Genomic DNA, 71197 nt, shown 5'->3' with positions numbered 1-71197 from the left:
CTGACATCTCCTTGAACCCCTGTTGCTCTTCCCCAGGAAGCAATCTCAGTGCAGTAACAGGAGTGGGTTCCTATCTGAGCAGATATGAAGAAGTACAAGGGAAAGCTGGCACTACACTCCGCTTCTCTTTGGAGTGCAATCTTATTAGGGCAGGGTCACCCCAGCTTTCCATTCAGTTAACTCTGGCAACATGGCAGAGATTGTTTGGCTCTTACCGCAGTCAAAAAGGAATTTCTTCCCTGTGTATAAAGAAGGAATGCTTTGTGCAGAGTCACTTGATTTGTGGTTTAAACAACCAGCCTCTGAGAAATGTTGCCCACTGGACAATCCACACCATCCCAGGAGCCTGATATGGTGACTAAATAAAATACACACTGTGATAGTGTTTGAAGAGGGAAGGTTCAACTAACTATAAAGGCAACCACTGCATTTTTTCCTGAAGTGCCAGATCCTGGAATCACATCATCTGACTTGCTCATTACTAATGAGAAATTATGGTTTTGCTTTTCATGGCTGCAGAGGAAAAACACACACACACAAGAAGTACAAAAGATCCAAAAACTAAACTCAAGTATGAGAGTAAGCAGAAGGGAATATATATTGCTCTATCATTTTTAAGTAAATATCAGGAGTTTTATTTGAAGCAAAGGACTGAAAATGCTTTCCAAAGCAAATGATCAAAAATTACTGGTTTTTAGTTTGTTTGTTTGTTTGATTTGGGGTTTTTTTGCTGAGTATTTTAAAATACTTGGGTATCAGATATGTCCAGTTTTGACCAGTTTCTTCTTAGTAGGAACTGAATGTTCACATCCACCAGGAAAATTTGTAAACAAAATCATATTGTATGCATGATGGTTTCTAAGCTGCATTTAGTGCTACTCTTTAACAGAAGTTAAACAAGTTTAACATGAGTATGATGTACAGATAAGAATGCACTTCTCCAGGTAGATGGATGTTTCTTCAGTCCTTTTTCTGATTCACAGACTGTAATCCATGCAGAAGCTTTCTGCATTACAGTATTTTGTAGCACATAGTATCTGGGTTGATTATCAGTAAGTCATGTTTTTAGAGCATCTGACATGCACAAAAATTCTAACACTTAAAATCATCAGCTGACTTACTCGCTGTCTCATTCCACAGTGCAAAACTCCAGGCTTCCCACTAGTCTTGGTTAAATGAATACACAGTGGTATGGCGTTGATGATGCAGCAGCGTTGATGCATTGCCAGCACTAGGGGGACAACAGTTGGCTTCTGACATTGCTGTAAGGCTGCAAACCTCTTGTGGAATGTCCACTGCTGGAGCATAGGGCACTTCTTAAAGGAGTACCTTTCCCAAACCCAGCAGTGACAATGGAGCTGGTGACAGCTTCTGCATGACCTGAAGCAATATCTCCCTCCCATCTCAGAAGCTCATCAAGCAGAACACTTCTGGGACTGCTCCCTCCCAGAGCAGTCAACAAGAGCCAAGTTAACCTGTTATACCAGTAGAGATCTGCAGCACTCTGTGCCAATGAGCATGATGGTTCACAAATTTCTATGCCATCAACAGTTTCTGGTTGCTAGATATGAAAGCAGTGTTTACAGAATCATAGAACCATAGGTCTGGGATTTGACTACAGGAGGAGGAAGTAAGGAGTGTGTGGATATCCTGGCTGTGTCCTGCAGGTCTCTACATTTTCTGCAAATGGCCTTAGCCACTGGAATTTTCTCTGGCCTCCCTCTGTTATAGTCTGTGGCTTCAGCTCCTGAGAACAGCAAATCCTATGGGACAGAGGCGTAGGTTTGGGTTGGTTGGTTACACATACATAACTCTTTCCAGTGCTGAGAGAGAGCTTTTGGCATGACATCATCCTCCCTGAATTTATAGAAACAAGAATATAGCTGAAGAAGCCAAATTTACCAGGCAGGGTTTTAGCAGCTGTTCCCAGAAGGGGCTGCTGCACATTTTCTTCAGCCTCAGCTGAAAAGCAGAGTGAAACAAAAATAATTAACTGAAAGATTTTTGCTAAAAAAGGAGAAGATTTCAGTGAAACAAATCATTTGCTCAAATGCAAATCCAGTTTTTGAGAAAGAGATGGGTTTTTTCTCCTATAATGTTACGCATTCATGGCTTAAAAAAAAATCCATTTACATTTTATATCATTTATTTAATTCACCCGAATCTTAAACAAGCCAAAATTAGCTTAACAAGCTTCTTAAGGGTTCCAGGTGGCCAAAAAGATGGAAATCTTTATGTGGTGAACATTCTGTCACCTTAAATGAATATCAACTTCATCTTGGCCCCCATATTAAAATAAAAATTGCCAGTGATTTGTGAGGATGAGTTAGCATTCACTATGAAATAGTCAGCTTCTAGTAATATTCACAAATCCTTGGTCCACTAAGTTTGGTTCTACAGGTGCATGAGCTGATAAGAAACTATTTACTTGCTCCATCCTGCTATCACCCAAAACCTTATGAAGATCTCAGATGATATAGGAGGCTGTACTGGAGGTCTGTGTGAAAAGGGAAAAGGGAAGGTACTCACAGAAAAAAAATAAAATAAAATAAAATAAAAAAAAAACAAACAAGGAAAAAGCTCACCAAATGACAAACCAAAAACACAGGAGCAGATGAATAAAAAGGGAAAGCACAAAAGCACAGGCCCTGCAGATAAAATGGGTCTGAAAGCCCAGCCTCAGCTTGAATATTCCACCAAGGTATGATTCAGCCATCATGGGAAGCAAGAAACATTTATATCCATGTCTGTAATGTACCAGCCTGGCTGTTCCCTAGGCACAGCCAGACTGCTGTTGCACATGGCCCTTATCCTTGTCCTGATCAGCACAGATAGGGAGCTGGCAGCCTCCTGACCACCACCCCAGCATCAGCACAGGACACCAGGAAAGACTGCTGCCCACACAGGCAAGTTGGCAGCTGAAATTACAGCGCCTGTCTGTCTGAGGCCTGAACACCATCTCACCACTCTGCACTGCCAGCAAAAAGATGACAGGGAGCCAAAAAGGCAGGTTCAGTACCGGAAATTACACATAAACTTTTAAACAAACATTTGCACAGAAATAATGACCTTTAAAGACCAGCTAGAACTGGCTTGCATTGAAAATTTGTCTGCATGACTGCCACCGATTCAAGAAATACCTTTTAGTCACTTGTGTAAAACAGAAGGTGTTCTCAGACTGCATTGTGCTTATTTTTAACTCACAGAGTTCAATAATTGTCTACTGAGAGCTAGTGGTCATAGGAGCGGAAAGATTGCCTTCACTGACAGCTGCAGTCAGAACCATTTATAAAATGCTCCAGTGCCTGGGAGCACCTTGCCCAGAGGTGGAAGTGGACCATACGAAACACAGCATTTGGGGACCCTTTTGCACTATTTCTATACAACTACTCACTGTCCCTATTGCCACCCTTAGAAGAGCTGAGACTTAACCTGCCAAGCTGCACACGTTACTTCCTTTTCCTGTCCTCACCACCTGGCCTATCACTTGAAGGGAGCTCTGGTATCAGGTCTGTTTGCTGTCTGAAGCAGGAGCTATGCCCTAAACTTTCTGTATGTCTTGCATTACAAGGCACTATCAACATCTTTGGAAATATTCTGTTAATAAAACCCAGAATGGACAGCAAATGTACACATCTACAAGTGAGGACAGTCAAAGCAGAAAAGATGGGCGCAAGTAAATGTCTAAAAAGAAAATCAAGAGAAAAATATATATATATGGAGGATGAAATTATTGCATTGATGTCTTACAGTGTCTTACAGCACATGCTTAATTCTAAACAAGCAAACATTTCCAGGAATTTCAGAAGTAGTATTTTGCATGAAGCGCTCTGTTTTGCTAAAAGAGTGGGTAGAGAAGGTCTTCTCTGCCCACAGGGACAGGAATTTCCCCATCATTTGTGTCCAAGTAAAGAAGAGAAATAAGACTACTGAAAAATACACTGAAGAAGAAGAGACTGAAATTTCATCTGGCTTCAGTGAGGAGCTCTCATTGGAAGCAAGGACAGCCTGTTGTTAAATGGCACCTTCTGACCTGAAACTCCAGACAACTTGTCTTCTGAAGTCAGTTCCTGTTTGCTAGCAAAGTTTGCTCAGGAGAGCTGAGGTCACCACATACCTACACAGTCCATCACTTCTCTACTCACTAGCTATTCTGGAAACAGAAAAAAATCATGTCTTCCAGCTCTCATCAGTTCCGAGCACAAACTGTTCCTCAGTCAAAGAGAAGTGTCCTCCAATCCCTGAGTATATCACTGCAGATTTCCTGTTGTGCAGTGCTTGCGAATGAAGCTGGAAAAAAGCCTTGGCCTGGCAGATTAAAGAAGCAGTGTTAGAAAAGTGCTAGAGCCAGGCCACCATCAGTAAGCATTGACTAGCACTATGGTGACATGCACTCCTCAGCATGTTATACATTGAACATCACCATTTTGATATTGATAGAGCTGCTGCCCCACTGGGAAAAATACTTCCGTATTAGAAGTATCTGTCAGAGGTCCAAAGGTCCAGTATATGGGTTCTTGTTTTATCTTGAAGGTTAACATTTATTTCATTTGGCAACGTATAAGCAGGAAATAAGACTGCAAGCAGAACAGAATCACAGTAATGCAGCTACAGAGTAATGTGGGGTTTTTTGTTTTTGTTTTTGTTTTTGTTTTTCACAACTAGTCCCTTTAGGTCTTACCTCTCCACCTGTCTTTGAAGCACGTGTTCTCACATCTCAGTCCCAAAGTCTACAAATTAATTTTGCTGCTTCTTGAAAGTCAAAATTCTGACAAAGTGACAGGGGCAAGAACTTAATGAGAAACATTAGGTATCATGAGACATGCACTTTGGTTGTTCACACTGACAATTCTTTACTTCTTGGTGGTGACTCTGGAAAGCAGTCCTGGCCAAATCCAACTCAAACTTTCCAAATATTAAAGATTCCATCAGATTTAGATGACCCTGGCCTGTTTCCCTTGCCCTCTTCTCTTGAAGTACTCCCTTGTTCTTTCAGCTGCAGGTATGCAGATATTCAGGATACCAGACTTCTCTGAAAATCTTCTTAAATTACAGTCTTTGGCATTTTAGGAAACGTATTTTGCCTCTCCTCCCAAAAGGAACCTGGATTCAAATGGACTGTAAGAAAGCAAAGAGGTGATGAGAGAATCCCTGGAAGATTATTATTTTCATTTTCTTATTCCCCAAAAAGGTAATGGAGGATTTTGACACCATGCGTTTTCAGTTCATTTCTGGAGAGAAAATCCCTCCTGATCTTTGTTAAAGAATGTAATATTTCCCTGACTTTCCCTAAAAGATGCACTGGAAAAGACACAGGTTAAAGAACAAATATAACACACCTTGGTTAATATACCAATTGACTGTCAACAAACAGTTGGTACATGCCAGATAGGTTTCTGCTGAAAATGAAAAGTGAGTCACTTTCTGTTGACATCTTTAGAACAAATAAAACTGAGGTCCCTGGAGACCAGGTAAATAAACCATAAATAAAATGAAGTTTCTGCTGCCAGCTGATTTAGGAGGTGGAAGGGAATTAAATCCCTCCAGTCCTGAAGACATAGCATTCATTTCTCTCTGACAAAAAGCTAGTATATCCTGATCGCATACTCAGATTTAATCACCTACCCAAGTATGAGTTCAGGAGCAAATTATTTTCCAGCTGAAACTGAGAGAGTATGTAAGGGCTTGGAAATGAGATGGGGCAGACGGGGAGGCATGGCATCTCTTGCAGAAGTGTGGGGAACAGTTCTTTCTTCGCAGTTCTCTGTGAGCTTTATGTATCTCAGGTTTTATTCAGTACATCTCCCATTGCCTTGAATACTGGAAATAGGTACAACATAGGTTGCTCTGAAAGTAATGTCTTTTATTAGTTTCCACGGGCAATATGATAGGTACAAATAACATAATGACAATATTCAACAGAGAAAATTCTCAACTATAAAACACTATTTTTCAGCATAGCCACCACCGTGAGCTCTGCCTTTTTGCCAGTGATGAACAACAGCCTGCATGCCACATTGGAACCCTCTACACCAGCAGAGGTGACACACTGTTACTGTCTCCAATGCTGCAATGCGCTACCCACTGCCTCAAGGTGCTTGTATCTACTGATTTGTCTCCATAAATGCTTCCCAAGCATCAGTGAATGTCAATTGGTATAATTTTTTTCCTCATGGGGCAATTCAGAGATACACCTTTGCTTCATACACACTTTCATGTCAGACCCCATTCTGTCTCACAGCAGCAACATGTAATGGGATATTGGTGGGAAGCTTCCACCCCTACTGCTATGCCACCAACATCCACCTCTGACACTGAAGGCCAGCATCATAAGGAAGGAGACATTATTTTCTGCACAGCCCTCATAAATGTTTGATTTTACAGAGTGTTTATAGTTATATAATACTGCTACTAGTTTTAATGTGAATTATATCACCTGACAATGCATTTTTTCCGATGAACACAGCAATAAAATTATGTGAATAAGGGAATGTTGCACACACATCAGTCTGTCTGTGGATTTCAAAAACCACACCCTGCAGTCATCATCAAATGCCTGCAGTGGAGAATGCCTAAGGACCAAGTAAGGCACTGAATTAAAGTCATTTAAAAGCAATAGCTTTTAAAGACCCTTGGAAAAGAGAAGCCATGCAACAGTCAGCAAAGTAGCAAGGTATGGATTTACTTCATACCAGTTTCAATATCATCTGGTAAATTTTGAAGGATTTATTCATTCTATCCAACTTTCATGAGCATGCGGATGGGTGTCACAGTAATCTGGTCTTAAATGTATGTCTAAACCGAGTTACATGGACTGGGTATGTAAAGGAACAGTCACTTGTGTGGCAGCACTGGATATCCAGGGTCTGATGGAGAAGGTCACTCTATTACCTGCAGCCAGGGCAGCATATCTACTACAGCCCTGCCCTTAGACCTGGTCTTTCCTGAATGTTTGAAGCAGGTCTTGTGTGCTATTTTTTACTTCTTTTCATCTGTTTTTGTTTGTTTGCTTGGAGGGGGTGGGGGGAGGAAAGAAAAGACTGGCCTATGTTAGGTTCTACATTTTGTTGATTTTAGCCAAACACCAGCATTCTCAAGCTTGTTGAGTGTTAGGAACACTATTCTCACGGTAATATTACAGCTATTTCCCCTTAACACATTTCGCCATACAACAAAGCTGTGCATGCCCTTCACTGCTTCTTTATCAGAATGATGTGCCCTTGATCCTTGCAACTGCAACCGAGCCCTGAGAGCAACCATTCTTACAAGGGAGTAAAAGCAGCCCCTCTTGCCATTTGACTGGCTACAGGGAGCACAGAAGCAGGCTGCCCAGTAGTATGCACAGGACAGAGCAGGGATTTGGTGTGAGAACTGCACCTTTTTGTTATAACAGTTATATAACCTCAAGGGAAGAAGGAAGCAGAAGTGCCGCTAACCATGTGCTGCCTCCTGCTGTGCCACTGCTGCAAGTCTTCCAACATAGACAGAGATGGGCAGCTTGGAGTACTACCAGTCCCTCTGCCGATTTAATACCTGCCTGCAGTCCGGGCTGCAAACCAGAATGATTGTATTCTAGATTTTTTAAAGCCTTTGAGTTCTCTGCTTCAGGACAAAGCTGAGCACCTTAACAAGACCTTCTCCAGATGCACTGCTGCCCCTGTAAGCAAAAGGTCTTGGCTGGATCATTGTGCAGTAGGTGCTAGAGCCAAGAGGAATCCTGGAACTAAGCAACTTCTGAGGCTCATCTGAAAGCAGTGTCTTTCTGTATTTGAAGTGCTGAAGTGGTTTTTTTTTTAGTTTGTTTGTTTGTTTGTTTCTCCTTTTTACTTTATTTAATTCCAAGAATGCTTGAAACTTGTGCCACACATCCTTCCTTATCCTTTCTGAAAGGATGCACATCCATGACATTTATGAAGACAAACACCCTGGGGCACTGCAAAGGGAATGTAGATCTGTTGGAGTGTAGATCAATACATTTCAGGCGAAACATATTTCAGATTTTACTGAAACTCTCCTGACAGAATTAGGCCTTCTGTTTTTTGAGACTGATCTAATAGAAAAACTTGGTCATGAAAATAACACTGTCCTGTCAATCATAGTTTGCACCAGGAAGCAGAAATCAAATACAGATCTAAATCTTTCCCCAGAGAGGAATCCAGTAAAATGATATCTGTTCCAGTAGATTTTTGTTTCAGTCTAGTTAGTAGTCAAAAACAAGAAGCCAGAGATGGCAGATCAAAAGACTGTGTACCTACAGAGCATTTGTAGCACAATCCTGAATATTTTCTCTCAACAATAAAAGGACTTTTCCTGCAGTTCAGCACACTCCACATCCCAAAAGGACCCCAATCCTAGCCCTTCAGTTTCAAGACACCAGTGTCCACCCTTGATTTCAATTCTTCCATCAAAGTTTGCAGACCTAGACTTGCTCATGAAAAGCATCAAGTCCCAGGCACTTGGCTGGGAACTGTAGTCTCTAAATCAAGCAGTAAGGCTCAGATGTACATAATTATCTAGGCTCCCAGCATCTACCTTGATATTTGAGGCTACAGCCTTCAAATAGTCCCTTTTCACAGAAAGAGCTAAATATATATGTGCTTCTACAATGATCCAAGCCATCGGACAATAGAATCAAAACTTGCTCATGAAAAAAAATAATAATAATAATGCAAAAAGAAACACTGTAAAATGTTCAGTCTTGGAAAAGAACTACAGGAATTTCCACAATGCGTCATTTGAAACACCACACCGGCCAACACCTATAAGTCAAATATCTTCTTCCTCTTCAACAGGATCCACATCCTGCACCTGCTTTGTTACCTGTTCCTTCCAACACCAAGTAGAACAGGTGGAGAAATTACTGCCAAGACACACTTGGCTGTTTAAACATAGGTGCCGAGCATCAGTTCAGAGAAATTTAGGCATGCCTCACAGATTCCAGCTACCAGTAAAATATTTGTAGGACCTTATACGTGTTTTACTTCTTTACAATATTTATCATAGAACTGCAGGATGATTGAACTTGGGAAGGAACTCTGAAGGTCACCTTGGCCACCTGTTGTAGGCGTTAGCGAGGAAGCACACAGCAACAGCCACCCCCTCTGCTCAGCACAGACACCCAGAACATGTTGCCCAGGACCAAGTCCAGATTCCTTTTGAAGATCTCCAATGAGGGAGATCTCACAAACTCTCTGGGCAGCTTGTGCCAGTGTTCTGCCACACAGCACAGAAATGTTACCTCATGTTCAGAGGAAGTCTGTTCTGGTTTGGGTCCATTGCCTCTTGTTCTGGCACTGAACACCACTAAAAAGAGCCTTCTTTGCACCTTCAGCCATTTATATACATTGATATGACCCTCCTCTCCAGGCTGCACAGTCTCAACTTTCTCAGCTTCTGGTTGTAGAGGAGTTGTTCCAGGCCTTTTGTTATTGATGCCTTTCAATGGACACTCTTAGTTGCATTCATGTCTCTCTTGTACTGGGGGATCCAGGCCTGGACACTGTGCTCCAGACACAACCTCACCAGAGCAGAGCATTTCCTCTTTTCAGCCTTCTAACAATATTTTCCTAATGCAGCTCACAATATCATTAGTTTTCATTGCAGAAAAGACAGACACATTTCTAGCTCATGTTCACCTTGGTGTCCATCAGGAAACCCATGTTCTTTTCTGCAAAGATGATTTCCACCTGTTTGAACTATAACAAGTACTAGTTTATGATATTATTCTTCCCCAAGTGCCAGAATTTGCATTTCCCTTTGCTGAACCACTTGAGGTCAAGGTCCCTCTGGATGGCAGCATGACACTCCCTTGTTTCTGCCAGTTCTCCCAGTTCATTTGTATCACGTGCAAACATGCACACTCTACCTCATCATGCAAATCACTAATGACAATGATGAAACAGTATTTGACCCAGTATTGATCTCTGGATTACACACATGATAGATACTAGACTCCAACCAGACCCATGTGCCACTCAGCCAATTTACAGTACAATGTCATTGTTCATCCAGCCCATATTTCATCAGTTTTGTCTGAGGAGACAGCATCAAAAGTGTTAGTGAGATTCAGGTAGACAGCATCCGCTATTGTCTTCTTATTTACCAAACCAGTCCTTCCACCACACCACAGATTATCAGGCTGGTTAAGCAGTACTTCCTGTTAGTAAAGTTGTGCTCACTAATAACCATCACTTTCTTTCCAAGTATTCCAAGTATTTCCATAATACTTTCCAGAATTATTTGCCCCACCGCCTTCCCAGAGACTGAGGTGAGACCGACCAGCCTCTGCTTTTCTGGGTTCTCCTACTTGCCCTCTTTCAAGACTGTTTTCCTCCAGTTCTCACAAATCTCTCCCCATTGCCATATCATTCAAGATAATCAACAGCAGCTTTGCAATGATGTCACACAGCTTTGTCAGCGCACATGGATGCATTGCTCAGGGTCTACAGCCAATGTCCTTTTTGTTAAGTATTCCACAGCCTGGCTGTCTTCCACCAAGAGTACTTCTTACTTTCTCCAGACTTTCCCCTCAGCCTTGTGGATATTTATACAAAGTCACTCCAAACGTATTGGTAAGCAAACACAGAACTGTTCATTGCAGTGAGGAGGCTGACCACAGCACAGCTCAGGGGGATGTGAAGACATAGACATACATTCTAACTGCCCAAGGAGGTTGTTGGCAGTTGAACACCTGGAGGCATTCAAGGCCATGCTGTATGTGGCTCTGGGCAGCCTGGTCTGGTGGTTGGTAACCCTGCCCTCAGGAGGGTGTTGGAACTAGATAACCATTGTGGTTCTTTTCAACCCAGGCTCTTTTATGATTCTGTGATTCTATGATTAAGTTTTTTTGCCTCAGCCTTTGCCAGAAAGTGCTTTAGCCACACTGTGCAAGTTGGAAAAGGCAGGATGTGGGAGTGTGAAGAACTGTCCACTGTAGGAGAAGATCAGGTTCATGACTATCTGAGGAACATGAAGGTGTACAAGCCCATGGGGCCTAATGAGAAGCATCTGTAGTCTTGGGAGAACTAGTGCTTTAAGTTGCTAAGCCCCTGTCTATCATATTTGAGAGACTGTGGCTGTCTAATGAAGTTCCTAATGACTGGAGAAGCAGAAACATAGCCACCATTTTTAAAAATGAAAATGAAAAGAAGTATAGGCTGGTCAGTTTCCCCTCTTTATCCAACAAGATCATGAAGCAGATCTTCCTGGAAACCCTGTGAAGGCACATGGAATGCAAGGAGGTGAATGATAACAGTCAAAAAGTCTTCACTAAGGAGAAATTGTGTCTGACAAATTTACTGGCCTTCTACAACAGGGTTACAGCATTGGATAAGGGGATGGTAACTGATATCACCTACCTGAACTTGTACAAAGCATTCGACATGTAGAATCAATCATAGAATCATAGAATCATAGAATCATAGAATCATAGAATCATAGAATCATAGAATCATAGAATCATAGAATCATAGAATCATAGAATCATAGAATCATAGAATCATAGAATCATAGAATCATAGAATCATAGAATGGCTTGGGTTGGAAGGGAGCTTCAAGATCAGATAGTTCCATCTCCCATCTCTGAGACTTGGGACAGGGGCACTCAGTGCACTTCACTTACCTGCTAGGGGAGACCTGACAGGAAGTCCTGAGAACCATCAGCTAAGGCTGTGTTGTACTCATACTCCTGACTGCTTTTCTATCTTCTTAAATGGTCGAATCTAGAAGCAGGGCTTACTGGAAAACACTGGATTGTGGCTAGTCTTCTTGTTGTACCACAGAATCAAAAAACCAAATGGTAGAGTGCAGAAGGTGACTGCTGAGAATACATCAGTAACTATCGCAGGAGTGAGGCAAAAAAAAAGTAAAGGTATCTTTCCCAAGTTTGGTTAAAGGGAATTAATTGTCTGAGGGCCATCCTCAGTGTAACAGCCAAATGCATTTTTCTGCATGTTCTTTCTTACCAGCTTGTCTATCAGTCACATGGATCTCTTTTTTGAGGAACTAATTAGGTCTCATGACTTCTGATTATGGTCACAGGCCTCCTCAGTGTTCTTTGAAATCCACAAAGCTGTCCTTGAACTAATCACTCAACTCCCTGAGAATATCTGTTGTTTTCATTTGACTTTCTTAGCACCTAGCACCCTTCCCTTCCCTTCCCTTCCCTTCCCTTCCCTTCCCTTCCCTTCCCTTCCCTTCCCTTCCCTTCCCTTCCCTTCCCTTCCCTTCCCTTCCCTTCCCTTCCCTTCCCTTCCCTTCCCTTCCCTTCCCTTCCCTTCCCTTCCCTTCCCTTCCCTTCCCTTCCCTTCCCTTCCCTTCCCTTCCCTTCCCTTCCCTTCCCTTTTACAGAAGAGGCCCCTCTTCTTTTCTAGGTAAACATCCCATCCCATCCCTGGTGAATCCTTTCTCCAGGCTACTCCCACACATCTTTACACATACAAACCTACTGTTTTCAGACTCCTATTCCACATGAATGCAGCTGAGATTGCAGACCTAAGCAATCAGAAGATAAAATCAGAAAGTAATAACTATCACAAATACTTCCTACAGGTGCAGGATAGCCTGAAGCTTTTGAATTTAACCACAAAGGGGTAAGAAGGCTTTCCTTTGGCACAGCGTGGCTTGTGTACCATACTACATACAGTCACATTTTTGGTACTGCTATACAGGACTTAGCTAAAACCTCTAAAACTACACAGGACACAGGAATAAAATCTGATTTCGCTTACAGCTGGAAAAGGCTACAGATGTGGAGACAAATTTGGTTGTTTGTTCCTGGTAGCACAGAGGTCATCTGAAGATCTGAATATCTGAAAGATGTTATTGATTCTACTTTAATGAGTTGTGGCTGGCAAAATGTATGAGCCACTGACCACACTATGCCATTGGCTACAGAAACCTATGTACCTTTTTCACATTTATACCCTCTGATATTTGGATGGAGCTTTGATGTTTTTTTTTAATGAATATGGGTCAGCTAATCTTCATCCCCTGTTAGAACAAGCTAGTGGGTTTCATTAAATTTGCAAGCATAGAGATATTGCTCATGGAGTTTTTTCATTCTTCTCCCTCTCAACTCAGAGTCCCTACTGTTGTGCATCCAAAATCCCTTTTCCACTCCTGACAAGACAAGACTGGCTGGCCAGGCTTTATCTGTATAGGAGGAAAAGAGACTTACTCATGATTTCCATCTGCTTCATCTCTACTTTATCAGCTAAAGCTGGCTAGCCCCAAGAGGGTTGTAGAATGCCAGTGGAGAACCCCATTTGGCTGGAGGCGTCCACAGCCCTTCACTGCAGTGACTGGTGAAACCTCCTCTTTTTGTGTCATACTGGAAAAACTGAGACACTTCCTTTTTCCTTCAGTAACTTGATTGCCCTCATTGTTATACTGAATTCCTTCAGTGTTTGTGGAGTGCCTTTTTTTGTAACAGAGCCTGCATGAACTACGTAGAAGTGCCTTCTCTTTTCTGAGTAGATCTTTTTTGCACGTCATCTTAGCAGGAGCCACCAACAGACAAATAAAGGGACATAGCGGAGGGTAGAACAAGAAGAGCTGGTGTAGCAAGGTTAATCAGAGTTTGCTCTGAAAGTTCTCCCTGTTCCTCCCTGCCTCAAAGCAAAGAGAAGAGGTCAGGTAAGTTATTATTTACTCTCAGCTTCCTGCACCACCAGCTCAGGGTTCTGGATTCCTGAACAAGAACAGAAAAATACTGCAAAAAATTCAGTTCCCTCCATGCCTAATGCCTCTCCACTTGGTCAGACCAGAGGACTCCAAGCCACATAGCCCTCAAAACAGAGGAGACATGAACCTGTAAGGTGTTGACAGCCCATGGAAAATTAGGAGAAAAAAGCATGTGTTTCCTACATCCTGGTAGGAAAGGCCAGGATAAAGATGTGGAGATGCCCTGGTAGGTATGAATTTTTGTAGCTTCAGTGCCATCACTGTGTAGTCCATATATCACTGTAAACATATTAATATCCCATGTAGCTGTACAGTTTTAAAACTTCTCCCTTCTCTCACTACCAGACAACAGGGCTGCTTTGAACTATGTGCTAGCTGACTGACCAAGCCAGCAAGTGGCTTTTGCTCTTGTGAGGTTTCAGGAAAAGCAAAAAGGGCTAATTGATAATAAAAGGCCTGATGTGAGGAGGTAAGGATAAAATGGAAGTGCCCCCACAGACATAGCTCCTAGCAGACTCAGTGCTTTCTAACATAGTACGAGAGGAACAAGTGAGTTGGATGAATGAGTTTGTATTATTATCCCTCGAGAACAAAGGCCAGTTGTTCTGGCAGTGGATTAATCATCAGGAGAGTAGGAAGTAGAGGTCCCATGCCAGACAGGTGGTGACTGAGGTCTGGGGAAGCAAGATGACCAATCTCTGCTAAGGTGGAAAAGTACAGTAAGAAGGAAGTTGGGCCTGGGGGAATTTAGGTGGGGTTCTTTTGTTATTTATTTATTTATTTTAATATTGCACCGTTTGAGAGAAAATAGAAAGCCTTGTGCTCCAATTCTAACAGGCCTTTTTTGTTACCACTGGGGAAATTTCAGTAGCCATGCAATTGATATGGGAACATATGGATACAGTTTGCTTTCTGAAATCTCCCATAACAGGCAAATCTTCAAAAAACCACATACCTGCTTATACGAGGCTTCTCAGAAAGTAGTACCTCCTATTTTGTAATGCTGGCCCACACCATCATAGGTGTTGGTGGTACAGCAGTAGAGGCAGATCCTTCCAACAAATGTCCCATTACATGTTGTTGCTGTGTGACACGGCAGCAGAGGGGCAATCTGACAGAATGTTATCTGACACGGAAGTGCAGATGGAGCAAAGGTGTGTCACTAAATTCCTTCATGCAGAAAAAAAAATGGTACCCACTGATGTTTATCGGTGCTTGCTGAAAGTGTATGGAGATCAAACAGCAGATGTCACACAGTGAGGCAGTGGGTGGTGCATTTCAGCCACAGTGATACCAACAGTGGATTGCCTCTGCTGGTGCAGATTGTTATGAAAGTTGCATGCAGGCTCTTGTTCATTGCTGGTGGAAATGCACAGCTCTTTGAAATAGTGTTATTGCACTCTTTGTACCTGTGGTCGTTTCCTTAGGAACTAAGAAAGGAGACATTTCTGTCAGAGTGACTTATGTATATTTATGCACATATGGAAATACATACATACGCATAATACTGCTCTGGGGGAAGAAAATCTGTTGATGTTTCAATGTTGAGAAGCACTAAGAGCTGCAAAAATATAAAGGAGAGATGTGGCTTAATAGAAGAGAGTGTAGCACAGATGGGTTTCAGTTCAGACTGCTGACAGAAAAATTTAAGGTAACTTTCTGACACAGAAAAAGCAAAGAACAGGGAAAAAAGTACTTTAAAACACTTTAAAGAAAAAAAAAATTATGCCAGTTATGTGTGTGGAGAACAGGGAAAAACACAACATGTGTTTCATGGCAAACTACCTCCTCAAGCTCCTATTCTACAAGTGTCCAAATTTGAAACCTTTTCCTATAGCTGCCTGGTTTTTAGGTATGTAACAGTGTAAAACAAGCAACCAGAAACGCAATGGCAATGAAATGTAAAACTATAAACTTCTATGGCTATAAGAGGAGGGATGAAAGCAGTCATTAGCGCAGCATGTGGGTCCTGAGTTACAATTTTTTTTGGTGATGGTTATGACCACTACTGCAGATTTGATTACATGTAGGCACAAATCTGGCCACAGAGTGGGAGCTGCCCAGTAGAACTGACACAGATCTGCTTATTGAAGCTGTTGTGCTATAAAGGTGTTAGGGTGAATGTGTTTGGGCATAACGGTGGTGGGTTGATCGTTGGACAAGATCTTAGTGTTTTCTTCCAACCTTAACAACTCTATGATTCTATGACAAGAACACAGGAAAACAGTAGGAAAGGAGAGAACGGTTGGGGACAGTTAATTTCTCTGCACATATCGAGGCTTGTATGCCTAAGACCAGAAGCCAGACAGGGAAGAACTGCTGTACCATGGAACCTGCAAGTCAGGGCCACACGGGTGCGGCAGCAGCTCGGTATGAGTGTGGGCTGAGGGTCTGTCCGGGAGCAGGGTGAGCGTGCAGCATTGCCCGGGGGACGGAGTGCAGCTGCAAGCAGCCACAGAGGACGCAGCCCTGAAATGGGGTACACGGATGCAAGCAGCAGCTGGGGGCAGACTCCCGAAGTCCTCGCTGCTGCTGCTGCCTCCCGGACCTGCACTTGGAAGCACCGCTGTTCGATGCAGTTGCCATGTAGGCTTTGCCTCCCAAGCACCTCGGCCCTAGCTCCCCGCCCCTGCAGCTGAGCTGAACGAGGCTCCAGGGGTGCAAGGCACCGTCGGACCACACACCCCCGACGACCCTGAGACTCAGCAACATCCCCCGCCGCGCCCCCTCCCTCTCTCGCGCATCCCTTCCTCCCTCCTCCCCGCCCTTCGGGGCGGTGCTTACGGCTCCGCCGCTGCCGCCGGCTCAGGGCTCCTCTCCCGTTCCCTCTGCTCGCTCGGCCTGGCAGCGGCAGCACCGGCGACGAGCGGCTCGGCCATGGGCACCAACGTGCTGCCGCGCCGGGAGCCTCCCGCCCAAGGCCCCCATGTAAGTCAGCGGCGCGGCTCATCGCAGCCCGCGGGGAAGGGGGGTGAAGAGGTGTGGGGGCCGCGGGGAGCCCCCGGGAGCGGGGCGACGCCCGGAGATGCCGTACCTGGACCCCGCGGGGCCGGCGCCGGGCGGACAGGATGCGTCTTGGAGCCCCCGATCCCCGCGTGTCGCGTGGGATGCTGGCCGCCCTGCGGGGAGGTCCGCCGTGCTGCGCGGCTTCGGCTTTACTGGGTAGGCTGTGCTAAGGTTCAGGAGCTGGAAGCCTTCGCTCAGCCGGCACCGTCTTTCTTGTGACTTGTCCTGGTGGCGTTGAGGCATGGCCCCATTGTGCCAGATGCTCTGAAGGGAGCGCTGAGAAAAAAGATGTGGAGCCTTGGAGGATTCACATCCCAAGCAGGATACGGGCAGTGGGTGGGTGTGGGAGCTGCATCTCTGTGGGGCAGTATGTCTGGGTAGGTTCTCTCTGAAGGCGTTTAGCTAATGGAAGTGAAGTGAAGGTGGTGCTGAGGGAAAGGCAGAAAAGAGCTAGACACAGGGAGAAGGGGATGCTGAGCCATGGGGGCTGACGAGGTGTCTCCAAGGGGTTCGAGGTGCCCAGCAAGCCCCGGGCAGGTCCCTGCTTCTTCCCCTTGGGCAGCACTCCCAGCACAGGGTTGGCTGTGCCCAAAGTGGTTACCACTGGCTGCTAAGTACCACCTGTAGAGCAGGTTCAATGGCTGCTCATCCTTTTTCGTGTCTGTGACCAGAAGGTATGACTGCACGCAGGAAGGATGTAGAAAAGACATTGAAGATCTGCTCTGTGGAGAAGCATCTGGTTGTGCTGGTGGACAGTAGGTTGGCCATGAGGCAGCAGTGTGCCCTTGAGGCCAAGAAGGTCAATAGTATCTTGGGTTGAATTTTTAAAAGAGTGTGGCCAGCAGATCCTTCTGTTCTGCCCTGGTGAGGCCATATCTGGAGTATCGTGTCCAGTTCTGGGCTCCTCTGTTTAAGAAAGGCAGAGAACTTCTAGAGAGAGTCTGGTGGAGGGACACAGAGATGATGAGGGGCCTGGAGCATCTCCTCTATGAGGAAAGAGAAAGAAAGACCTGAGGCTGTTCAGCCTGGGGAAGAGAAGGCTGAGAGGGGTTCTTATCAGTACTTACCAGCCAAGCTCTTTTTAGTGGTGTACAGTAATGGAACAAGGGACAAAGGGCACAAACTGGGATTCAAGAAGTTCCATCTGAACATGAGGAAAATCTTCTTTACTGTGGGGGTGACAGAGCACTGTAACAGGCTTTCCACAGCAGTTGAGGAGTTTCCTTCTCTGGAGCTATTCACAATCTGCCTGGATGCTCTCCTTTGTGACCTCCTGTAGGGAAGCTGCTTTAGCGGGAGGTTGGACTGGACGATCTTCAGAGATCCCTTCCAACTCCTACAGTTCTGTGATTCTGTGATATCTGTCTAATTGCAAAACCTAAGATGTGTTCCTGTACATGCAAAGAGGTCTTGTCCTGTTTGAATCTGAATAATCTTACCATGTCATCTAGAAATTCCTCTTTCTCCAAAGTGTGTCTTTATACATCCCGGCTTTCCTCTTGCTTCCCAGCCAGATTTGAGCTCAGATCTGGCTCCCAGTCTCCCTGCAGGTGCTGAGAAATAACATTATCCTGGATATCCTCCAATGACAGCATCCATCTAAGATACATCTTTAAAAATGTGGATTTCCAGCAAGTACTGCAAATGTGTCTCTAGTCCTTATTTTTAAGTAAAAAGTTCTTTGTCAAAGTTTTTTTGACCTCTTATAGCTGCATTTCCCCATGGTGCCCTAAGTTTAAAGACGACACCGTCATGTCATGACATCAGAATCTGAAAAGAGTAAACCAGCATAGAGATGGGAACTAACCTTGTCAAAGCTCCCCATTCATAACAAGGAAGTGAGCAGCATAGATGGCTACAGAGGGCAACAGAAGCCCCCCCAGGCTTTAAAGTAGAATGTTACTACACAAAAACTGAGAGGACCTTTTCACTTTTGGTCTCCTACCAGAAGGATTCTCACCTCTGCTTCGCTACTCCTGTGCCATGTTATATTTAACCAGTCTACCTGCAGCCTGGAGTATTTAGCTAGTGAGACAGTTGGCAGCCCACGCCATGGGAAATAATTAAGGAACTGAGAATCCTGTGATGCTCAAGAAAAGGGGATTTTTATGCATTACATAAAAATGAGACTAGGGCAGAATCCAGGATCCCCCTAACATTTTTTTGCAAACCTGCATAATCCCATGTGGTGGGAGTTGGTCGTGGTGATTTTCCCGCTAAGTACCTTGCTTTAAATGTGCAAAACATCCTTTTGAAAATCCTTTTCCAATTGCCACATTTTTCTCATAATTCTACTGTAAAAGAATGAGATAGCTCAAAGGATTTGTGTGAGACACGAGAGTGTGCTACGCAGGGTCAGTACTCCAGAACTGCCTGGCAGGATTTTAGAAAGCACTGGCAAATAGTCCCCTTAGTCAAAGGCAGGGATGCTTATGCTGATTTTTAACATGACTGCCTCCGTAGCCAAGCTGATCAGAAGGTGCCTGTAACCATATGGCTCTGGGTGGCCTTCTACATCCTGGCACACATCTCGCCTTGGGAAAATAGGCTGCTTGTCTCTGGTGGTGTTTCAGGCATATGGCCTTTCCCATAGAGCCTCAGTACAGCCCATGGAGCACCTATTGGGAGCGCTGCCTTTCCCGCAAAGTCAGTAAATATTTTAGCAGTAGTTTTTACTTTGTAATCTGAGACTATTTCATTCAAACACTGAGTACCAAATCAAAGCCCTAATGAAATACCACGCATAGAAGTCCAGCTGAGAAAATGAGACTGTCCTGGAACTTAACTAAGAATAACTGCTGATCATCACTCAGATACTTTAGACGTGATTTTATGTTCCAGTTAACTGTGTAAAGGAAGGAAGGAAAGAAGTAAATTATCATTTACCATGTGAGTTGCTTTTTTTTTTTTTTTTTTTTTCCCTTTCTAAATGTCACCCTGAACTATAAAACTTTGCTCTTTGTCATTTACAAAGTCCTGGCTTCCTGCCCAAGTAGAACGCGTTTACGGAAGGTCTGTGGCAGTCTTCTTGCACAGTCCATAGAGATGGTGCCTCCTTTAAATTTGTGTGCTTGTTCTTACTTTTCCTTGACTTTTGCTTGTTGTTTGGAGAACAAAACCATTTCTGGAGATTGCTAGTAATGAAAATATGGGCAATAGATAGTCCAAACAAAACAAAAAAAAGAAGAAGGAGGTTGTTCTCTCCCTGACCCAGAATTAAAAATAAAAATATACTTTTAGATAGTGCTTGATGCAGAAAATGTTCACAGAATCACAGAATTATCAAGGTTGGAAAAGACCTAGAAGATCATCTAGTCCAACCATAGATCATCTAGTCCAACCATGTTGTGCTTTTGACTGTCATTTGAGCCCTTCACAGCATTTCTGCAAGGATACCAAAATACAACATTGTTTCAGGACCAGATAACAGCCACTTAATAGTGTAGGATTTAAGACTGCTCTAAAAGTCACACAAAGAAAAATGATGCTTGCGTAACTGGACCCGGTATGTTACAGGCTTACGAGTCAGGAAGATTTGCCCATTTCTTGCTATGCACACACCACACACACACACACACACACACACACACGGCTCATTAGGAGCTATAAAAAAGCTGTAAAGCTTATGTACTATCTGGACAAGATGAACAAGTAGAAACTTCCAGACCTGCTCACAGTGCAGGAAGTATTTGTTAATACTGACAGAAGGACAGAGTTTGGTGCTGCAACATTCCTCACTGCCAGCCATTTAATATTATTTTCAATAACATATCTCAATTGGAAGTAGGGAAAATCAGGCAGTCCTATCAGTAGATGTGCATTTCTGCTTCTGGCCTGTCGCACTTCCTGTTCCATGGCAGCACATCTCAGCACCTTTGTTGGAGCTTGCAAACCTGCACAGACCCACAAGAACAGAAACTCGTCTATGGGTAGGGAGTCTAATCTGCCCTCATTGTCTGCACCCGTTGAGACAAAAATGGCCAGCACCAGTCCATCACTGAAAGGAAGGTTGCAGTGAGGGCCAAGTGCTGGGTGGAATGTGGAACACAAGATTAGAGCCACAGCACTACTGGCAGATCATAATTTTGGTATCTTACATCTTTAGGGTTGTTATAATACAACATGCATGGAGGAGAAAAGATGCAGCTTTAGCTTCCTCTTGAAAGCCAGATAGCAGATCAAGTTATGCTTTGTAACTGTGCCTCTTTAAAGTGAATTAACAAGTTGTGATAGAAGCTCAGAGTGATGAGAACTGAGAAAGCTTAGTAGAACTTTGTTCTGCTCTCTTGTCCTTCACATTTGAGAGGCATTTGCACTGAGCTAACTTGGCCATTTCTTCTTCATGTTTTCCCTTACCAAGTATGCCTGACAAATACCACTCCCAAGGGAAGATGAAGTGAAAAGTGAGATCTGTTTGTTGACAGACTTACCACTGTTCTTATCTAATGACAACAGCTTGCAATCAAGTTGATTCCTCCCTAGCTTTTGTCCAAATTCTCTCAATTAGGTACAGTGGCTGTATGCATTCCTGTTTGAACACATCTCAGCCAGTTTTAAGTAGACTGTCTTCTCTGCTTATCTGAGGCTTAGACACAGCACAGGCTTCAGCAGACTGCATCCTGCCATCCTGCTTGAAAATCCTGCTACAAGCATCACCCCAGCTAGGCTGCCATCATTATTCAACTCCAGCTGCTTCAAAACCAGCTTGAAGTGTTCTGTATCCCCTAGTGGATGCTTGACGTGTGTCAACAAGCATGAATCAGCAATAGCAATCATGTTTATTCTAGCAGAAGTGTACACGAGTGGAACTTGAAACAGACAAACCACGTCCTTAAGAGCTTTTAACCTGAGTAAAAGAAAACAGACCCTTAAAGCACTGGATTGATCTCACAAGCAGAGTGGATCATGTGATGGCAGCAGAAAGTGGATCAGATCCACTATTTTATTTTTAGAGAGACAGGGTGGGGGGGAAAAAACAAAACAAAAAAAAACACCCAACTTGTGTAAAGTTTCTTTCAGCTGAAGATGTAGGCTCAAGTCATCAGAGATTGAATGAAGTGATATAAATCACATTGACGTCGTAAGCACTCTTCTGCGTGGGTTTTAGATATGTTCTATCTTAGCCCTCCTTGGCCAAAGAGCCCACCAGAACAGAGGCTGCCTTTCATACTATGTGACTATTGCTACTCTAGCAAGTTACTGGAAACTTGATTCAAATTCTATAGGTAAATATAAGTTATATAATAATCCACCAAAAACCATGATGTTACCATAACCGTAAGAAAGAGATTATTAATCTGTTATAGAACACTAGCAACTTTAAAGTCTTGTGATGCCTTTATCCGATTCCTGTAATTTCAATGACAATCTCAGTTCTCCTCACCTGGTTTTGATGGACCTCATTTTATCATATATTCTTTGATTTTCAGATATTCTTTAATTTCCTCTTCCTTGGCAAGGAACTCTGTGCCAAAAACCTTACCAGCATCCATGTCATCTAAATTATTATCAAGGATGTGAGAAATCTGTGCTGTGAGGGGGAGGAAATAAAACCCCAAATCTTGCATAGCATAAACAACTTTGTCTCATCTTCCCTATCTCCCCTTCCTCTGAAACATCAGATATAAGCTGCAAGCCCATGCTGTGGTGATACTGACCTAAAACTGCTGTGGTTGCTTGCTGTAAGTATTGACTGTGCACTGCTCACCTGGTAGTTTTGTGAAGAACAAAGAAGAAAATGCAGAAAGGCAGTATCTTGTTATGCTTTTCCTGCTGTGTGCATCTGCTTGTATTCTCCTTATATCATATAGTAGTTGTTACCCAGTCTTTTCCTATGAGGTACATTCACAACAGAGTGCATTCACAGCAGCTGAACGCTGCTGGACACCACTTTCTTCAGAACGAGTGGCTGCATCAGAGGGACCAGCTGTCCTGGAAGCACTATGCCCTCACCTTTATTATTCAAGCTCTTTCATGCATTTTTTTGCTGGCACAATGCACAAGGATATGCACGGCTGCTTTTGGTTACTTGTGAAACTCTTAGACTGAGTTTTCACTTCCTTATACTCAGCAACTGGTTTTGGCATAAATCAAACAGATGTAAATGGGGAGTTAAGGAGGGAGATAACACCTACACTTGACGTAGATGTTGATTTAAAAAGACACATTCCTGTGCTTTTGGGTGGGAGGAGGTAATTTCCGTGCAGAAGGCAGTGGCACTGTCAGCAACCATTCAAACATGCCCTCTCTGGAAAAAAAAAAAGTAAGCCCATCTTCAGTTACTGATTCAGCTTAGATATTCTTTCTCTCTTGGAAACAATCAATTTCAAGTAGAGTTTGAAATATTCCCAGGGACAAGTATTGCCTTTGGTGGATTGTTTTTTGTTTCTTTCTTTCCTTAATAAATTGCCACAAAAGCCTCTTAAGATGTTTTATGGCTGAAAATTTTCATACTTGTTTATCAAAACCTTGTGAGAAAAGGCAACTTTTTTTTTTTTTTTTTTTTTTTTTTTCTTCAGTTGAGTTGCCTGCAGGAGGTGCTGTGAGCTTCTCTTTTTTGCGAAGCTGAAATTGAAAGCAGAAGGGATGTAACACACATTACGTAGGTTGATCTGAAAGTAATGTCTCCTACTTACCTACAAGAAAACTACAACAAAGAGCACAACAGCACTGTTTTGAAGAGTAAATTCTCAGTTACAAAACACTCTTTTTCAACATAGTCCCCACCAATAGCTGTGCTTTTTGACAGTGATGAGCAGAGCCTGCATGCTGCTCTTTTATCAGTGTGCACCAGTGAAGGCTACCTCGTTGCCAGGAAAATGTTGGTGACACAGTTCATCTTTCATCAGCCTGAACAGACGAAGTTGGAAGGTGCCCCTCTATGTGGTGGGAATGGTTGGACAGTCCAACCAAGACTGGCAGTGCACTCCACCATCTTCAAACTGGTATGGAGCCTGGTATGACTGTGTTGCAAGAGAAAGGTTGTCTTCTTCTCTGACTTGACGCTGGACATTTGAGCCTGCATCTTAGTCAGTGTCATCACATAGCAGTCAGAACTGATGGTTTGTCTGGTTTCCAGGAAATCCAGGAGGGTCATCCCTTTCCTATCCCAAAAGACAATGCACATCACTGTGCCTGCCGAGGGCTGTGTCTTGAACTTTTTCTTTGAGGAGGAATTCACTTGTCACCACTTGATGAATGACCATTCTGACTCCAGCTTATAGTGGAGACACCGCCTCTCGTCACCGGTAATAATGTGATCCAGGAAACTGTCATCTTCAGCTTCATGTTGGTTCAGTAGGTCCTGATAAACTGGCATATGGTGTTCTTTCTGTGAGAGCATTTGTGGGACCCACCCAACCAGTGCAAACTTTGTGCTATTCTGACATTGCAACCATCATGCACAGGAGCCAATATTCAGTTCTGTTCATAATCTTCCTATCTGCATGGATGAGCTGATCAGCACGCTCTTAGCTTCATGGTGTGACAGCTGTGTGTAGCCATCTGGAACATGACTTGTCTTTCACATCACTGTCACTACTGCTGAAACATGCCACACACCACCTCAATATGTGACATCCTCTGTTTGGTCCCCATAAAAGTTCACCAAGCTTCAATGAAAGCCAATGAGTACCATTTTTTTCTGCACAGAGGAATTCAGTGTCACACCTTTGCTTCATATACGCTTCCATGTCAGCTGCTGTGGTGTCAGACTGCCCCTCTGCCACCACCAGTCACACGACAACAGTGTGTAATGGGATAGTGGTGGGAAGGATCCACCTCTACTGCTGTACCACCTCTGATGGCGTGGGCCAGTGTTATAGTAATTGAGAAGCCCTTGGGGGTGGGGATGAATAAAGATACGCTTTAGACTGAAGAACTGTCAGAGCATAGGTGCCAAATAGATGAATGTGACATGAGCTTGGTATTTTCTAAGTGTCTGAGGATGGATGGCCCTGCCACATCAGTCTGTCAGTTTCTCAGGCTTCAGCGGCACTAATCAGAGATCCGTCACAGGGAGGAAAATCGCAGCTGAGAACCCTCCTTTGTCACAGAATCACAGAATGACCCGGGTTGGAAGGGACCTCAAGGATCATGTAGTTCCAACCCCCCTGCCTGGCAGGGCCACCCAACATACACATTTACTAGATCAGGTTGCCCAGGGCCCCGTCCAACCTGGTCTTGAACACCTCCAAAGACGGGGCATCCACAACCTCCCTGGGCAGCCTGTTCCAGGGCCTAACCACTCTCCTAGTGAAGAACTTCCCCCTAACATTCAACCTAAATCTTCCCTCTTTTAACTTAAAACCATTTCCCCGTGTCCTGCTATTGTCAGCGATTATGCGGCACTACAGGATTATGTGGCACTACAGCATTTTATTTAGCTGCTTCCATAGGGAAACGTAGCGGGTGTAGAGGAATAGAACCCAGATCCAGGTCAGACCCAGTCTGAGAAAATTACGTGTCTTACAGTCATCTGAAGCACACAGATCTGCCACACTGCACAGCACAGTCTACGGCCCCGGGCAGCCGCTGACAGACAGGCGGGCCGTCGCCCCCCGCCCCCCGTGGGCGGGGCTGCAATGCGCGCGGCTCCGCACGGTACTGCGCGGCAAGGGGAGAGGCGGCCGCCGGCTGAGGTGACTGCACAGCGGGCCCTACCGGGGCGGATGGGCCCCGGTAAAGGGAGGGCTGCGGGCTGCGGGCTGCGGGCAGCCGGCGGAGCAGCGGGGCCTCTGTGGGCATCGCCGGGCGGGGCGCGCATGGCTGGGCGCGGCGGAGATGGGCGCGGGGAGGAAGCGGGCCCCGGTGAGGCGGTGGGACCGGGGGGAGGAGGAGCGAGCGTGTGGGGAGGAGCGCCTCAATGCTGCTGCTGCTGCGGGTGGTTCGGTTCGGGGAGCTGCGGGTCGTTTGTCTTAAGGGGGGAGCCTGCGAGGTTCGGGAAAATGCGTCTGGTCTTTCCCGAACCCGCCGCCTGAACCGAGGCCTGCGGGTGGCTCACGGCGGTTTGTTTGTTAAAGTTGTGCTGCAGAGGGTCAGCAAGGTACTAAAAATAATCCCGCTTTGGGGCTGCCCAAAACTTAACGTTGACCGAAACTGAAATGTGGAATGTGTGTGCGGCAGGGGAGTCTGGTGAGAGGTTTGTGTCTGATCTGGGAACGTCATTCGTGCAGCTTCAAAGACACGCGTGCATCTTCCCTGTGATTTCATTTGAATTCATCGCTGTTTTTACACACGCAGAGCTGGGATGTCCTGCTCAGGAGCATCTCCAGAAGGGGCTGGTTTAGAGCTGGGGGAGCAGAGATGCTGTAAGGTCTGAGTGCAGGTGGTGTGATTCAAGGTGATAAAGGGTAACGTGCACCCTGAGCTAATGGTATGTGTCTCTGGGAGTCTGCAAGCACTTTTTCTCCCATTTTCAATTCGAGGGACTGAACACCATACATATACTTAAAATATTAATAGCCTGTTGGATGCAAAGAACGATGAGGTCAAATTAGAGCAGCCACCATCTAAACACATAACTGCGGAAGTTCTGGCAGGAGGAAGTAATTAGTTTGAGGTGTGACCATCTGAAAGTGTAAACCAGCATTTAATTAACACAGTGCTTTTTAAGCCTAATGAAAATACAAATGTAACAGCTCACTGTAGAGCAAATGCTATTAATTTGTGGCTGAATTTATAGAATTCAGCTTTATTTGTCACAAGAATAAATTGCTGAAGATCCAGGTTGTATCTCTTCTGCTTGAGGTGGTTGGCACTGTTGGTTTACAGGGCTGAATGAGAAATGCCATTTCTGATGAGCTCAGTCATGGCAGCTGTCGTTGCTTTTTGCTGCTCTTCTTTCGTTCTCAAAAGTGAATCCTGACTGATGGAGTTATATTAGGAAAAAAAATAATCTCTCTTTTCTGTGTTGTGTGCAGTGCACAGCATGTAACCCCAGGCTGTCGTCTGACCTTGAATCTTCTGTGAAAGTACAAAATCTGATCCTTCCAAGACCTTGCAGGAGTAATTCTCTGTTTTCCCCACAGCAAACTTTTATTGCACTGTAAAAAAACAAAAATTAAAGGAGCATGAAATTGGACAGTCAGTGTTATTGTCATGCTTACACAGCAGCTGCTTGGGAAGAGCTTCCCTAGCTATCAGAACGGGTAGAGAGATTGATGCTGCTGTATCTGTGTCAGAGGTGAGCAGTCCTTGTGCATTAAGCTGGAAGAAGTCACCTCCTGTTTACTTGCCACTAAAAAGCAGTAAAAATCTGACATAGCATCGGATTTCATACCCTGAGGATAGTACTTATTTAAAATCCAGTTATTCCCAGAAGGAGAACTGCAAAAACATACCTGGTCTGATGTTCTCCTACCAAAACGGTGGTTTCTGCTGGGGGGAGAAAGAGAGGCAGTGGTGTACATTGGGTTCCTGTATATTTTTTGGCTGAAGTAAGTCAAAAGAGCAAGGTAAAATGGTAAACGTGGGGTAGGTAAACATTAAACGTGATTACAAAACTTAATCAGCTACTTAACAGGTTGGAAGAGTCCATTAGAGGAAATGTCTTGTTACATTAACTGCTGGTGTTGTTTGTTAAGAAAAAAAACAACAAAAAAGCACAAGAACCAAACATTCAGTTGGTTTTCACTGTCAAGGACTCCTTTTTAAAAGTAAACAACAACAGCACCCAGAAATATACTCCAGCTCGACAAATGATTATTGCCATTATTAACTCCAAAAGTTGTTCTTTTACAGTAACCTAACCTAATGTTGTATTATTTAATATCTTGATGTACTTTGGCCTGCAACATAGAATGAAAGGGATTAGGAGTCAATATTTAACTCAGTGCCTTTCACCAAACTGTGTTTGACAGATACATAAACTGGCTTGAGCAACAACTTTCTTTTTGTTTACAGAATCTATCAGTGAATGTATCTCTGAGCAGTTTTCTCCATTCTGTGATTTTATTATAGTTGTGTGTTTTTTTTTTTCCTTTGATTTACTTATGTGCCAATAATTTTCTTAGCTAGAAATTTTAAATTTCCATTTGAATAAGAAAAAATCATTCTATTGTTCAGAATTACAGCATCATTTAAATTGGAAAAAACCTTTAAGATCATATGAAGTTCAACCAGCTGCCTGACCTAGCAAATCTGGTTGCTAATCCATCTCCTTTAGTTATGCCTCTGCACGTCTCTTAAATACCTCCAGGGATGGGGACTCCAGCACTTCTCTGGGCAGCCTATTTCAGTGCTTGATCACACCCTTGAGGAAGAAATTCTTCCTAATGTCTATTTTAAAAAATCCCTGGCACAACTTGAGTTTTTCCTCCTTGTGTTTATCACCTGAGAAGAGAGACCTACACACTCTTTGCTGCAACCTCCTTTCAGGTACTTCCAGGGAGTGATGAGGTCTCACTTCAACCTCCTCCAGATTAAGCAGCCCATTTCTTTCAGTCATTTCTCATGACTCTGCTTTCTAGCCCCATCACCAGCTTCATTGCTGTTTTCTGAACACTTCTCTGTAACTTAATATCCTCCTTGCAGCAAGGGGGCCCAAAAATGAATGCAGCATTCGTGGTTTGGTCTCACCATTGCAAGCAGACAGTAAGCTCCCTGCTCCTGCTGGTGTCTGTTTCTGATACAGGCTCAGATGCTGTTGGTCTTCTTGCACACTGCTGGTTCATGTTCTGCTGCTGTTGACTTGTTATTGTCAGCAAATTCAGTGAGGGTGCACTTGATCCCCACATCCAAATCATTAATAAATTAAAATGTTGACAGAGTTGACAACAGCTTTGTAGTTTTGCTACATTGCCAGCACCCTTTTCCAGTGTTCCACAGTTTAAAAGTTACAATTGAATTTTATAGTATTTAAATACTCTTCAGGTAGAATACATGAATTACTTATAGAACAAAACGTGTTTAAGTAGTGAGTTCTAAATAAATGGAAAAAGCAACCCTATTTTTTTTCTAAAATCTGTACTGCAAGGCATCGGTTGTCTGCTGTCACTGAGTAAAGCAGTATGTCTATACTTCTGCGCTGCAGTTATGCATGATCTATTACATATGTATGATTATATTATATGATATATTAAGTGTGCCATTTATTTGCTATACGATTGTTACTAATAGTTTCTGCTTATTTGTTCATTTATTTTACAGGAACTGTATTTCAAGAATCTTTCAAGACAGAAACAAAAAGAAGACATGGAGAAGAATGGAAACAACCGCAAACTTCGTGTCTGTGTTGCTACTTGCAACCGTGCTGATTATTCTAAATTAGCTCCTATTATGTTTGGTATTAAGGCAGAACCACAGTTCTTTGAGCTTGATGTCGTAGTGCTTGGCTCCCACTTGATTGATGATTATGGGTAAGGTGGATTTTTCTACCTCTCCCATTCTGTTTCTGAAATGTTGGCAGTATGTCATGAATACTGGGTCTCAGAATCCTTGTTGTCACGGAAGCACATAACAAAATTTTAAACCTCATTTTTCATACATTATTGATATATTCTGTTTCACTTTTCAGAATCTTCTAAGATTGTTTTATATATATATATATATTTATTTATTTTTAATGAATCAGTCTTGGAACTTTAGAAAGCTTTGTGTAAGTGCTGGAACTGAGTTTTTCAACAGTTTCTAACAAAGTGAGAAATCCAGTTCATTCAGACTTACCATAGAATCTGGAGCATGCTCAGCAAAACGTTTTATTAAAGGTGTCCAGAAAACTTGATGGAATTAGAGTAGGGGGGATGATCTTTGTATAGACTAGAGTGTGCCCAGGTTAGTTTTCATGGTGGGGGAGACTTGATCCACAGGCCTTAGTTCAAATATAGTACAACGGTTCTAGTGTTTTAGTATGCAGTTATTTTGTCAAGCTGTGTTGTTGCAAACCCAAATTCTATTTCCTCTAACACTTTCTCTCTTACCTTCAGTAACACTTATCGCATGATTGAACAAGATGACTTTGATATTCATACAAGATTGCACACTATTGTGAGAGGGGAGGATGAAGCAGCCATGGTGGAATCAGTAGGTCTCGCATTAGTGAAGTTACCAGATGTCCTGAACCGTCTGAAACCTGACATAATGATAGTTCATGGTGACAGATTCGATGCTTTGGCACTAGCCACATCTGCAGCCCTGATGAATATTCGCATTCTTCACATTGAAGGTGGGGAAGTCAGTGGGACCATTGACGACTCTATTAGACATGCTATAACCAAACTGGCCCATTACCACGTGTGCTGCACAAGGAGTGCAGAGCAGCATTTGATAGCCATGTGTGAAGACCACGATCGCATCCTTTTAGCAGGTTGTCCCTCGTATGACAAGCTTCTCTCTGCCAAAAATAAGGACTACATGAGCGTTATACGCATGTGGCTGGGTAAGCAATCCACCTCTTTATGGTTTTCAAATGACTTTAGACAAACTCGCTGAGTTCTTAATCCATGGTCTGTGGTGCTGTGGGGATCAACTGGGGATCTAAAACCTGAGCAGTGAATGATAATGAGAATCGCAAATCACAGTAAGATTGATCAAACCTACTTGTCTCCTGTTGTGAAGCAGCCCTTCAGGTAGATTCTTTTCTTGCTGCCATCAGTGCAAGTTAGGAGCAGCTTCAGAGCTGTCGTGTTATTACAGACTTAGAGAGATGTGAGAACAGCCCTCGGCTCTGGTTTAGACCAGCAGAGATTTAGATCTAGGCCTGAAAGTTAACAGTGTGTTGTGCTTTGGAGAGGTAAAAGTTGTGAATCATGTCTAGAGAGGCAAATAGTAAGCTGTTACATCACTCACTCCTCTTACTGTTCTCTGCTGCTGAAAAACAACAAACACTTTCTTTTTTTTTCCATTTGAACAGGTGAAGATGTTAAACCCAGAGATTATATAGTTGCTCTGCAACATCCTGTAACCACAGATATTAAGCATTCCATAAAGATGTTTGAACTGACACTAGATGCACTCATTTCCTTTAACAAGAGAACACTTGTTCTGTTCCCCAATGTAGATGCAGGTGAGTAAAATGCCTGCGTGACAGAAGAATTGGTTTACAACTGGTTGTAAAGCATAAATTGGTTCACACAGAGTGCTTTTTCCCAGAATCTCCAGCTGGATGGAAATAGCTGGATGATCTCAGCATCAGATCTGCATCCACTGCAACTCCGTGTCCAAATTGCTGGAGGACATTTCAGCTTTTCAGTGTGGGAAGGATGATGAAGGGAAAGTGTATTACATGTGGAAGCAATGTGTAATGCCTCCTGCACTAACTGAAAAATATGTTAGATTTGTTGAAATGATTTTGGGGATTAAACTTAAATGCCTGAAAGAGAATGAAAACAACTCAGAGATGACAGTTCAGTAGACTATTAGCTTCTTTGTGTGTTGAGACTTTCAGTGAACTTGATTCATTTATTCATGTCTTCTGTTTTTCTGTAGGAAGCAAAGAGATGGTTCGGGTGATGAGGAAGAAGGGCATTGAACATCATCCCAATTTTCGGGCAGTGAAGCATGTCCCATTTGACCAGTTCATTCAGCTGGTTGCCCATGCGGGTTGCATGATTGGTAACAGCAGTTGTGGTGTCAGAGAAGTGGGAGCATTTGGCACACCTGTCATCAACCTGGGGACACGTCAGACAGGAAGAGAAACAGGTAAATGTTTGCATAATTACTTCAATTTCTTTGTAGTTCTGAAGGTTTTTTGTTTCACTTAGTAAAGTAAATGTAAATGTACTTGGTAAAGCAAAGTAGATGCTTTACAGAGACTGTCCTACAGTGTCAGTGCAACTTAATTTTTGGCCTGTTACAGCTTTGCTGGCTATTCCTGTATATCTGTATCATGTTAGTGATGAGATAATGAAGCATTAATCTGTATACAAGTTAAATATATAACTGCATTTGCAGTGCTTCCCATTTAGCAGAAGAGGCAACTAACTGTTGTCCTCTATAGCTATTTTCATGTTCACTTGTATGCATCTTTCACTTTAGAAACAGGAACTCATCACCACATTAGGAATTGTCTGTATTGTGATACTTCAGTCATGCAGATTTGACATAAATAACCACTTGCCCATGGTTTTCATTGTACTTACAGAATTCTTTTGAAAAGTAGTACTCTGCCCTACACGTTCTGCTAGGCATGATAATGTACTCTAGGAGTCAACGTTGCTTTATTTGGAAAGTACACATAAAGTGAAGAGTAATGTTGATTTGACTGTAGTTTCCTGCTCAGAAGAAACAAAAATAATTACTTCCTGATTCATCTAAAGCAGTTCTTATCCTCTGGCATCATTTCTGTAGGTGACTTGTCCTATTTTGTTAACTTTTACCATTTAGGTGAAAATGTTCTTCATGTTCGTGATGCTGACACACAGGATAAAATTCTGCATGCACTACAGCTCCAGTTTGGTAAACAGTATCCATGGTAAGTATGTTTCACTCTGGGAGGATGTTGAAGTGGTAGAGGAAAAGCATTTAGAGATGATTTGTGGTATTTGATCACAGACCTTTTAGTGTGCTAATCTGAGGTTACTAATGATGCTTTGGTATAACTGGTAGTTTAACATCCAGCAGAAAGCAAAGAGGAGAAAATTCATGCATTATTTTAGACTAGAATTATGAGGATGGTTCGTTCCATAGTATAACACAGAGCATGGGGGAGAACATCCTGCCTGTCTACCTTTGACACCTGCTTGAAAGACACACTACTTTGTAGCTGGATTGGCTTCAGTCATGCTAAATGGAGAACCATGAGTGCAAGCTCTCAGAAAGGCTGCTGGATATATTCACTGCTCTTCATACTTCCAGTACTGACCCTCAGTTATAAGACATCTGAGCTCTTAAAAACTATAGGATATTACATATGTTTAATTAAGGACAAGACTCAAGAGTATATTTGTTAAAGACTTCAGTATAATAATAAAACTAAACAATGGAGTACTAAATGTCTGATAATATTATGTATAGAGATATTTAGAAATGAGACTTATCTGTAGCAAATTGACGTGAATGGGAGTCTTGAGAGGTCTGCCCAGGAGCCAAGATCCAGGATATTGCTGAGAGGGTACCACAGATTGTCAAGAGCACAGACTTCAAATCCCATTTTGCTCATTCATGTGGGCATGGAGGATACAGTAAAGCAGAACATGGGCAGAACCAAAGGAGACTATAAAATTCCACTGCAATCAACTGGGGGATGAATCAGGCCAACCAGAATAGTGGCAGATGTTTTTTAGCTGTGTGTCATGACAGGAGCCACAAAGCCAGCTGCCTCTCAGCTGTTTATAGCTACAGGGGATCCTCTTGCTTCCCTCTGGGGATACCTGCACCCTCTGCTCCTTATTCTTCTCTAAAGTGTCTGTATACCAGTGCATACAGCATGGGGAATGAACAGGAGGAGACAGAGACTTATGTGCAGTCACAGGGCCATGATTTCATTGCTACCATAGAGACATGGTGGGACATCTCACATGACTAGAATGCTGTCGTGGATGGATATGTCCTTTCTAGGAAAGACAGGCCAGTAAGGTGAGCTGCTGGAGTTGCTCTTTCTGTGAAAGAAAAACTGAAATGCGTTGAGCTCCACTTTGGGATGAATGATGAATGAGTGGAGAGCTTGTGGGTGAGAATTAAAGCATGAGTTAATACAGGTGACAGCATTGTGGATGTTTACTACAGGCTGCCTGATCAGGAGGAGGAAGTTGAAGAGGCCTCCTGTAGACAGCTGAAAGTAGTCTCACAGTCACAGGTGCTGTTTCTAATGGGAGACTTTGAGCACCCTGATAGTTGCAGGAAAAGCAATACTGTCAGGAACACACAGTCCAGGAGGTTTCTGCAATGAGGTGAAGGTAACTTTTTGTGGCAGATCGTGGAGGAGCCAGAGAGCTGTGCTGCTGGACCTTGTTCTTACTAACAAGGAAGGGCTGGTTGGTTATGTGAAGGTTGAGAGCGGTCTGGGATGCAGTGATCATGAGATAGTGAAGTTCAGGACCTTGTGTGGAAGAAGAAAGGCACTAAATAGGATGGCCACTCTGAACTTCAGGAGAGCCAGCTTTGACCATTTCAGGGACGTACTTGGAGGTATCCCATTGATTAGAGCATTGGGAGGTAAGGAGGCCTGAGAGAGCTGGCTAACATTCAAGTACCACTTCTAAGCTCAAGGTCAGTGCATCCCTAAGAGTAAGAAATTTTGCAAAGGTGGCAGGAGACCTACATGAATGAATGGGGAGAAGAGACTCCATCAGAGGACCCCACAAAGATGATGAGGGGCCTGGAGCATCTCCCATATAAAGAAACACTGAGAGATCTCAGACTCTTCAGCCTGAAGAAAAGAAGACTGAGAGGGGATCTCGTCATTGTTTATAAATATCTGAAGTGTGGGAGTCAAATGGATGTGGCCAGATTATTTCTGTAGTGCCCAGTGACAGGACAAGAGGCAGCAGACAAAAACTGCAACACAGGAAGTTCTGTACAAACACAGGGAAGAACTTATTTACTGTGGAGGTGACAGAGCAGTGGAGCATGTTGCCCGGAGAAGTTGTGGAATCTCCTTCTCCAGAGACATTCAAAACCCATCTGGATATTCTCCTGTGGGACCTACTGTAGGGAACCTGTTTTACCAGGGGCTGGACTAGATAATCCTCTGAAGTCCCTTCCAACCCCGATGATTCTGTGAACATACCATTTATTACTGTTACTACTTATCGTTTCTGTGATAAGCATATATTGACTGTGTGTGTAGCATGTTCAGAAGCTTAATTCGTAATATCTGTGATTTTAGATTGTTATTTTGAGGGGCCTTTAATTTTGAACTCTTATTTATTTTTTGTTTGTTTCTATTTAAAAGCTTTCCATTTTTTCCATCCTATGTTCCATATTCCTAAATGAAGCTAATGTCAGGCTTGCACAATCTGTTGTGTGTGATCTTCAAGCTACTGTACTCTGTCTACTGTATCCCACAATATATTAGTCCAATGTGTAGCACTCTCATAATAGCGATATCAGAATTTTGTAATGATACAATATTACAGCCTTCTGTCATTTAAAAAGATTTGCAGATTGCAGTGTTACTTCCATTTAAATTGATTTATTTATTTTTCTTTTTCTTAGCTCAAAAATATACGGTGATGGTAATGCTGTTCCAAGGATTTTGAAGTTCCTTAAATCTATTGATCTCAAAGAGCCACTGCAGAAGAAATTCTGTTTTCCTCCCGTCAAAGATAATATCTCTCAAGATATAGACCACATCCTAGAGACGCAGAGTGCTTTGGCTGTGGACCTAGGTGGAACAAATCTCCGAGTAGCAATTGTCAGCATGAAGGTAAATATTATCCTTCTTACTAGTCTGCAGACTTCTGAGGGCTTTATGGTTCTTTTCCTACGATGGATATAGGTTTGGATGCAGAAGACTTGAGGAAAGAAACAGCATGGTCCTAGTTGTCTACCATCTGAACGAAGTCATACAGTCTTAGAAGTACAGGGCAAGTTTCTGATGTGGTGGTTTCCTGTAGAAGCTGCCTGAACTCACCGTGCAGCTTTTCATTTATCAACCAAGAGGGAAAGGTTCCATACCCTGTCTCATTCCTTTTCTGTTTACTTACACAGCTCTGTGACAGATGCAGAGAACCATTTTTAGTAACAGCCAGTATGTATAAAAGCAGTCTACTCAGAGGAGGTAGTGGGAGGTCACAAGATACAGAGTTTTGCATTTCTTCTATCTGGAGAAGAAAAGGTAGTAATCAAAAATCTTACTATCTTCCTACACAGCAGCATGATCAGTAATGGCACCAAACCGTAAATGGAAAAGCATTTGGTGTAAGATGTAACACCACTGAGATGTTGACCATTTGTAGAGAATCAGGTGAAAAATAAAAGACTAATTACAAGCCTGGAAAACAGGGAGGAGTTGAACAAGCTGCAATTGTTTAGTATGGGGAAGAAAAACTGGCGGTAAAAAAAAGTTATGTAGAAGCCTCTTCTGCAAGGAGAAAAATCAGTTCAGCATTTGTATGAAGCAGTAGCAATGGATTAAAACTACAGAGTAGAAAATTATTCTAAAGGATTTTTTACTATCTGACTTAGTTGTAAATTCAAAAGCTGGAATAGGTAGTTTGGGATAGTATATCTTCATCACAGAAATAGTAGGAACTACTTCTGAAATAGGCTTGAAATTACAGCTGTTAGAGTGTGTATGGAGAGTTAATGCTTAGAACTTCACCTACCCATTTGTCTGGTAATGTGGTACAGTGAGAGCCTTTTCTTTGCCTGTGCCATGGAACAGATAAGGATGCACTGTGTGCATAGCTTTGCTTCTTACAGACAGCATGTCATGAGTGCTCGCCAACTGACTTAGCAACATAGTTGGTGAAAGGTAATGAAAACTGAAGTCCTAAAAGGAATAAGTGAAGCTACCAAAATGGCATCAGTATCAGCCTGGTGTCGGATCACTTGCAAAGGTGTCCTTTACAGAAACAAGTAAATACACCCCCATGATCATCAGCTGATTTCCCTGAATTACAGAATATCTACTTGAACTTGTGAGCTTCAAGGTAGGGGTAATAATGACGTAAGTATTATTTAGGTATCGTGTTAAAATACTTGAAATAATTATTACCCAGGTGATGATGAGAATACAGTTAAGACTGAAGAATTTAACTCACTTAAACATCAGTTTTTCCGCTTTGGAAAGCAAAAGAATAAAAAATAAAAATTCTGAATTCTGCAGCACTTTAAGGATTTGATTAGTTGTGTGAGGAAGCTTTTGGCTTTTATTCTCAGTAGTGTTGGAATACTGTTCCTTTTGCACTGGGTTCTTTCAGATAACTAAATCAGATAGACATAATTAGATGGGAGGACAAAATATCCTCCCTGCAGACATAGGAAGAGCTGCCTAAGTTGACTGTTATGGTTCAGAATGTTTGTATTCACTTGAAAGTGTGCGTGTGGCAGCTAAGGTCTGAAAGAAAACTTTATCAAGTGTAATTTTTCTTAGCAATCAAACTAATACCGTGGTTTCTGCCAACACAAACATGAAGGTAACTGAATTGGAAAAAATGCTGTCTGTTCTGCAGTGTGTAGTTTGAGGTGGCATTTATGAAAGTTAAAGTGCTAGCAAATTACAGCAAAATGATCGAAGCTTCATAATAAAATTTACACCACAGTTTTAAGCATTTAACAGTAAGTGGCAGAGATGAAGGTGAGGTTTTCATGAAGAAAATAGTAGTTTTCAAGAACTCAGGAAGTGCTCCTTTTGAAAGCTGCTGTCTTTGGAGGTCTGCTGTAGCCTGGTCTTACAAATAACTTCCTCTGTTTCTCCTTCCTCCCCAAACTAGAAGAGTAAACTGAGCGTCATATAAAGTAACAACAGCAGGAAACACCATCGCTGGTGCTGGTAGAGTGAAATATAGTGTTCAAAAAGATCGAAGTTCTGGCATTTTCTTAGTTATTTTGTCAAGAACATGTGAGATGTGCTGCATATAGACTGACTGACTTTGTTATTCCTTTGTTCTTAGTTATGCAAATACATGGCTGTTCGCTTAGGTATATTTTATAGAGTACTCATTATATAATACAAAGAACAGCCTTGTTAAACAAAATCTCATCTTCTGCATATTCGTTGCCTTGTCCTGCAATATTATCATTACATTAAGGTTAGTTCTTTTGTACCACAGATTCAGATATGCATAATTTTTTTTTTTTTTACTAGCACTGCATGACTTGCAGGCTTTAAAAATAATCCCTTGGTTCTGCATCCTCCCTCCCACATACATCAGATGTCGCAGTAGATGGTACTCCAGAAATATTTCCAGTGACTCAGAGTCATAACCACTTAGAAGAGGGATTATTTCTGAAAGCATAGTAAGTTGTACATTAAAATTCCAAGCACTTCTCTCTGGCTGGTATAGCAACAAAATGCAACTGCATAAAATAGCAGTGTCTGCAACAACATCAAATTTCCACATGGTCAGATTAGGAACACCTCATTTTGTGTGGATTGCTGTGGATTCTGTCTTCTTTTTAGCAATTATTATGAATTTTCTTAACACTTACTTAAGAACTGAGCTGAGGACAATCAGAGGACAATCAGTTCTGTAGGACCAACATTTAAGCTATATATTGTATTTTAAAAAAAAGAAAAAGAAAAAAACTGTCAATTTTTAAGTTGATCTGTGTTGAAATTAAAGAGAAATTTCAATAGAGAGCAAATTTCTCTGGAGAAGACTTATGGTTTTTATTTTCCAGGGTGAAATAGTTAAGAAGTATACCCAGCTCAACCCTAAAACTTATGAAGACAGACTAAGCTTGATTCTAAGGATGTGTGTAGAAGCTGCATCAGAGGCAGTAAATCTGAACTGCAGAATTTTGGGAGTAGGTAAGTTAATAAATACTTTTTTGTCTTTTCATCTGAGAATTTCAATATGTAACGAAATCACTACTGACTAACATAAAGCACTTCCTTCACACTGATCCTGTGTGTTGAACTCTTACATTCCTACCTGCATCTGAAAAAATTAATTTTATGAAAACGGGAAGCTGACTATAAATACTGAAGCTGCCCTTGTCTGTAACAGCCAGGAAGGTGATCTGCTGAGTTTTAACACTGCCCAAGTCCTAACCTCTAGCACGGTTAAGCTTGCAGTAGAGGCTCCCATGTTGCTGAAAAAAAAATTGCTGTTTGTACTGTATTACATTGTCTCTGTTATTCTGAATTTGAATGGCAGAAAGGTTCTCTAAATTAAACATGCATGAAGTCTGTAGTATATAGAAATGGATTGTGAAATTCCCTGCAGAATCTTTGTATTGAAGCAGCTCCTGAAACAACTTCAACTGCGTTCATTTTCCATTGAATCCTGTAAGCCTTTCTTTATGGCCAGGATTGGCTGTGCTGTAGAATTCTCAGTTGCATTAGGCAGAGTAAAAAGGTTACAATCTTAGATCAGTTTTGCAGCTAACAGAGACAAAAGCAACCTTTTCATTCATTTCCATTTTGCTTACACTGTAGTAGAATCATAGAATGTTTTAATTTGTAAGGGACCCTTAAAGACAATCCAGTTCCAGTGCCCCTGCCATGAGCAGGGTTACTCTACACACATTCGGGTTGCCCAAAGTACCCCAACCTAGCCTCAAACATTCCCAGGGATGGGGCATCCGCAGCTTCTGTGCTACAGGAGCCAATATACAGAGTTCTTATATGGGGGAAAAAAACTGTTCTTTCATTTATTTAATTATTCCAGAATTACATTCCTATTTACTTGTCAGCCCACTTTCTTTGTGACTGACCATTACTGTTTGGTTGCTCCTGAAGAAAGGGAAAAGTTTTGCTACAGAATAAGATACATTTTGTACCAGGTTATTTTGCTGTTGTTGTCTGATACTTGCCTCATTCAGTCTCATAGTTTGAGTCAGAATGTTACTTGAAATTAAGGTTTCTTTTAGAGAAAGACATGTAATTTCTATGTGAATAATTGATTTGCTAGATTATCATTATTTCCCTAAGGCTAAAAATCATGAACTCAGGGTATTCTCTTCTGTCTTGCAAATACTTAGAAGAACTAGACGTGATCCTAGAGCCACTATTAGTAGTACTGATTATTTATCTTAGGTAATGGTAAAAGTAAAGGCATGTTTTAATAAGTTCTTGCTGAGTTAGCATGAATAATTTTTTCTTTTGGTAAGGATTTCCTGAGTATCTTGAGATAAACTACAGAATTAGATAATGTCTACACAAGAGCTATGGCTAAAATACCCAGACTGTGGTGTTTAGAACTAAATATCTCTATAATAGAGTGGCCTATTCCTCAGAGGTCCTGAAAGAGTCCATCAGCTTTGGAATCCTCTCCAGCTGGAGAAAAACTGTTTAATGGTAACAATTATTAGCCATGATTCCATTCAGTAGACTGAACTGTTCAGAGTTTTAATGATTTTCTTTGCACAGTTTGCTATGTTGTTGTCTTTCATGCATTAATAAAAAGAAATGCAGATATTAAGATTTGCTGCAGTCTTGCTTGAAGTAGGAAGACTAACTCTCTGTTGACTAACATGAACCATTCCCCTTCTAGCTAGTCCTGAGATACTGAGTGTGTTGTCTTCAGAGCAATCTAGTTCTGTGAATTCTCTTCACATGTCAGTAGCAGCAGTAATACTGCCAATAATACATAGAATATTCACCACTGTGCTTCAATACTGACAGGAGAAATAACACTTCTCAGTGCATAGAGAAAAGCTAACTTATACTAGTGGTTTTAAATAGACTTAGTTTTGTGTTTTCTCTCCTGTATACTTAGGTATTTCCACAGGTGGACGGGTAAACCCTCGAGAAGGAATTGTACTTCACTCCACAAAACTCATTCAAGAATGGAGCTCTGTAGACCTCAGAACCCCAATATCTGATGCTCTGCACTTGCCAGTCTGGGTGGACAACGATGGAAACTGCGCTGCACTAGCAGAAAGGAAATTTGGTCATGGAAAAGGAATAGAAAATTTCGTAACACTCATCACTGGTACAGGTGAGTGCATTATTGTTCAGTGAAATATGAAGTCAAAACGCCAGCACTGTCACTCAGAGGCTCATCTAGTTTTAAAAGCATAAACACCTGAGCCATTTATGGGCTCCAATCAGAAGACCATGGTTCCCCCTTTCTTTTTTCCCATCTGTTTTAGAATCAGCCAGTTTCCATGTCCTACTGAACTGAACTTTGAAGACTGCATTTTGGCTTTTTTACTATGGGCTGATTTCCTGTCTTTGCAGGAATTGGAGGTGGAATCATTCATCAGCATGAACTGATCCATGGCAGTTCTTTCTGTGCTGCTGAGCTTGGGCATATTGTAGTATCTTTAGATGGACCAGAGTGCCTGTGTGGTAGCCAAGGATGCATAGAAGCATATGCCTCTGGAATAGCATTGCAGAGAGAAGCTAAGAAACTGCATGACGGTACGTAGCTATGTGTTTTATTTTTGAAAATATTTAAATGATTCCCAAACTTCAGTATAGTAAAGAATAAAAATAAAAACAAAAATTCAAAGGAGATGCTGAAAAAAAAGAACAGAGCTGCCACCAGGAGGAGACAACAACAGGTATACAGGCAGCTAGCTAGGAGGTCTTGTGTATAGGCAGTGGAGGAGCTGCAACAGCTTGTATTAGTACCATACAATTCTTTGTCACATATGGCAGTATGCCACAAGCCATATTTCTCAGTTTATTGACTGAGGTTGATAACATTTATTTTTGATTTTATGAAGGTTTGGTGCAGGTGATCATATTAGTGAATTATTTCATTTGAATTTGATGCTAGTTCCCTGAACTGTGACTGCTAAATTCAGGGCAGGGCCGATAGCTCACGTTTCAGACTTCAGAATGTAAGTAGAGATGGCAGAAACCTTAACTGCCTGTTTATTCCATTTCTTACACATCACCATTCTTATTTCTTGGCTTTCTCTTCTCTCCTTCAAACAGAGGATCTGCTTTTAGTAGAAGGAATGTCAATGAAGAACGAAGAGGTTGTTAGTGCTGCACATCTCATTCAAGCAGCTAAACTTGGAAACACAAAGGCAGAGGGCATTCTCAGAACAGGTAAGAAGATAACCAAAGGTTAAAATAATGCTTTGCTATTTTCTTCTGGAATACAAGTGTGGTAATACACAGCTTGGTCTTTCACATCCATATCACTGAATGATGCACTACTGCACTTTTTTTTCCCCTTAAAGGAAAGGTTAATGACAGACTAATACAGTCTGATCACATACAATCAAAACTCATTGCCATGTGGAAGAAAACACTCTTCTGAATACTAAGTTATTTTCTGCTATCAGATCTATTTCAAAAAATTGTGTTTGCTCTGCTTTGAGTATTCCGTGTAATTTCTTTTCACTTTATTTTTTTCAGCTGGTACAGCATTAGGACTTGGAGTTGTGAACATTCTGCACACCATGAACCCCTCTCTTGTGATCCTTTCCGGAGTCCTAGCCAGCCACTATATTAATGCTGTCAAGGATGTGATACATCGACAGGCTCTGTCATCTGTTAAAACTGTGGATGTGGTGGTCTCAAATCTAGCAGACCCTGCTCTTCTTGGAGCTGCTAGCCTGGTACTGGATTATACTACCCGTAGAATATACTAGGTGCCTGGAAGAATTACAGAAATGAACTATTCAGATTCCATATGGGTGGAGGGAATACTTTGCCCAAAATCTTTCTTTGACCAGAGCAGCTACAGAATCAGAGTAACGATGTTCTGAATAGTTAGTGACTACTTCAACATTTCCTAATTGAAGTATTGCCTTTTTGTATTTTTTCTAAATTTCACCAGAATTCATAGGAACTGTTGTGCAATTCTCTTGATTTTAATCACCTCTGCTGGCAAGCCCAGATGTTGCTTTAAGTGTAGCTGAATTATTTATGAGTGTATCTTGATGTATGGTAGGGAATACACGTATTGTGTCAAATTATAGCTAATACTTGGGGATCCAGTTCTCATTTTTCACCTTTGTGAAATGAGAAGTCTACAAATGTGACCAGCGTTTCTATTTACAATCACCAACTGCAGGTGTTAGTTTCTGCAGGTGGAAGCAAGGGAAGGTGCCTCCACAGACAAAGAAGCTCTGTTTAGAAGTGGTTTGTGAAGGACTTGGAGGATAAGGTTATTTATTACATCGCCTTTAGAGGGCAGAGTCCCGTTTTAGAAGCTTTGCATATGAAGGAAAAAGACAATCGTCTTGTGAGCTTGCAGACTGCAAGAGGAGTCCAGACAAACTGACAAGTGTAGCAGCGAGCGCCTTTGTGTTCTGACTACAGCCCGCAGTAAATAATGTTCTTGTTGACTTTGAGTTTCGTTTTATTGGGTATTCTCAAGGGACTCAGACAACCACTTTGTCTCCCAAATTAGCAGAGAGGGGACTTTATTCATCGGTGGCCAGTTATGGGACAGCCAGTAATGCGGTACAGATGAGCATAAAGACTGTCTTTTGGAGATATCTCATTCACTGCAGTGACATAACGTGGTGCTGGGGCTGCAGGTGAAGTGTCAGTGATGTCCTACATTCACCATCAGCTCAGAGGATGCAAAGTCAAATCTGAGCCTCATCCTCACATCCAAGGTATTCATTAGCCTTGGTGCAACTAACCTTGGCTTGAAGGCTTGCTTCATTAAAAGATAATTTATATGACACCGTGGAAGTTTCTACAAGAAACATTCTGGGAGAGAGAGAAGGCTTTTCTGGGACCTGGGTAAAGGCCGAAGATCACACAGTGTGATCCTCTTGTACATTTAAGGAAGGCAGGTTTCTTTGACATATTGGGTACATAGTTCTGTCTTTATTGATTTGCTTTTTAGCATGCTTTCAAGATGCTGTAATACTGACAATTACTTGATACAAGAAAAAACTGAAAAACAGGACAATATAAGTGGTCAGCTATCTCAGAAAGAAGACAGCTGCCAGAGAAACAATCTTGTATTCTGGCATTTAATGACCTCAGCCATCTGCCCCATAGTAAGGATGTGCTGGCTCTTAACCCTTTACTAAGTTGCATCAGGCTTTATGTGTTCTTTTTCCCTTAGTGTCTGGATTTTGTGGGCAAGTCCCAGTAACTTCAATACCAGAGCAGTAGCTCCATGAACAGGCCAAGAACTCTGTTTTGATCTACAGTGACAGCAGCTCAGGGTGGGGGTGACAGTATTGAGGCTCTAACAGGGAGAATCCCTATCATTTGACCTTTCCATCCTCCCAGCATCAATGAGGAATGTCTGATTAAAAGTGGGACCAGATTCTGCTTTCCAAACCTCCCAGTGCTGTTTTCCTTTTGACATCTCAGATAAAATCTTTCCTTAGCAGCTGAAGGGAGATGGCAGGCAGTGACAAAATAGGAAGGATATTTAAACATCTCAGAGCATTTGATAAAATAAACCTAAAGTCTGTTCTCTTTGAGAAAATGGTTATTAAAATGCTTTTGAAATTGTTGGGTTTTTTTTTTTCTGGCAACTGGACAAAAACCAGCTGCAAAGGGGCAAGTGGTGCAGAAGTCCTTGGGTTTTCCTGAGACATTTGTCAGCTTATAAAATTAAAAAGATCTTCATACTTAAAAGTGTAGCAGTGACTTTTGTTCACTTGTTTTGTTATTTCTTCCTCCCATGTTCAGAATCCTGTCACACTTCAGGCACTTTTCTCTGAACCAGAGGTTTCATAGATACTGACTCCCAGTTCTATCGAGTGCCAGGGAAGAACATCTGCAGTGCCACACTGTTTGGTTAGTTGATGTTGGCCTTATGCACTTTAAAGCACCACTCCTTGAAAGTCATATCACAACTGTGTCGAAGCCTTAACAGTGTTGCCAAGCATGCCACAGTCAGCCCTCCAAGCAGATGGCATATGGCACTGAGGAGCACGGGTAGGAGACCCTTGGGACATGCACTTCAATCATCAGTTTAAACATGCACCAGCAGTACTTGAAATTGCATAGTGCCAAAAGGCTGACAAGTAATTTACACTGATGCAGGCTTACTGCTGTACCTTACAACTAATGTAATCATTACAAAACTTCTATGAGTCCACAGTGCTGCACTGCTGCGTCTGGTAGGAAAAACTGCTCCACCCAACTCTGCCTGTGCACAGACACAGCCAGGAGCTGGAGCAGTGAGGGGGCAGCTGAGTTCTGCCTGCCGCTGATTCCTGCCAATGCTATGCAAGCAGCACAGCTAGTCAGCACTGCAACAATGTCTGGAATGTCTCTTTAAGTCTCCTGAGCAGCAAATGTAGTTATTCAGTATTTTCTGTCTTTGATCTGCTATCCAGGGAGTCAAAATCAACAAATGCCTCAGCCTTCTGGTGATCCTTCCATTTAAGTTATCAGAAGTTGGGATGCACAACCAGTAGAAATAATGTCAATGCTGTATTGCAGAAACAAATCACACTGCACAGCAACAGTTTATAGTCAGTCACCTGCCTAGGTGAAATCTGATTACCACGTCTCTCAAATGCAGCGGGGAGTTCACAGCCATTAGTGAGGGGAAAATGCTGGAACTGTGCACCCCTCGAGGAAGTCCAAGTAACTTTGGAAAACTGCTCATCAAATGCACACTGAAACCCTTGCTTTGGCAGCTGAAATACCCTTGCTAATGCTGTGCATTTAGTACAGCTGTGTTTTAGTCTGGCACACAGCTATGTTTGCTTTGTACTCTGAAAGCAGATGTTTTGCGCTCTGGGTCTGTAAGTATGTGTTTTAAAAACAGCTAAAGATGCTCATGAGGTTCTGAAGAAGACACAGCTAAAGTCCATGGATGAAGTTTGAATACATGACTGTAGCACTTCTGGGTTGGTCCATCAGCTAATTCACACAAAACACAAACTATGTAGTCTGCTCTGTGGAAACAGAATGATGCCCAAAACACTGACTGCATGGTACGCTCCAGTTTGGTGTGAAGTCAGACTAAGATTACTCCTTTTTCAGAGTGAGGAAGGCAACAAGGACATGGGAAACAGCCAGTTTTCTGCTACTTTCATAACTGAGGAGAGCTTTTATGTCTGCAGCCCTCCTCCCGCTCCCATACAGGTATCAGCAGTACCATAAGCAAACCACAAATCATTACAAAGCTTTAACTTTTAGCTGAAGACAGTCTTGTTTGAGAGCTCACAATTTTTTTTTCCAGAAGCTTAAAAAGAGACAGTACCTCCCCTCACCACTCTTGCTTTGCTTTTACAATTAGGCCACCATTGCTACAACTCCTAATTTAAACAGAGCATCCCACACCCAGTCACTGCACAAAGGCCTCCATTGACAACCTTTGACAGTGAAGATCTGCAGACTGCACAGCCTTGCGCAGGCTGCGCTCAGTGCCAGCATGCTGCTGCAGCATCACTGCTCTGCAGAGGAACAAGCTTGCCCGTGTGACAGGTACCACCAGATGAATCCTCTTTTGTCAACCTCAACAGACAATCCCTTGTCCCTTCTCAAATACTTGCCAGTAAACTATGCATTCTTCTCTTGACGAGCTGCACAGAAAAAATAAAGGGGGTTCATAGCTACTGACAACTTCCAATAAATAAACAAACAGCATCAGATGGAAGAGGACCAAATCTGAGACTGTTAAGCCTGGAGAAGTGGAGTTTCGGGGGGATCGTATCAATGTGTATGAATAGCTGGAGGGACAGCATAAAAAAAACAGAGTCAGGCTCTTTGCAGAAACATCCAGTGCCAGGACAGGACACAAGGGGCACACACTGGCACACAGAAAGCTCCCTCTAAACTCCAGAGAGCTTTAGTCTGCATCTGGAATCCTCCCCAAACTGAGTTAGGCTCTCAGCTCATGCACTAAAGATTAAGAAATTCTACACACCAGCTAAGCTACTGTACCAACCAGAGCAAAGCTGCAATCTGATCTGAATGCTGGGTGAGGCAGAAGAACCAAGGAAGGAACATCTCCAAGCAAGTTTGTTTCAACCCACTCTGGGAAAGAGCTGCAATCCAATTGCTACACAAGCAGCAGCAGAATTTTCCCTCCCTTTGCTTGGCAGCTTAGCTGCAGGCAGCCTGCACACAAAAGGGCTCTGCACATGAAACCAGTGTTGAATACTTATATGACAAAACAGACAGCCCAACAAGCAGATGAACGTCAGAGCCTTTAAGAACTCAGTGCCCTTGTATTATTTTACTAACCTAAAAGCTATAGCTGGAGTGAGTCTGTCACACACAGTAGAAAACCATGCAGAATTGCTTACCTGCAGAAGGTGGTGTCCTTGGTTCCACCAGAACTAAGATAAGCTCCTTAACAAGCCTGGTGTTCCAGTTTCCCAAAGCTTCTGTCTTGTGTAACAAATTGGATAAGGAAGCAGTTCTAACTAGCACTCTCAAGAGCTTAAAGAAAGCTTACAGAGACACAAGCTGGAAAGCCTCCGAAAAACTAGAGATACTGCTGTCTGGCTGTTCACTAGCACAGTGAAATCGCCAATTAAGAGAAACACTTGACTAAAACACTCTCTGTGAAAAGGGTGCAGGAGAGCTTATCAATTCATCCAGACTCCACACGTTTTGCAGTTTAACACATCTTTAATATCAGTAACGCTGGAAGTGACTTCTCAGTGCAAACAGCACAGACTACAGTTCAGAAGACTCTCATTTAAAACAAAGACAATATGAAGAAGAACATGCAATCAAACAATGATCGACTCTAGATACATCATGTTTGGTCCAACAAAGACATAGAAACAATTAATCCAATTACAGCAAACATAGCTTCTCTGAGTAAGGTTAAGATATTGCATTTGTAGTGTTTCCATTGTGCTTTCCTTCAGCGAACCAGCGGAGCCTGCTTGAGTGAGATGAGGACTGAACGCATGCGGGACACATCTTTAGCTTGCTTACTAGACTTGGGATTAAAGTCACAGAGCTGAGCCACACGTTCCCACTCAGTGCCCGGAAAAACATCTTCTGCATCACTCACAAAGGCTTCTTCAGCTGCCCTGAAAGCAATGCAATGGACCTTGTGTTAACGCCCAACATAAGGCACTCCTTCCCACTTACAGGATGCAGTTCCTTTCAGCACGTTTCATAAGAAATGTGACCTGACAGCTGCTTGTGAACATTATGGCTACTTAAGCTCCCACTGCCCCAGCCCTGGAGATGGAAGTAGGCTGCAGTAGTATGCTGTGCACAAGCAGTGCAAAAGATTGCTGTGTAAAATGTTGGAATACAGGTGTTTGGTTTTAAGAGTAGTCTTTGAGTCTTTGCCTAACAGGGGTCACCACCCAAACTGCCAGAAGGTAAGATACTCCTATGTAGACATTTTATTTAAGGAAAAAACACCCAAGTCTTAAATATTTAAGCTTCTGCTGCTTGATGGCTTGCTTTGGACACTTGCCAACTAGAAATATACAGTTCCCCGCAAGCTTATCTTAAAACAGATTCCACTTGAGGATTTAAATCAGTCTCAAGGCCTTTAGGCCATCATAAAACTATCTGCTGATGTTTCCCAATGCTGTACGGAAGCAGCACAAATCAGAAGGAATGTAATTAATGAATTCCATGCCTGTGGGTGCTGTAGTCTAAAGCACATCTTGGCAGATAGGATGACTCATCTGAAGTCAGCTAGCACGATAAACACGTTCCCCCTCTTCTCACCCTAAGGAGGCTTTACACAATATGAACAGGTTAGCACCAATGGCTTCCCAGAAGTACCCTTCTGGCATTTCTGTGCTGCCCACAGCACTGCTTCAACGCACGTGTAACGCTCCAGTACCATTTACTGGAACTCTGGAGCTTTGGTAGCTACCTGAGTAAAAGAGCAGTAAGCATTCAGAGATCAAACCAAATCCATCTACTCCAACAAGCAGTACAGAAAAAGCAGTGAGGATGACTCCCCCATGAGGGTTCGCACTGTTCACAGGGATGATAAGGTTACAGACACCACTGAAGACAAGGATCACTACAACACTGCTACTTTATGTGACATGACACTTTTAAGGGGCAGTGAAGATTTTTTACTTAACTGTTCTAGGCTGTAGCAAGGATGATTTATGTTTGTGCTTAAAGGTGAAGAGAAGAAAAGAAACGAGAGAAAGTTTAAGTCAGATATAGAAAATGAGAATGAGTTTAATGCAGATGGTCAGCTGGCTCAACATGCACTAGCAGTTCGGCCTACATTCAGGAAGCATGCTGCCAATTTTATTCTGCAGCACTTGCACAGCACATTTGCTACAGGAAAAATAAGGATTTTATTGGAAAAAAAAATAATAAATCTAAGTTAACTCCAGGAGACTTCAGAACAAAGTCAAACACCACCTGTAAATCCATCATTTCACAAGTCTTGCTTTACATCTGTCTACAATTAGGTAATTAATTCCACACTTGATCTGCAGTATAAATGCACACAAAGACACACCATGATTCAGCAGTACACCTTCTAAAGGTGTCGCCTTAGAATCTGTGACATGGCTATATTTCAATTAAAGTCTAAAAATTAAAGGGAGAAATTAAAATACACAAACGAGCCAATGAACATTGCAACCCTCTTCCCCACAGAAATCAGCATAGTTACTGTGTTACTGTGGCTTGAAAATCATGGCTGCCTTCTCACTGACCTGTGAGGCTGGCAATACATCCACACATAGACACTCTCTTGCCAGCAGCTAATGCTAGCCATCTAGTACCATCATCTTGTTTTTTCCACATTTTCTCTAATAGCATCCTAAATTCTATAGGCACCTCTTCTACCTTGATTAAAGCATGTGATTTCTTCCTCTTGCACAATATGCAAACCTCATTTTAATATTTTTCTGGTTATTTAGGCAAGTGGCACAGACCAGGCACACAATGCCTATTACCAAAAAAAAAAAAAAAAATGCAGTTATACTCTATACTTAACCATGGGAATGATTGGGACTAAATACAGCACCCACATGAGATTCCATCTGACAGTAACCTATATATGCATCAAAGCATCTTGCTGTATTGGCCTGGAAAGTCAGTAAACTGTGAAGCCCAACACATTACAGGCTACTGAATCACTGACAAAATTCCAGTGGTATGTATTCTGCATAATTTAAACATGCTGGATATGATCTTTACAGAAAAACAGCACTTAATGCTGCAGATCATATTCGGAACAACAGGGAAAAAAGGCTATTCTACTCATAGTGGCTGAAATATTTGGCAGAAGACACCTTTGGACATTCAGTGCTATTTCTGACCCTCCTCATTACCTAGCTGACTAGCAAACAGAATTAGTAGTTAAGCAACATACACATAACCAATCACGTCAGCGAAGGGTTGTTTGTAGAAAGCTTCATCTGCCACCCTAGGTAGCAAATAGTCCAACAGGCAGGCAAGCAGGCAGGAGAAAAGAGATAAGGATGAGAAGTACAGAACACAACTGAAGGCAGTTTTAAAAAGCAGATTTAACTAGTATCACCTACACTCACTGAAACACGGAAGCAGCTACCATATGGAACATACCAATTAAGCTGCTGACTCAGAGAGGCAACACAAATACCCTCCTACATCATAGAAAATTAGGACCACCTAGTTTAGGGCTAGACTCTGTGTTAGCATTAAATCACCTCCAGGTAGCAGAGACTACTCGTAGTAGAGAGATCTCACCAGGTTGGTGAGAATGCTGAACACTCCCTCAGATAAACACTTTAATTTTCTGACTGCAACTCTTTTTAAAATCGACCCTTCTCCAGAATGCACTCTCTCATCTAAAACCACTGGCCAAGCTAAAGGGGTAATGACCTCTTGCCACTACCTGTAACAGCAGTTATCCTGTTTTCAGCCCAACAGAAAGACTATATCTGAGGGAATAGGACTGTCAAATCTATAGTTCTGTAGGAAGTACAAAGTCTCCTTTTCTCATTTAGTAAGTAAAGTCTACCTAAGACTACTTAAAATAAACCTGATAGCCCTTCAGGTTATGGCATTTCAAAAATCACTTCAACTTTAAGTCTACAGATTTCCAAAGGTTAAAGCAGCCCCAATGATTACCTAAAGAAAATGACTCTGGCAGCCTTAGGTCAGAAGTAAAGACCTAAGTGTTATTAAGTCAGCACTATCATGTTTACCTTTATGTAGCCAGAAGTCAAAATGCAGGGAGCTTCTAAGGAAATGTAAGAATTTACTAGATTATGTCTAGGTCATTTGTTTCTGTTCCACAGCCCATAATGAGCTAATTCAAGCATGACATTTAATGAGTTAAGCAGTCAGTGTTTAATTCTTCACTCACAGAGCTCTGCTTATTTCTCAAACTTCCACAAGCAGCAGCCAAATGTTTTAAGATATCTAACAAAATGATTTGTATCAAAATTACTACAAGACTGCTTTCAAGTTTCTGAGAGGTGGCAAGAAAGGCTGCAAGCTGCAGGTAATTAGTCACTGAAGAGTAGTACAGCTGCATACATACAGAGCAGCAAGCAGACTGATCAGCTCTGTCCAAATTCAAATGTTGTCTTAAGGAAGCTTCTGGAATAGCTCATAATTTTAGTGTTCTCATTTAAGCTAATCTTTAAAGAAACTTAAGACTAGTCTACAACTGGACACTCATCTCTTAATTGGATAGGTTACTTAAGCGGCTAAAGGACCAGTGTCTTAGGATACAGTAGACATTCTACTCTTCTCTCCCTCACCTGATTACTTCCACAGCCAGCAATATAGCTCCTCAGATGACTGGAGAAACCTTACCTGTTGCTAGCTTTTGTTTTCTGGAGCTTTTCATCTTGTCTGGCATACCACTCCTCCAACTCCTTTATTGCTTTCTCCTTCCATTCTGCTTCCTGTTTTCTTGAATTAGCATCTAAAGATTCAAGAATAGATTTGTCAGTCATGTTTCTTCAACTTGGATTTCATTATCATTTCAACCGATAGTTCAAGGGTGTAGTCTAGTGCAAATTGTTATTTAGTCCACTCAAATATAGATTTTTTTTTTTCCTGATTTAGGCCACGAGAATTCTAATGCCCTCAACATTCAGAAGGTGAGCTAAACAGAATGTCTCTGTACAGCACTGAGACAGTCTAGTTCAGTTTAGTCTAAGCATCTGTGGACTAATTATAATTCAGTAAGTCTGCTAGCCCACAAACCATTCTAATAAACTGTTACCTTGCTATGACTGTTCTAGAATAAAGCTGAGTAAACTCTCTACGTTAAACAAATTAAGGGAATGTGATAGTCAGTTTGCCTTTACACGTAAGTTCAGGATAAACTCGTCTGTAGTAACTGGTATAAAAGAGGAACAACAGGCTCAGCTCTGTCTGGAATCATATGTTCAGAAGGCTGTCCTGACACTCTCAAAGTAAGGCCTGAAACTGGAAAGAACATCAGCTTATAGGATCAGCCCACAGGTGGGTATGGCTGCCTTTGATAGATAAATTTAGTTACTACTTGGTTATTTAATTATGCTTTTGGATTAATACCTACACAACAAGTGGCCTCAGCAATCTTAAAATGAGCAATCTACTCCCTTGGAGAAAAGTGCTGACCGGTGTATCTACTCAATCCTTTTCTGCTGATAAAAGTTGTTCATTTTCTGTTTACAGAAATGAGGAACTGACTGGTAAGTTAAGCACAGGTCACTTCAGTAGTTTTGGAAAGGAGTTCAGAGAACCACTTGCTACCTAAGTCCTTCACTAATATTAAAAGTTTGCTTACTGCAAGTCTTGCTCAAGCAGCAAGTTAAACTCCAAAGAGCTAGAAGCCATTGTTTGAAAAGGTTTCCTGCTTAAGAAACTGCCACTTCTGAGTTCCAACATAGAATACTACTACAACAAACACTCTTCTTACCAAGCTGCTCAAGGCGCTCCTTTTGCTCCTCTCTCCACTTACGAATGCTCTCTGGTTCCGACTGCAGTCGATCTACTTGTGATATGGCAGCATAGCAGTCTGTTGGGCCATTACTCTCCTTGGGGAGGAGGAAGAGAAAGAATAGTAATGTCATTTATACATTGAAACTGTACATTTCAGATAACTACCTGCAAGCTACATAGAAGCAGACACTTGAACTGAATGTATGATATTCTTCTGATGCTATACCACATTTGTACCACGTGATGAAAAATCCCTTGCTACAGAGGGCAGCACAACTGTTGTGAACTAATGTGGATTTGCCTCTAGCAACTGGGGATCAAACAAATTCAAGCTGACTGGGAATTCAAACTGTGCCAGAGGTCTATGACCAAAGAAAGCAGAAGATGATTCCTAGAATCTCAGCTGTAGGCCTACAAACAACCCAGCTCATTTCACATTAAATATCTGCAACAAAAGTATATTTTTGAAGAGTCTTTTTGTGCACAGGAGATTCAAGTGTTCTCTATAATTTGCACGTTTGCTTTAGAGAAATTTGCAAGCCTCAAAGGAAGTTGGCTTCTAATATCAGTTAGGTGCATTACAGAATTGGGACTGCTATAAGCTGCTTAGAACACAAGGTGCACTGTTGGTTTTTTCCTTAAATGTTAAAAGCTATGCTAGCACTTGTAGTTTAACATACAGCAGTTCAAAGACTTACAGTGCATAGGGTTATTAACACATTAGACTTTCAAAGATGAGCGCATTGCCACAGAATATACTCCAAGTCCAACTCTTTCCATTGGTTCACTATGCCCATACCAGATTAAATACCTCATCAAGTGGAAGCTCTATCAAACAAAGCAGTTGATAAGAATAAAACAATCAAGGAATTTCATCTGCCTTTTATTGTATAATGCGACACAGAGCAGTTTTCCCAAGAACCTAACAGCAACAGTGAGGATATAAGAACGGTAGCAGTGAAAGCAGTTTGTCTCCATCCATCTCAGCATTCACTTATGTCTATGGAAAAGTAGCTTATATCCTGCTCTCTTTTAAGTATTTTAAGTAAACAGGGCTACCCAAATAACTCTCTTAACAATCAGCAACGCCTTATCCAAACTGGTATTAATTCAACTATTCCACAACAATTGTGTGAGCATGCTGTTTCTCCCTGACACAGACAAAACATTGTCTGTAATACGACAAACATGCTTTCATAATGTGAATGAGCCATTTGCCAGCAATTTAATGTGATGCAACTTTACATCACTAAGAAATACACAATATTTTCAGTCAATTTGTTCCTTGTAAGACCAACTTTGATAAGACAACATGAGTTACCCTCAAAGAGTAAGCAACTTATAAAACCTGACTCTGAAGTAGGTAGTCAGAACATGTTCTATTCGGTTTATTAGGCAGTATCAAGTAAATGTTAAGTCATATTACAGAGCCTGTCAGCCTGCTCACAGTGATCACGTCCCATTCAACCATAGCTCAAAATAGACTGCTGCCTTTAGATGCCCTCAAGTTCAGAGATGGAGCACCAGCAGCTTTAGGAGGTCATGAGACAAGCACATTAGAGAAGCAATGGTGAGTCCAAGTCAAGATTGAAGTTCTCACAGTAAACAGCACATTCTAAGCAAAGATTACTTCTATCTTACCTGATAGACAACTCCATTCATCACTCCATCAACAGCACCTGTAGAGAAATAACTGTAGTTTAACAATCTGAGAAAAACAATACAATTAGATTTATTACAGACAGTTATTTGTCTGAAATCCTTTATTACGGCACCTCCAGTAGGACATTTATGTAAGTGAATGTTACTCAATCCCCCATAGGGTCAATTCCTTATTCTCTACACTTTTCTTCCTTTTCCAGGACACAAGAGACAGTGAGTCATTATTCTTCAGAACTAAAGCCAGTTCTTCACTATGAAGTCTCACCATAGGCTACTCAAAAAGCAGAGCTGATATTGCTGAGACGCTGCTTTGGGGAATGTCCTGGAGTTTCTCTAATTTTCTCATCCCTGTCTCAGAAAATGAATACTAGACAACTGTTCAGAAGTTAAATATGATTTACTCTTCTCACACTACCTGGAAGACTAACAATCTGATAGGGCAACACTTCCTAAATCTTATCATGGTTTTGTTACCCCCTAACTCCCAGCAAGTCCAAAATTTATATTAATATCCCCACCAAAAATCACCTTTCACGTTTCTCCTGCAATGATATCTTTGATAGCTTCCTAATTCCAGCTGCATTACTCCTTCTGAAACAACACTGCAGCAGAGTCTCTGGAACAAAATCAGCTGGAATCCTTGCCACAGAAGCTTAGAATCTCATCAGAAGAAAGACCTGGAAACATGCATCAACTGTGAAAAGCGTCTCCAGACAATGCAGAAGGCAGCAAGATTTTCAGGAACCACTTTCTGTACCTGTGCAATATATCAAGTTATTAACAACTTTGCCTCATCCATAATGCTACCCTGGATAAGCCCGTCACAAGTGTTTCTGCCACATAAACACACTCTACAGCGAAAGCTGAGATAGTACCAAAGTCAACAAACAATAGACAGAAACTCAAGCATTTCACATTAGCTTCCTAAATAAGGTCATTAATTCACCTGGAGCAGACTGTCATGATGCCGCATGCTCTATTTGTTGCAAGTTCTCCTTGTACCTTTACCATTAAACACTGGTTGTTACCAAGCCCTTGGTGCCTTACCAAGCACAACCAACAGCTGTCCTCATTAGATTCAGGAAGACCAAAGGCCGCAAAGGAAACCTGCTTACACTTCACGCTACAAAAGGATGCTGCAGCTCTTCACCTTTTTAGACTGGGTTGGAATTACAGCTAAGCCAGGATCTGTAACTTGTTCTGGTGGTTTCTGTCAATACAAATTAGCTGTCCACAGTGCCTACATGGGAAGAGCCAAGAGCAACCTGCACCATCAGACAGAACCTAGTTGGAGAGAGAACCCAAGAAAGGTTAGTCTTGAAATAAATGTAGTTCTAATATCCGGAGGGAAGGCAGTTGCTCCATGGAACAGCTAGGCAAGGGGGATTACATCTTTAAGATTTTTCTTGTCATAATGCAAAGAGAAAACTTTCATTGAAGTCTTCAGCATTCAAGCTGGTAGCCTGCAAGAGGTAAAAGGAACAACATTCCTGCAGGGATGAAAAACAGTTGTGTTTGTCTTAAGACTACTTTTCTTCTGCTTAGACATTAATTGGTACAGCAGAAAGTATGGTTAGAGGGCACACAAGTCACAGGCATTAAAAAATACTACAGATTCTCATCTGTTTTAAGCTTCCTTAGAACTTGTGATTACAATGCTGAGTCAGCATGCTGACAAAGCACACTGCCTGCTGAAAATAAAAAAGAACACTATTGTTGTGCTATCATGTGCCAACACAAGTACACTAATGGGAACAGAATCAACAGTCAGATATTCTCTCTTCAGCTCTAATGTCTCAGTATTTGTGTAACTCACTATGAAATATAGAAAAAAAAAAAGTTAGCCAATCTTTGTTTCAGAAAGCAAAGCAATCCGTGTATCAGATTTCCTTGTTCACAAAGGGACGTCATTTTGTATACAACTTCCCCAGAAAAATGTTTTCAGCAGTTATGAACAATGACAGTTCTCTACTGCCTTCAGAGTCCATCCATGCCTAACACAGCACCTTAAAGCTCCGGAAGTTAACACCATGCTTTTTGATAAAGTTAAGGACAACCCATATTCCTTGGTGCTTCCTTCTGAACTTTGGACAAAGCACAGAGAATATCCAAGTATCCACAATTCCAGAACATGCTGGCAATAAAGTAACAAACTTCCAGAGTTCCACCCAGACACCTTTTAGCCTGAGCCTGTGAGTTAAGCAGAAGCTGTATCAGCTGTATCCACTGTCTGCCTGCACAGGAGGGAAACAACAGTTGAGCTTGCTAGAAACAGCTGGAATCAGTGTCCTCCAAATGTACAACAGCTTACAAGAGAATTGGCCATGTACCTTGAAGATCAGAGCAGTTTTTTCACTTCAGTCCTACAAGTTAGCATGCATTTAATTTGCAAAGTTCAGCTTCAAGCTGAAAGGAACAACCAAGAAAGCTGAACTTCCGGACCAGGTAAGATCAAGCAGACAGCACCGGACTTGGAATAAAATTAATCCGAAAGCAGTTGTTCTCCTGGTAGTACTAAGTAAGGAAAAACTACAGACAAATCCCAGTGCCAAAGGAAAGGTTTGGCCTTCAGAGTTGACACAATTCTCATTTAAAGTTAGCTTTGAACTGAATTCCAGCAACTGAGCTGTCAAGCTTGCTGAAGTGAAGATCAACTGATTTAGAAAGTGATTCAAAGAAACTGATGCGTAGAAACTTAACAGCAAAGCTTTGTTATAGTTAAGCAAGGGATTCCTTATTGGCAGCGCTGAGGTAGCATCAGGTACCTCTCCAAGAATGCTCCACCAGTTGGTCATTTGCAAATAGGTCATATTTTCACATGTATTACATATCCGTTACATTCCCAAATTCTTTACCCTATCCACTCCCAACAACTGACTAACAGACATGGCCTTATTTAGGCGATCTTCAGGGTCATCTAGAGTCCTTCTAGCATTCTTCTAGGAGCTGTTTACTTCCAACACCCCTTTTATCCTAAAGATTGCAGTGGAATGCAAGGACAGTTGGAGAAACGTCTGTACACAGAGATAAGGAAGAAAAAGGGCAACATCTTGATGCTGTCTCATTTTAGGTGTTCCACTGTCGTTTCTTTAGCTTTGTTAAAGCAGAGCAGTCTTACAACACCTCTCCTTCTGCAAAACTTAATCCCACTTATCCACAACATCTAAAGACTACTGTGGTATTGCAAGCAAGCATTAACAAAATATTTTCCATAGTTTCTTCTTTAAATCAAATGCAATGCCTTGCTCTAAGACCACACAGCTATGCAGCACAAAATGGTTTCAGCCTTATTCAGTAGCCTCTGCAATGATTTACAGTCAACACAACAGATGAAGGCTAACAGAACCAAACAGAGGACCATGAAGAGTAACATTTCTAACTCAAGCCCAGGCATTTTGTATTTCATGGATTAATTCCTTCTGATTTCTTCTTATCAAGTAGACTTTAGACAACATCCCCCACGCAAGAGAAATTAACTAAAATACGACTGCGTAAAATTTTGCTTTTATGAGCTACTTCTAGCATACCTTTTAAATAGTGAGTATTCTCTTCATGGCTTATTTTCTAAAAGTAGTTGAGGGCTTTGCTTCCTTATTCTTTTAAGATAATTTCTTGCATCACTGAGGAAGAAATCTGCTTTCCAGCCAAAACCTCATAAGGCTCATGTGCTTCTCTTCAGAAGATGAGATGCATCACTCCCTGAAGTTCACGTAAAGACAACTGAATGTGAAACTGAAGTCAATGTTTAAGACCAGACAGACTATCTTAAACTTGAGTAGTATTTTCATGATTGTTAACACAGAACTGCTTGCCACTGAGTGTTTTTCTCAGTAGGAAGCCACCAACAAGCTGTTACAGGATTTTTACATTGACATGCAGATGCTTCAACACAAACATATTCACTCCTGTTGAGTGGACACAGCAAGTGAACCACTGTAACTGTTTCCTCACTGGAAAGGGGATCCCACAAGAGATCAGGATACAAATAACCAGACAACTGCTCTATAGTGCTATATTTATACAGCATTTGTCTTCTGAGATACTGATTATGCTTCACATTTCAAGTGAAAACAAGACTAGTTTTTACATGCCCAGGAATGGCTATGTACATAAGGGCCAATATTCCAGACCTGACAGAAGCAATATGAAGTGAAGCTCAGTGAGCCCATGTGAGCTCAACAACATTATGCTCCTTCCCCCAAACACAGAGTACCCAATGCTGCTACAATTAACAGGCATACAGTTTCAATTACCATAACTATGTTTTCATTAGCCTAAGTACATGAAGTTCAACACTGACCTTGAGTTTAACTTATTTTTCTAAATAGACTTAGCTTAAACAGTTTGTTGTGTGAGACAGCATGTTTTTCACAAGCTTATTTAAGGAAGCTGGAGACTATTTCTCATAACATTTGAAGTTAAGCTCTTCACACTTTAGTAGAGAATTGCCTCAGATACAATTCTTGTACAGCATTGAGAAAGAAACAAAATTATCCAGCAGATCCATAAATCAGGAGTTCACCTGAACGAGCACACTTTGCATTATTGCAAACTGCACCTTCTATTCTTCCTAATAGGGAATAAAGGCTTCAATAGTCAACAAATAGATGTTGTATTAACAAGGCAACCACCAGAACTCCAAAAAAGATTATCAGCTACACCTGTACAACAGGCCAGAGCATCAGTGAAAATCCAAATTCATACCAAAAAGCAAAATGACATACAGACCACACCTAGACTTTGTAAATGCTTGGATCAAATTATTACACACACTACTTTACAGCTCTCCTTCTACAGGAAGTTCTCCAGTAACAGTTTCACAAAGGAAGTGAAAAATTTCTTCAGCCACAGCTGAACTACTTTTCCATTTCCACCCAACCTGGAAGCATTTAACAAGCTGGCAAGGAATCACACTGCAAGAGCCAGACCGCACACACAGAAATCACAAGTCCAGTTGGTTCCAGCACCCTTTGAGATGTGAACATCCAACAACTTTCTTCTCTGCCATATAAAGTCTTACAGAACAACATCTGGGGCTTCTGAGAGGGGATTCATACACAGCCTGTTTCTGTCTTATAAAGTCTGCGAGTCACATTATACCTGCTATTGGAAGAGGATGGCGTTCTAATGATAACTCTCGTGTTTTAGTGCTTGAGGATGTTACTTCATGTGACAAAGATATTTGCATGGAAACATGCAGTCTGTATAGCCAGTCCTTAATGAATGAGCCAGGTTCTAAGCGCTGCAGTACCTCTAGGTTAGCACTGGATACAGCAGGTCTCCATTACTCAGCTAACTTAACTGCGCTTTGTTCTAAGGGATATTTTGAACCAACAGCCCCACAAACGACTCATTTCAGTGTGTTTCATGTTGAAAACTTAAATCTGAAGAACTTTCAATAGTGAACTGGCAAGCAAAGTAATTCAGCTCAGACTGAAGAAGCTGGCTGCCAGTTCAGGAAGCGACAAAGGAATGGCCCTCAAGATCAAAACACGCTCCCCTGTGCGCAGAGATGAACTCGAGGCAGCAACACAGGAACAGCATTCAGTACGTTCACAGCTCCTTTACACTTAGAATCCAGATTAAAGGCACTGGTGCCAGAGGCTCAGGATCACTTCACCCACACTCACACTAACGGAGAACCCCCTCACGCAGATCCCCATAATACAGAACTACTCTGAGCACAACAACCCGTTCTGCAGCGTCAGTTTTCTCACCTTCGGTACAAAGGTTACAGAGACACAACAGCCAGAGGTTGAGTACAATTAAACATTAGCCCAGCCGCTCCTGTGAGCGCAGCCCGCCGCTTTAGGCGCTATGCAGCCAGCCGGCCACACCGGGTCGGAGCGACCCGGAGGCCAACGGGGATGGGGGAGAGAGAGGCCGCGCACCGTACCGGAGTCGAAGCCGTCCGCCGCCTGCAGCGCCTCGGGCACGTCGCCGCTCTCCAGAATGCCGTATCCTTCGTCGTTCTCGATGCCCGCGATCTCGTTCTCCTGCTGCGCCAGGAAGGCAGCGGCAGGGTCTTCTTCGGCGCCGTCCGCCGCCCCGTTACCGGCGGTGGCCGGCGGCTGCTGCGAGCCGAAGAACTCCATGTTGGCCATAGGGACGAGCGGCAGCACCGGACGGGAGCGGGCGGCGGCGGGAAGCGGGGCCTGCGCCTCACACAGAAATCGGCGCGGAAGTGGAGGACCCTCCGCACAGACCAATGGGAGACGAGCAGCGCCTAGAGGCAAAGCCAATCAACGAGCGGCGGAGGCGGGGCTAACGGAATCCTCCGCGCGCCTCAGCGGGCTCGGACCAATCAGCGCCAAGAGCGTGGTGGGGAGCAGGGAGGGGGGAGCGGAAAGGGGACGTGGGGACGGGAGCGCGCAAGCTCGGCTGCGGGAGCGCGCGCGGCTCCCCCCCCCCCTCCCCCACCGTCGATAGCGGTCACGTGACTCCGTCAGCGTGGGGCTGTGTCTCTGGCGCCCGGTATCAGTGCTGAGCTGTGCTGTGTGTGCTTTGGGATCGCACCCGAAGCACCTCCCCTATGAGGACAGGCTGAGGGAGTTGGGCTTGTTCAGCCTAGAGAAGAGAAGGTTGCGGGGTGACCTCATTGCAGCCTTTCAATACCTGAAGGGCTGACAATAGCAGGACTAGGGGAATTGGTTTTAAGTTAAAAGAGGGAAGATTTAGGTTGGATGTTAGGGGGAAATTCTTCACTAGGAGAGTGGTTAGGCCCTGGAACAGGCTGCCCAGGGAGGTTGTGGATGCCCCGTCCTTGGAGGTGTTCAAGGCCAGGTTGGACGGGGCCCTGGGCAACCTGATCTAGTACATGTGTATGTTTGGTGGCCCTGCCAGGCAGGGGGGTTGGAACTACATGATCCTTGAGGTCCCTTCCAACCCGGGTCAATCTGTGATTCTGTGATCGCAGCGAGCCGCAAAAGAGTCATAGAATCTTTTATGATGGAAAAGACCTCCGAGGAGTTCAAGTGTTAACCACGCACAGCCAGGTCTGCCACTAAACCGCAGAATCGTTAAAGCTTTAACAGACCTTTAAGATTTATTTTAATGGATCTCTATCAGCCACAGGAAGGTGAAGGAATAAAGAATAACAGCAGTGACTGCCTCATTCATAACAGAAGACTGTAAAAATTAAACTGCCCCATGAAGCGCATGTCATGCTCACACTGAAATTTACTGTCCTTGTCCCTTTTTTCTCCTGAAAGCACACGCACATGTACAGGAAGTGGAAGCAGGGTTGTGTAGCCTGGGAGGAATACAGGGCTGTTGTCCATGTATATAGAGATAGGATTAGGAAAGCCATAGAACAGATGGAGCTTAACTTGGGTAACAGATGTGAAAGATAACAAGAAGGGGTTCTACAGGTACATAGGCAGGAGGAGACATGCCAAGGAGAGTGGTCCCCCTCTGATGAAAGGCAATGGGGAGCTGGCTTCCTCAGACATAGAAAAAGCTGATACCCAATGAGTATCAGCAAATGATACTCACAGAATGAGCAAAGAGCCCCAGTCTTCACGGGCGGTCAGGCTTCTCATGTCTGACAGGGCCCTAAACCTCTAGATGAGGGTGTGGGAAGTGGCTTCTGTCCCACTGTAACAGTGGAACAAATCGGGGTCCTCCTCATGAAACTGAAAGTGTATAAGTCCGTGGGGCTGGATGATATCCATCCTAGCGTTCTGATAGAGATGGCTGATGTGGTTGCTGAGCTGCTCTTCATCATATTTGAAAAATCATGGCCATCTGGTGATGTCCCCGGTTGTGCTAATACCAGAAGAATTTTACAGAGCAGCAGCCATGGTTCAAGATAAGGACTTCACAGAGCAGCAGCTGTGGAGCAGGATAAACAGCATGAGAACCAAGGACACCTCTAGGATAAGAATGAATGGCTCGCAGCTTTGAAGGGGGGTCTTACGGTTGTTATTGCAGTAGCTTTCCTCCAATTAGTGTGTGTGATTTTTAAAACGCCTTCATCAGTCCGCTATAAAAGCATGGCCTTTAGGGCAATAAATGGACGCAGCCATATTTAACTATATTGCTGTGTGGCTGTTTGTCCTAGCGTGCTGACCTTTTGTCCTCAGGTTTGCCAACACCCGGTGACTGGAAAAAGGGAAACATTACTCCCATTTCTAAGAAAGGGAGAAAGGAATACCTGGGGAACTGCAGGCCTATGTGCCTCACCTCTGTGCTTGTGAAGATCATGGAGCAGATCCTCCTAGAAGCCATGTTAAGGCACATATAAGACAAAGAGACGATTTGAGACAGCCAGCATGGCTTCACCAAGGGCAGTTCATGCCTGACAAATGTGGTGGCCTTCTATGATGGAATGACGGCTTCAGTGGATAGATGAAGGGTGATAGATGTAATCTACCTGGACTTCTGCAAGGCCTCTGACATGGTCCCTCACCACATCCTTCTCTCTAAATTGGAGAGGTATGGATTTGAAGGATGGACTGTTGATGGAATAGGAATTGGCTGTCTAGATGCAGTCTTGGGGGTGTGATCAGTGGTCCTCTGGGTGGAGGCTTGTCACAAGTGGTGTTTCTCAGGGGTCTGTCTTGGGACCAGTGCTCTTTATCACCTTCATCCATGACACAGATGATGGCATCAAGTGCACCCTCAGTCAATTTGCAGATGACAGCAAGCTGAGCAGTACAGTTGATACACTGGAGGGAATGGAAGCCATCTAGAGTGACCTGGACATTCTGGAGAAGTGGGTTCAAGTGAACTTAATGAGGTTCAACAAGGCCAAGTGCAGGGTGCTGCCCTTGGGTTGGGGCAATCCCAGGTGCATATACAGAATGGGGGAAGATCTTGATAGTAGCCCTGAAGAGAAGGCCTTGGGGGTCCCGGTGGATGAGAAGCTGGACATGAGCCAGCAGTGTGCACTTGCAGCCCAGAAGACCAACTGTGTTCTGGGCTGCATTAAAAACGGGGTGTCCAGCAGGGAGGGGGAGGTGATTGTCCCCCTCTACTCAGCTCTTGTGAGGCCCCATTTGGAGTACTGCGTTCAGGCCTGCAGCTGTACTTCCCAGTACAGGAGGGACAAGGAGCTCTTGGGGCAGGTCCAGAGGAGGGCCAATAAGATGATGAGAGGGCTGGAGCACGTCTCCTGTGCTTGAAGGGAACTTATAAACAGGAGGAGGAACATCTGTTTACAATGATGGATAGTGATAGGACAAGGGGGAATGGTCTTAAACTGAGACAGGGTAGGTTTAGGTTAGATATTTGGAGGTAGTTTTTCACTCAGAGAGTGGTGACACACAGGAACAGGTTGCCCAAGGAGGCTGTGGATGCCCCATCCCTGGAGGCATTCCAGGCCAGGCTGGATGTGGCTCAGGGCAGCCTGGTCTGGTGGTTGGCGACCCTGCATGTGTTGGGGGGGATTGAAACTAGATGATCATTGTGGTCCTTTTCAAGTCAGGCCCATCTATGGTTCTATTATTCTATGATTCTAACTTCCTCTTCTACTCTTTCAATCCTTCTTAGCCCTATGGGGGCTTCCTGATGACTTAATGCCTGTATTACAAGGAGAATATTGTGATTTCAAATGAAAAGCAAATCTGTGGACTTGTTTGTCTTAAAACTACATGAAAGGAAAAAGCAAAATAATAAGCTTGCAAGTGGCCCAATAATATTATCTGAGTTAAATCAGAATTTTTGAGCATTTACCAAAAAATAACAGCAATAACATACTACCAACATTAAGGAAATAATTTCAACAAGACACTGGAATCTTAGAATGCTTTTAAGAAATTAGAGATTTATTAGAACAGATGTTTCCAGAGAAGAAAATTTAAATGCAAGCGCTTTCAGCTCTCTCGTAACTTATTTGGCATTCAAATGAGACAGGCACCGTCTAGCTGACATCTGGACATGTACAGCATCTCTGAAAATTTCTATCACTGAACTGTTATTGTACAGAAGCAGATAGTTTTGGCAATTAGAAAGGAAGCGCACATGTTGGCTAGCGTCTTGTCCCCAGAAACCAATGAAAAGATTCCTCAACCATCAAGCTATAGATAAGAGGAAAAAAAAGAAGTTATGCTAAGGAACCTAATATTTTGCTTGCTGCTTGCCCACAAGATACAGGAGCTAAAAGGAACTGGCTTGAGAAGCACAGGAAGCTTCCAGCATCTGTCTCCTTCACAGCAGCTATTCTGTGCACCTTTTAATGTCATGCTGCAAGTTCCCTCAAAGCAAATGCAAAGAGGTAACTGATCACATACTGACTCAGGCAGTTACAGCTACAGCTAACAAGAAACGGTCTAAATAAGCTTTCTTGTAACAATAGGAATGAGATATGAGAAATCATGTGAACGACAGAAGAGTCAATATCTTGAAAGTAAACTCTGAGGAGCATGAGATTATAAGGCCCCATTTTGGATGGATTGACTGGGGCTAAATAACCCAGAGAAAATAACAAAACTTAGATGTTTTGTAAAGGAATGAGATATTAAGATTGTCATTGGTTATTTTTATTTGTTTTTTTCTCCGTGCTTGCGTAAGCAGTATCAACAAGAATATGTTGTTGGCAGGACTGTGCAGAACTTTCTGGGCAACCCGTTTGAGTGTCTGGCTATCTTCACAGTAAATTAATGTTTTTCTGCATGCTCAAATTGAGTTTAGTTTTTTAGAATTTGTTTCTAATGTCTACTGTCCTGTCAGTGCACTGCACGGAGGAAAGCCTGGCTGCTTCTTCATTTACTCCCGTCAGGCATTTAAACACATTGGTAAGATCCATTAAAATCTTTTAAACTCTTCACTAGTGAAAGATGACCAAGTCCCAGTTCAGCAGAGCAATGATCCATATATCTGACTTCATATTTTCTTGCCCTTTTAGAATGCCCTGCACATCATATTCTTTCATCCAAAAGAACACACGCCAGCCAACCAGGCAGGGCTGACCTGGGAGAAAAAGTAGTTTATCTTCCTAGTATGTCTGATCAAACAGAGGGCATCTATGCAGGAAGTAACGCCCTATCTTTCTGTTGTCAAACCTCCCCCTTACCACCTCTGATGGAACTGAAAGAAGCTGTTTAGCTTACAGCAAAAACTGTACATTCTTCCAGCCCTTTAAGGTATATGACCAATTGACCATTCAGTTAAAAATTTTCCCCTGGTAGCACTAAAACAAGAACTACATTGACCAAATCGTTTCCCATTAAGTTTTCAGGACAACAGTTAAATGGTTGTACTGCAGATTGGATCCAAACTTGCTCTGCTCACACACACAAAACAAACAAATAAACAAACAAATAAAACCCAAAACTGTTTGTGACTGATTCTTGCCAAAATCCAGCAAAGAATCTGCAGGTAGAGCCAGACTCATATGCAAAAATAGGAACAGAACTAGTTCAAGTGGTGAAGGGGCTCCCTGGTTACACAGCCAATACCCCAGACATGCTCCCCCTTCAGCAGCCAGCCCTTATAAGAACCGAGGATGGCTCCACACTGAGTCCATCCTGTCTAGGTACAGAGAGAACAAAGGTGCCAACAACACACCTGTACTCCCTAGGCCAGCCGCACCACTTTGCCAGGTGCTCAAAAGCCACTTTGAGCCATGACCCCCTGCATGAGGACATCTAATGTCCACCTAGCTTCTATTGATTAGTTACTGTGCTGGAATCGTGCCTGCTGCCCATTTGTTCTCTCACTGGGCACCACTGAAGTGAGTTTGGCCCCATCCACTTGACTGGTGCCCATCTTCAGCTGATTCCCTTTTAGCCTTCTCCAGGCTGAACGGCTGCAGGTCTCAGCCTATCCCCATAGAGGAGATGCTCCAGAATACTTATCATCTTCATGGCCCTCCAATGGAATCTCTGGGAACTGGGGAAAACATGCAGATAACAGGGCAGCAGTGCTGGCTTGAGGGGAAAGTCAGCAGGCCAGTGTCCTGCTGCATCAGAGGAAGACATGGGTTCTGTTGAAGGCACATCAGTGCTGTATAGACCTGGAGATTTGTCACAGTTGGGGCAAAGTGGGAAGAGTCAATCAAAGCCTCAGATGCTGCTGCAAAATGCCAGCAGTGAGCAGATGTAATACAGGGAATGGAAAGGGCTGAAGCACTGTGGAGAACCCAGACGCCATTGCAGGGGTGGGATTGCCGCAGATGATGATGGCCCATTGTGATGTCACTGGCACCATTCCGCCTACGTGAGGAGCAGTGACACACGCAGCACGTCACTGAGGTGGATTGTGGGGGATTGTGCCAGGTCCCTCCAGTGCCAGCACGGGCAGGGAGCGCTCACGCAGGGCGCCTCGGCGAGCCCCAAAGAGGAGGAGGACTCACACCGCTGAGGACTCTGCACCTCCTGCCAAGAGGCCACCCCGCAGGCAGTGCTAGGACACCACCCCAGCAGCTGGCCAGAACACGGCCGGGCCTGCAACTAGGCCACAAGCAGCCCTCAGGGGCTCGGACCGAATCGGACCACAGAGACGCTGAATGGCCCATGTTGGAAGGGGCCTCAAACATCAACAATTTTCAACCCTTCCTGCCACAGGCAGGGACACCAACCTCCGTATTTCTTACACCAGGCTGCCCAGTGCCCCATCCACCTGGCCTTGAACACCTACAGGGTGAGGCATCCACAGCCTCACTGGGCAGCCTGTTCCCCCACCTCACCACTCTCATAGTACAGAACTTCCCCGTGACATCCATCCTAAATCTTCCCTCCCTTAACCTGAAACCATTTCCCCTTGTCCTACCCTTATCCACCCTTCCTAAGAATTGATTCCCCAATAAAATTCCATAAAAATTATTCATGTTGCCACCAGTGCATCCGTCTGCGCCGTGCACAGGGCAGGTCTGACCTCTGCTGGGCCTGGAGGCCTCCCATGCTGCTGCTACCTCTCCCTTGGGACCTCCCACAGCACACTGCAAAGGGAAATGTGGAGACGGGAGGCACAGCTTTACTTCTATGCAGGGCATGAGGTGGGTCATCTCCACCAGTCAAGCGCAACCGCATCTTTACAATGTGCTCTGCTTACAGAGAATCACACACAGAATCACACAGAATGACCCTGGTTAGAAGGGACATCACGGATCATGTAGTTCCAACACTCTTCCTGGCAGGGCCACCAAAAACACATTTACTAGATCAGGTTGCCCAGGGCCCCGTCCAACCTGGTCTTGAACACCTCCAAGGACGGGGCATCCACAAGCTCCCTGGGTAGCCTTTTCCAGGGCCTAACCACTCTCCCAGTGAAGAATTTCCCCCTAACATCCAACCTAAATCTTCCCTCTTTTAACTTAAAACCAATTCCCCTAGTCCTGCTATTGTCAGCCCTTCAGGTATTGAAAGGCTGCAATGAGGTCACCCCGCAACCTTCTCTTCTCTAGGCTGAACAAGCCCAACTCCTTCAGCCTGTCCTCATAGGGGAGATGCTCCAGCTCCCTGATCATCTTCGTGGCCCTCCTCTGGACCCTTTCCAAAATCTCTATGTCTTTCTTGTACTCAGGGCTCCACACCTGGACACAGTACTCCAGATGGGGCCTCACAGGAGCAGAGTAGAGAGGGACAATCACCTCCCTATCCCTGCCGACAACCCCTCTCCTGATGGAGTCCAGGATCCCATTTGCTATCCGAGCTGCTAGAGCGCACTGCTGGCTCATGTTGAGTCTTTCGTCCATCAGGACCCCCTGCTCCTTCTCTGCCGAGCTGCACTCAAGGACCACTCCTCTCAGCCTGTACAGGTGACTAGGGTTCTTCCGGCCCAAGTGCAAAACCTTGCACTTTGCTGTGTTGAACCTCATTAGGTTCACCCGAGCCCAGCTTTCCAGACTGTTGAGGTTCCTCTGAATGGCATCCCTTCCTTCCACCGTATTACCGCACCACTCAGCTTGCTGTGGTCAGCAAACTTGCTGAGGGTGCACTCCATTCCCTCATCAATGTCATTAATAAAGATGTAAAAGAGCACCGGTCCCAAAACAGACCCTTGAGGGAGACCGCTTGTTACCGGCCTCCACTTGGACATAGAGCCATTGACCACCACCCTCTGTCTGCGGCCATTCAACCAATTGCTTATCCATCTAGTTGTCCACCCATCAAACCCACTTCCCTCCAATTTGGAGATGAAGATGTGGTGGGGGACCATGTCAAAGGCCTTGCTCAGGTCCAGGTAAATGACATCGGTCGCCTTCCCTTCGTCCACTAATGCCGTCACTCCATCATAGAAGGCCACAAGATTAGTTAAGCATGACCTTCCCCTGGTGAAGCTGTGCTGGCTGTCTCGGATCACATGCTCATTCTTTATGTGATCGAGCATGTCGTCCAGGAGGATCTGTTCCATAATCTTCCCAGGCACGGAGGTGAGTTTCACCAGCCTGTATTTCCCCGGGTCCTCCCTGCTCTCCTTCTTGTATATGGGAGTGACGTGACCCTTCCACCAATCGTCCGGGACCTCACCTGACAGCCACGACTTCTCAAATATGGTGGAGAGCGGCTCGGCAACCACCTCAGCCAGCTCCTTCAGGACCCTGGGATGCACGCCATCTGGCCCCATAGACTTGTACTCATTCATTCTAAGGAGGCACTCTCAGACTTGCTCTACCCTTACAGTGGGGAGGGATTTACCTCCTTGGTCCCCACATAGAGGTTTGGGGATGCAGGGCTTAGGGTCGTGAAAAAGACTAGAATCCTGGCCACCAGTGAAGACTGAGGTGAAGAACTCATTCAGCACCTCAGCTTTCTCTTCATCTGTTGAAGCCAGTTCTCCTTTTAAATTTACCAAAGCAGGTACGCCCGTTTTGGCCTGTCTCTTCTGGCCAATGTACCTGTAGAAGGTTTTCTTATTGTTTTTCATGTCCCTCGCCATGTTCAGTTCTGCCTGCGCCTTGGCTTCCCTGATCCCTTGTCTGCAAGTCTGGATGGCACCCCTGTATTCTTCCCAGGTGACACAGCCTTGTTTCCAGAGCTTGTACACCCCTTTCTTCGCCCTCAGTTCTCTCAGCAGGTCCTCGCTGAGCCATGCCGGTTTCCTACCTTGCCTGCCCACTTTCTTATTCAGGGGAATGGACACCTCTTGTGCTTCCAGGAGGGCATCCTTGAAGAGCAGCCAGCTCTCCTCAACGTCCTTGTCTTTGAGGGCAGGGAGCCAGGGGATCTTGGCCAGCAATCCATTGAGTAGCTTGAAGTCTGCTCTTCTAAAGTTCAGCGTCCTGGTCCTGCTCTTTGCCAGGCCCACATCGCTTGAGATCACAAACTCAACCAGGGCATGGTCGCTGGAGCCCAGGCAGCCTCCAACCTTGATGCCTTTGATGATCTCCTCAGCGTTGGTGAGCAGCAGGTCCAGCAACACTTCACCTCTGGTCGGTCTGTCCAATACCTGAACCAGAAAGCTATCATCAATGGATTCCAAGAGCCTTCTGGAGCTCTTGCAGCTCACCGTGTGGTTTTTCCAACAGATGCCCAGATGGTTGAAGTCCCCCACCAGGACAGGAGCCTGTGAGCCAGACGCCTCACACATCTGGAGCAAGGAAGCCTCGTCAACAGCCTCCCCTTGATCAGGTAGCCTGTAGTATACACCTAGTACCAGCTGGCCTTTATTAGTCCCATCTCTAATCCTAACCCACAAGCTCTCAACCTGTTCCTGTTTCTCATAGGGAGCTCCTCACAGTTTATCCAATCTCTGACATAGAGAACAACTCCCCCCCCCCCTTCCTACCTTGCCTATCTCTCCTAAAGAGTCTATAGCTGTCGATGGCAGTATCCAAATTGTGGGAGTCATCCCACCACGTTTCTGTGATAGCAACAATGTCATAACTTTCCGAGTGCATCACAGTTTCCAGTTCCTCCTGCTTGTCACTCAGGCTGAGTGCATTAGTAGAAAGGCTCTTCAGCCGGGCTGTCCATCCTGACACCTTTATAAGGGATCCAGGATCCGCTAGAACAGCAGCATCCCCAGCATCCCCCTGCCCTACTCCCTCCCTTTGCAGTCTGCCATCATTGCCCACGGAGTCTGGTACAATCCCTTGAATGACCCGTTCAACCCCAGTGGCCCTTATTTTGCCCTCTTCCTTGCACAGCTAAGTGTCCAGACGGTCCTTGAATATCTCCAGAGAAGGAGACTCCACAACCCCCCGGGCAGCCTGTTCCAGTGCTCTGTCACCCTCACCATAAACAAGTTCCTGTGCATATTTGTGTGGATCTTCCTATGCTCCAGTTTCTGGATTTATTTACTTCTGTGATGAACATGATCATAATGTATCTCTCTCATAATGTATCTCTCACTCTCATTCTTCTAAGCAAGCCTTTTTATATTCTAAGATGCGCATTCAGTACATTTCCAGTAACAATCCACTGGCCAGAAAGCAGGCAAGTTTCAATATGGATGTTGGATAATAAAGTGGAAAGAGACACTGTGGAAAAGATGAGCGCCATTGCTGTGGTTGGAGTGCAGCAGATGATGATGGCCCATTGTGATGTCACTGGCAGTGACACACGCAGCACGTCACTAAGGTGGATTGTGACGTCCTGGCCCTCACTGCTTGTAGCCGGGCCACAGAGTCTCTCTCTCAGTCTGGCTTGTGCCTGAACTCCAGCCGAGCGTGTCTGTGAGGTTTGGAGCGAGCGGCAAGTCTTGCCTTGGTGCTGGTCTCGTGTTCTGGGAGCTGCTGACAGCCGCTCTCAGTGCTCGTCCCCAGAGCCACCGGAGCTTCTTCCCCGACCTGCCTGGCTCAGGCAGCCGGGGCACTCAGAAGACCCCAGCAGCAAAGGGAGCCGGTAAGGGGACACCTCACCCTGGGCAGCTGGGAGGGAGGGAATTGGGCACTTGGCAAGGGACGTGGGCACTTGTTCCTTCCCTGCCGGGCTCAGCGAGTGACTGTGGCCTCTCTTCCTTTCCTAGCGTGACCCCTGCTGCTGCAGCAGCGTGGTGAGGAGCAGCCCATCATCGCCTGAGCTCTCCTGTCCTCCATCACAGCTGAACAGCATGGCCACTGCGATGGACTATCGCTGCATTATCTGCCTGGACAGCGTGACTGATGCCAGCCATGTAATGCCGTGCATGCACCGGTTTTGCTTTGGCTGCATCCGGCGCTGGTTCCAGAGGAGGCGCAAGTGCCCCCTGTGCAGAGGCAGGGTGATGTCCATCCGGCATTTGGTGCGTGCTGACAACACTTATGAAGAGTTTGTCCTCCGACAGTATGAGCCAAGGGCCAGAAGAGGACGCAGACGACGCCAGGTGCGCACTAGGGCACACAGGGCAGCCCCACTCCTCCAGCTCCGATCTGTGTCCCAGCCCGTGGTGCCCATGCTGCGGCAGGAGCTGAGGCAGCTCTCTGGGGCTGACCACGGGGCACGCTCTGCAGTACAGCGCCTTGTCAGCTCAGGCCGGTCCTTCTTTGGCCTGGACGAGGCAGCGCTGACTGCGCGGCTGATCAGCTCCCTGCAAAGCCAGGCTGCCCGCTTTGCACGATGGCTCGCTGTCCGAGCTGCGCAGCTGTGCGGCAGGGAGCAGCAACATCAGCCTGCCCAGGATGCCTCCCATGCATCCACAGGGCAGGAGAGCAGCCCTGTAGCAGCCCATGGAGCAGAAGCCTCCCCAGCACACCTTCCTGAGCCACAGCCCTCCAGCAGC

At 43.6% G+C, this 71197-nt stretch overlaps 2 protein-coding genes and 1 long non-coding RNA gene across 12 annotated transcripts; 1 reads left to right on the top strand and 2 right to left on the bottom strand.

The window, feature by feature from the left end:
* Positions 1–13615: 13615 nt before the first annotated feature.
* GNE (glucosamine (UDP-N-acetyl)-2-epimerase/N-acetylmannosamine kinase) lies at positions 13616–43750 on the top strand. 6 transcript variants are annotated; one of them, XM_015849508.3, is made up of 12 exons: positions 13616–13635; positions 28837–29045; positions 29613–30064; positions 30539–30691; positions 31114–31326; positions 32011–32098; positions 34783–34993; positions 37915–38044; positions 39957–40178; positions 40421–40603; positions 41126–41242; positions 41555–43750. In XM_015849508.3, exons 2-12 carry the CDS (start codon positions 28882–28884, stop codon positions 41788–41790), a joined length of 2169 nt encoding a protein of 722 aa, XP_015704994.2. In that variant the 5' UTR covers positions 13616–13635; positions 28837–28881; the 3' UTR covers positions 41791–43750. The 6 variants fall into 6 exon arrangements, with proteins under 6 accessions (XP_015704994.2, XP_015704993.2, XP_015704992.2 ...); XM_015849507.3 differs by lacking the exon at positions 13616–13635 and adding an exon at positions 16444–16611; XM_015849506.3 differs by lacking the exon at positions 13616–13635 and adding an exon at positions 25263–25328.
* LOC146753847 (uncharacterized) lies at positions 26260–27118 on the bottom strand. The gene is made up of 2 exons (XR_014939357.1): positions 27030–27118; positions 26260–26732 (listed from the first exon to the last, which is right to left on the bottom strand). It is a non-coding gene; the product is annotated as an uncharacterized LOC146753847 (long non-coding RNA).
* Positions 43751–46688: 2938 nt separating the features above from the next.
* On the bottom strand, positions 46689–59800 carry CLTA (clathrin light chain A). 5 transcript variants are annotated; one of them, XM_015849509.3, is made up of 7 exons: positions 59511–59800; positions 53594–53631; positions 51930–52047; positions 50834–50945; positions 49401–49454; positions 48148–48183; positions 46689–47121 (listed from the first exon to the last, which is right to left on the bottom strand). In XM_015849509.3, the coding sequence occupies exons 1-7, from the start codon at positions 59716–59718 to the stop codon at positions 46950–46952; spliced, it is 738 nt and encodes a 245-aa protein (XP_015704995.2). In that variant the 5' UTR covers positions 59719–59800; the 3' UTR covers positions 46689–46949. The 5 variants fall into 5 exon arrangements, with proteins under 5 accessions (XP_015704995.2, XP_015704996.2, XP_085384907.1 ...); XM_015849510.3 differs by lacking the exon at positions 48148–48183; XM_085528781.1 differs by lacking the exons at positions 48148–48183; positions 49401–49454; positions 59511–59800 and adding exons at positions 54143–54291; positions 57142–57181.
* Between the last annotated feature and the right edge of the window lie 11397 nt (positions 59801–71197).

This window comes from Coturnix japonica, chromosome Z (genome assembly GCF_054131305.1).
Source record: "Coturnix japonica strain WE chromosome Z, WE-NBRP24, whole genome shotgun sequence".
In the NCBI taxonomy this organism is placed as follows: Eukaryota; Metazoa; Chordata; class Aves; order Galliformes; family Phasianidae; genus Coturnix; species Coturnix japonica.
Note: the sequence above shows the minus strand (reverse complement) of the source record. Positions and strands in the feature narration are given on the sequence as shown.

Coding starts and splice junctions, on each gene's coding strand:
- CLTA (XM_015849509.3), bottom strand. CDS start 59,718: ATGGCCAACATGGAGTTCTTCGGCTCGCAGCAGCCGCCGGCCACCGCC. Junction 52,048..53,593: donor TGAATGGAGTTGTCTATCAG/GTAAGATAGAAG, acceptor CTCCTCCCCAAG/GAGAGTAATGGCCCAACAGA. Junction 50,946..51,929: donor GGAGCGCCTTGAGCAGCTTG/GTAAGAAGAGTG, acceptor TTGAATCTTTAG/ATGCTAATTCAAGAAAACAG.
- GNE (XM_085528777.1), top strand. CDS start 25,553: ATGCTGCTGCTGCTGCGGGTGGTTCGGTTCGGGGAGCTGCGGGTCGTT. Junction 34,994..37,914: donor TAGCAATTGTCAGCATGAAG/GTAAATATTATC, acceptor TTTATTTTCCAG/GGTGAAATAGTTAAGAAGTA. Junction 40,179..40,420: donor AACACTCATCACTGGTACAG/GTGAGTGCATTA, acceptor CTGTCTTTGCAG/GAATTGGAGGTGGAATCATT.